This window comes from Vicugna pacos, chromosome 11, assembly GCF_048564905.1.
Source record: "Vicugna pacos chromosome 11, VicPac4, whole genome shotgun sequence".
NCBI classification, from domain to species: Eukaryota; Metazoa; Chordata; class Mammalia; order Artiodactyla; family Camelidae; genus Vicugna; species Vicugna pacos.
In genome coordinates this window covers 77281054-77344417 of record NC_132997.1, presented here as the reverse complement: position 1 = coordinate 77344417, position 63364 = coordinate 77281054, and the positions used below count along the sequence as shown (strand labels likewise).

Genomic DNA, 63364 nt, shown 5'->3' with positions numbered 1-63364 from the left:
TACCCCTACTCCGCTCCCTTAGCCGGTCCTCCCTCTGCCGCTAGAGGACCCTATCTCAGAGAGGCGCCCCTGGAGAGGGAGAGAGGGTTGGGGGATACGTCTGGCCATACCTCTGCCTTGGGCAGGGCCGTGTGCCTTACCCCCCGCTCTACGTCTCCTGCCTCAGTACAAGACTTCCAGGGACGTGGGCCCCACAGGACAGACCGAGTGGATGGATAAACTCGAAAGAAGGAAAAATCGAGGAGCGATGGCTTCTACCTCGCCACCACCACCTTCCCCGGGCTCGGGTAAAATTTGCCCTCACTTTCCCTCCCGGCCAGAAGCTCTCCCGTAACAAGCCGGAAGTCCCTCACTGGGTCTCATTTCCATCCTTCTCTGGGAGCTGCCAAAATCGTTTACCTGAAAATAAGAATTTCAAAGCCTCCCCAGCACGAAAAAAGGAACGCCCCGCGATTCAGCCCAACCCCTCCCCGCTCAGGTCGCGGCCCGCCCCGCGAGGGCTCGATTCGCCAGCGCAAGCAAGATCGCGTGGCTTAAACTCACGAGCGCCGCGGAACCGGATCTGGGTTCGAATCCCACCTGTGGCATTGACCAGCTGGACGCGATCTTAACCTCAATTTCCACTTCTGTAAAGCCGAGATGTGATGAGGATTGGATAAGTTTATAACTCCTGGCATTCCCATCAGCTGTAAAAAAGAAAAACAAAAAGCAGCTACCAGCTGCTCTGAAATATTCGTTAAAATAATTGGTCATTTCAGACCTAGTATTCTCCCAAACCATACTTCCTTCTTAGGCCCCAAAGCAGGCAACCCCTTTCACCAAACGAATCAAAAGGCGTAGTCTCCCATCACTCTCCCTAAATCTCTTGACCTTTGCCCCGTCAAAGCTCAGAGAAGTTAAGAGACTTACCCAATATTTCATAGACGTCGGCAGTGGAGCTGTCTGAGGTCAACGTGCATCAGTCCATCTCACCTGCTTCTGCAAAGACACTCGAGGCTCCCTGCTGCGGAAGCCGTTCGAAATTTGGCCTCGGACCCAGCGTTCGGGCTGAGGCCTCTAGATTGGTAGAGTAAGTCCAGGCCTCCGAAGGCCGACCGTAAAGCACCAAATGAGGAAAAACAAATGCGTAGAGGCGGAGGGAAAAGGAAGAGGAGGAGGCAGCAGCAGAAGACGAAGATTCTGATGGGGATAAGGGTGGAGGCTGGAGCAGGGGAAGGGAGACGCAAGCTGCCTTCCGAGGGGCTTCTCGTGTGGCTGCCTGCAACATCGATGGAGACCAGGCTGGGGGCCTTGTCTGTGTCGGCTCCAGCAGGGAGGGTCTCGGCCTGTGGTTCACCACGTAGGAGTAAAAAGGCTGCTAAAGAGAGGGTGGGGTCGAGTTAATGGAAGTGAAGGGGCCTGGGAAAGAGCTGGAGGGATTAAGCACCGGTGGATGTTTAATGGGATGAGTGTGATCCCTCAAGATCAGAAACCCAGGGACATGTGGGAGATGGAAAAGCCAAATGAAGCTGGTTCCGCTCAAACGAAAAAAGGCTACGGGAGCTAGTACTTAGCCTTTCTCTCTCAGGCCCAACAGTCTGGGACTTCCTTCCGTCCCCTGGCAACCATAGGGAGCCTGGCCGACACCAGTGGCTGGTGCAGCGGGAGCTGGATCCGTGGGTCCGTGAGAGACGGGGTGAGAGGGGGCAGGCAGAGGCAGAACCTGGGGATCCACAGTCGGTGAAAAATCCTGTGGTTTTCCTGGAGCTTCACTCTGATGGCAAGGAAAATCCCAGCTGAAGAAGCATCCCCTGGGCACCTGGGCTCTGAGCACAGCAGCCTGCTTTTTCCACTTTGCTTAGAGCCAGGCTGCCAGGCTTTCTCTGTGTGGTTGGGCACTACCTTCTGTCGCAGGTCGGGATCCCTTGTACCCTATTCTGGCCCTGGTCCCGCAGCCTGTCTTCTCTTGCCCCGGGCTTTGAGAGCAGCTTAACTGGGACAGTACTCCCCAGTAGGTGGCCCTTTGACCAGTGGGGCACGAGAGAATCAGAGACCAGAGAGTGTCCTGGGACTTGACCCTGGGCAGAATCTGGGATGCGACTGGCCATGGAGTCTTCTCTCTGGCTCCCCTCCTCAAGCACATGAGTGATCCCCTCTTCTCAGCCAGAGCGAGGGGTGGCCGGGTGGCAGCAGCACTAATGCAATGAGCCGCTGCTGAATTATTCACATGAAGTTTATTAGGAGAAGCCTGACTCAGGCCTTTCCCATACCCATCTAGCCATGCTGGCCGGCTCCTAGTCTCCTCACCTCTCCCCGCTGGCTTAGCCTGGGCTCCGCTGCTTAGCCTTACATCCCACAGGAATGAGTAACCTGACCATCATTAGCGGTCTTGATCAGATCCAGGAATTCGTTTAGTAAGAGAGAGGGTCAGTTCTCAGAGCTTCTGTGGATGGCAAGGAGAATGGAACCACCCTTGTAGACTCAGGAGCAGCAAGGGTTAGGGTGCAGCCTCTCCTCAACCCCCACCCCTACAGCCCCAAACAGCCATCCCAGGAGCCTACCAGCCCCTGCATCAGGCTACAGACCTGATGGGGGTGTTCAAGGGACCAAGGATTTCACCCCTACCTCAGCAGCTCACTGCTCAGGCCAGGGAGGGAGGAAGTATGGGGGCACTCTGGATATCCCCTCACCCCGCTGAGCTGGCACTTCTGGCTGTTCCCCTTGCCTGGAGAGTGATCCTCACTTATGCACCTACCCAAGTGCTCCTGGATTTTCAAGGTTCAATTCAAATGTGACCTCCACTAGAACAGAACCAGACTCCCCCCAACAATCCTTTACCCTCTTTATAGCCCCCAGGCTACTGGGGTGGGAATGTGTTTCCTGCCACTCTTGCTTGCCCATTTCTCTCTGTCTGTTCTTCCTCTCTGCTTCTGGGCTCAAAATATGATAGGAGCTCAATCCTGTATTTAAAAAGAGAGTGAACACACTCCATTCCTGAGACAGGACATACCACAGCTGGATCCAGAACCCAGGACCGCCCCTCCCTCCATGGCCAAAAAGCATTAAAGAATGAGGTCTCTGTGGCCTTCCATGTATGTTGGAGGTTGAGCAGCAGGGGTGCCTCACACATCTGCACGCAGCTGGCAAAACAATGCACCTACTCTTTCCTAACACCCCTCATTCTCTCTCTGGGGCACAGGTCCCTGCCCCTGAATCTCTTTTGTCTCTTATTATTCATTCAGCGAATGCCCAAAGAGCCCTTGGTATATGCCAGGTTGGCATAGGGCATGGAGAGGAGATTCAGGTCCCTTTCTCCCCAAGTTCACAGTCAGGTGAAGAGAGAGGCAGAAGGGCAGATGACAAACCAGCAGTTTCTGGCAATCTGACAGTGACTCCAAGGGGGGTATACTAAGGAGCACAGAGGACTGAACAGGGCAGAGAAGGCTCCCCAAGATGAGCTGAGGACTAAAAACAGCAAGAGTTGTCAGGAAGGGAAGCAATAAAGACTCTTATGGTCCCAGGTTGAGGGAAGCAAAGACTTGGAACCAGAAAGCAGGCTGCTCTGGAGGCTGCAGTGGATGATCACCTGGGCCTCGATCATCTCTACCCATCTCTACCGAGTGTCTATATCACTCGGTGGTCTGTCTATGTCCCCCACACTTCCAAAGGGCAGTCAATTCCCCCACATAGGGCTGAAGGGCCAAGAAGAGGTTGGCCCATGTAGTGAGACCATCCTGTCACTAGATTCTGAAGGAGTTCAGCTCACAAAGAAGCTGAGCAGGGAGGGAGAGAAGCAGAGAGGGGTGCTCTCAAAAAAAGTGCCCTGACCATAGACCCTGCCCACTTCTCTTTGCCAGAAGAGGTCCTGAGAGCTGGGCCTGGCCAGAGACAGCAGGGCAGGTCCAGAAACAGGCTTGGAGGCTGGCCTGAATTTTGGAGCAGCTGGCTCCCTGCTCCTCAGGCCTGCAGAGGCAACTTCCCTCCCCCTCCCCCTCCCCTTATTGGTCTGCTCTGGCCTTAACCTTTTCTGGATCTCCAACCCCTTTTGAGAATCCAATGTGTTATGTAATAATGCCCCTGGAAAAATGTGCACACTTAGGCTCACATACCCAATTTTATGCATAATTTCTGGGATCTGCAGAGCCCCAAAAGCCCATTTAAAGAGACTTTGGGCCTCCGTTAAGAGGCTGATGGTTCCAGGATTGACTTGAATCACAAAAAGACAGTCTTCAAATCCTAATTACTCCAAACAGGCTGTGTGACTTAGGATGTATTACTTAACTTCTCTGGGTCTCATTTTCCTCATATGTAAAATCAGGGTAATAGCAGTAGCTACCTCACAGGGTTATGAGAAACAAATGAAATCAATAAAACTCCTAGCCTGAAGCCAAACACATGATATGGGCTTATGGTGTTTATTGTCATGGTTATTGTTGTTGTTGTTGCTGCAGAAGGTGGCCCAGGGCAGAATATAAAAACCAAGTGGGCAGTCCTGGTTCAGCCAGGGTGGCAGGAGGCCATCCATCGGAGTCTACTTCTATTAGCAGAAGAAGCACTCTCTGAATTCCACAAGGAGTGTCAGAGTAGCAGGTCCCTCGGGGACAAAAATGATCCCGATTGGTGGTCAGGTTAACTCATTTCAAGCAGTGTCAGAACCTTTTTTTTTTTTTTTGAGGGATGTTCTGGCCTGAAGGCCCATGCTGATGCTTACACAAATAATCTGGAAAAGAATGGGGCAACCCAAACAATCCAGATTAAAGCCGATGGAGCCTTTGGCATTTTACTTGAATTATTTTCCTGTGCTAAGGAATGACTCATTTTGTTTGGGTCTATAGGGCTCCTTTAACCTGGCAATTCATGCAATGTTTTCCCTCCTCTTTGTCTGGAATATTCACTAAACTAGTGGGTAAATAGATTTTTGTTAGAATAATTCCTTCATCTTCCACTGGAGCCAGAAAAAGGCTGGACCTTGGTGGCACAGGCAGCAAGCAGAAAGTCAGGAGTTAGGATACAGTATAGACCAGGCTCTGAAGACAGGCATTCCCTCTGTGGAGCAGACTCCAAGGGCCAGCTGCTTCCAGCTCCAGGGGAGAAGACACTGGCCTGGGGACTGTATCCCAGGAAGGAGGTTGAGCAGAAGGTGAGATCTGAATAGTAATGCCAGAGTTCCTTCCCACCAACCTCACCCCCATCGCCTCTGAGTTATTCCCCTTCCCAAATCTCACAATCTCCAGAACTCCTCTGAGATGGGACTGCCATGAGCCCAAGCCTTCCCCCTCCATGATACACAATTGTTTATACTCTATTTGCTCAACAAAAAATCATTCAGCCCATGCTGGAGGGTGCAAGGGGCTTGCCTGGCCCATGAAGGTCTGAAGTGGGTGGAATCCCCACATCAGGGACCCTGCCTTTAAGGATCTCCCATTCTGGTGGGAGAAGGAGTGAGCCTGAGGGCAAACCCCACAGCTCCTAGCTCCACAGGAGGAGCTAGTGGATTTGGGCTCCCTGGAGTTCAGGAGATCCCAGCTGCCCACTCACTGGGGTCTGGAGTGAGTAGAAACCGCAGAGTTGGGAAAAACTGGTGGGTTAGTTGGGCTGGTTTTTGAAGATGATCTGGATGAGGTGATGGAGACAGAGGGCCCTAAACAACAAAATGGGCAGGTGGAATCACGTGCCCCCTCAACACCTAGCTATGCCAGCCAGAGATGTTTGACCAAGAGTTTAACCACCCAGGCCAAACAACAACAACAACAACAACAACAACAACAACAACAACAACACCCCAAAAACAAAAAAACAAAAAACAAAGCCTGGGATTGGGTGGCAGGTACCTGACAGGAAGGGAAGAAGAGATTCAACAATGGTGAGTAGAAGGGCTAATGCAGCAGATGACTGTGGAATGTCCTGTCCACTTTGACATAACGTGGTCAAAGACTAAAGGTCCAGGGAAACAGGGCTCCGGTAGAGGAATTCCATGCTCCCACACCTCTGCTCCCCAATTCATATTCCTTACCTTCCTAGCAGCCTCACAATAACCCTGAACTCTCCTAGTCCTGAGGGACTGGGAGATGGGCAACAGCAGGATTGTCCTTAAGATCCTGTCTTGCATGCCAATATCAGGTATGGAGACAGGAACAGCCAGGAAGAATGGGGGAGATGGAGTATTGGAGGTGGCTCTTCTGAGGATAGAAACCCAAGAGTCCCCTTTCCCTGACCTGGAGGGGCCCCCTCTGCTAGCATAGGAGATATGGCTGGCCTGAGGCTCTGGGTCGAGGCTTTTGGGGTTATGGTAGAAAAGGGCTGTGGGCTAGAGGCTGAGGCGAGATTCTGAGAGCAGGAAGTGAGAGGAGAGAGCAGACCCCTCTTGGTCCCAGAGCTTCCCAGCCAGTAGTATCCAGCTCCCTGGAGCCCTCTCCCTCAGGTCCCTCTCCACCATCTCTGGACTTTGACTTCAGGGCAGCCTCACTTAAGGGCTCCCAGAGCAGCACTGATGCATCAGAGACAGGCCTACCTTGAGGATAGTTCTGGAGCTCTCAGGGAACTGAGAATGTCATTCTCACCATTCCTGCTTCTAAAGCACTTGCACTGCCCCTCAGAATGCAGGACAGAGATGGGGAAAGAGGGTAAGTAGCTTTTCTCAACACTCCCAAGCAGCCCTGGGGCAGGCAGTGGGGTCCCAAACAAGAATCCTTTCTCCCTACACTGTCCCTTTTCTCTGGAAAGCTGCAAGCCTTGTTCCAAACAAATACCTAAATGAGATAAAGTGATCTCTGATGCTCAGAGGCCCCTATGCTGGAGGCATCCAGGGAGACAACCTGTCCCCTGTCCCCTCTCCCATAGCCTAGCTTGGTTTGCTCCCTCTCTGGAGAAGGTATAGTGGGGGCAAGAAGCCCAAGGGGTCCTATTCTTCCCATCCCAACCTCTGGGCTGGGTCACAGCCTCCACACTGGCCTCTTAGGGCCTTTCTCTGGACCTAACAGGGCTGCCAGCCCACACTGCCTGCCTAGGAGTTTACAAACAAAGCCAGAGAGGGGTTGGGACTGTGAGTGGGGAAGAGAAGAGCTCTTCCTCCCTTGGCCCCAAACCTCCTTTCTACAGGGGCAGAAACGGAAAATTAGGGTGGTAGGGCAAGCAACCCCATACAAACCAGAGGAAGGACTCAAGAGAAAAAAATTGGGGTGCACAGCCCCCTTGGGCACCTCAGGGGAATGAAAGTCAAACTAGGGGGTAGGGGTTCAAACATGACTAAATACCCACAGGTTCACATACGTTTACACAAATATACACATGGAGAACCCCTCACAAATATGCACAAAAACATAAAACACATTCAAATACCGATGCACACAAATGCTCTCCTGATATACACAGAGTTCGGCCGTAGGGTTCCCAATGTCCAGTCTGACTCGAACCCCGGCTCCCCGCGGGTTCCTGAGAGCGCAGCCCCAGCCGAGGCCCGGCCCCCTCTGGGCCCCCGCCCCGCATCCGGAACAGCTGGAGTCGGCCTGGCGGTGCACTCAAGCCTGGCGCTAGGCTGGGCGGGGCCGGCAGCGGGGCCCCGGCCGGGGCCGGGCAGAGAGTAGCGGGGAGGCCCCGAGCCTGCCCCGTTAGCCCCGGCACCCGGCCCGGCTATCTGGTCGGAGGCCGGTCATCAGACGAGCGGTGGCCCCGGCCGGCCCTGAGAGCCGCGGCCCAAGGAGAGTGAGCAAGATTGCCGGAGGAGGTAAGGGTGTCGCTTGGGCTCACGCCCGGGGAGAAGTGCCTAGAGCCACCACCAACTCTCCACTTCTCAGTTGGGGAAGGCTGTGTCCTCTGACTGGCCTCCTCCTCCAACCCCTGAGATCCCCTACCCCTGTGTCCCGTGTTGCCTCACCTAGGGCTGCAGAGCCAGCTCGGACCTCCCGCCGGCCAGCCTGAGGGCTGCAGATTCTCTCCCAAGGCGTGTGGCCCAAGGCCGCGGGTGAGGTGCAAGTGGGTCTAGGGATAGGGGTCCTGGGTCCTTGATCTCAGATCAGCAAAGTCCGCTCTGGGCGGCCACGGGGCCCACCCAGGCTCCTCGTCTTACCTGGCCCGAGCAGCCGCTGCATACCTCTCTGGCTGGACTCTTGCCACCCTTCTCGGGCGCCAAATCCCGGGTTGGAGAGCCTGAGACCTCCGGGCCAGCGCTGCCGTCACAGCCAGGCCGGCGGGAGGCGGGTGCGCCGGGAGCGCGGCTCACAGTTTGGGGTGGGGGCGGCGGCTTTTCAGTCGCCGGAGGTTCGGGTGCAATAAAGGCGCCTCTAATGTAATTTACAAACAGCTCGGGCCGAGCGCGGCGCAGCGCCCGGACTGACAGGCGCATTAGGCAGGCTAATTCCAGCCGGCTCCTCCTACCCCAGGCCCGCTAATTAATGAGCTTCCCAACTTAGAGCCGCCTGCATTGGACAGACAGAGAGTGAAAGAGAGGACAAGGGAGAGGGAGAGAAGGAGAGAGACGGGGGGAGCAGAGAAGAGAGAAGAGAGAGGGAGGGAGGGAGGGAGAGAACAAGAGGAGAGAGAACAGAGAGAAAGAAGAGAGGAGAAAGACAGGGAGAAAGAAAGAGAAGTGCCGCTGCAGATAATTGATTACTCCTCGATCAAGGCTAACTTGTTAGCAATAGTCAATTGCCCCATCTCTCCGCCTCCCCTAGCAGTACGGGATCGGCGCCCTCGCCTCGACTCTTCCAACTGCCGCCGCCAGGACCCGGGGCCAGGAGCTGCCGCGGAGCCACCTGACACCTTTAAATAGCACCGGGGCTGGCGAAACTGGAGCCCCGCGCGGCGCACCCAAGCTCGGGCTCCGGATTGCTGGAAGCCCCGGCGGCGGCGGCGGCGCCCGCGTCAGCGCCCTCCTCCTGGGGCCCCGTGAGGCTCTGCTTGCCTCTGCCACTGCGCTAATCCGCCCCGAGCCCGGCCTGCGCCCTGCCCGGCGCGGCCTCCTTCCCGCCCAGCGCCGGCCCGCGCCGCCCGGCGCCCTAGCTGCCCGCGGGCTGGGTCCCTGCGTCCCGAGCCTCCCGGGCCAGGCCCCCAAACGAGGCCGAGATGACTTCCAAGGAGGACAGCAAGGCGGCGCCGGGGGAGGAGAGGCGGCGCAGCCCGCTGGACCACCTGCCGCCGCCCGCCAACTCCAACAAGCCGCTGACTCCGTTCAGCATTGAGGACATCCTCAACAAGCCGTCTGTGCGGAGAAGTTACTCGCTGTGCGGGGCGGCGCACCTGCTGGCGGCCGCGGACAAGCACGCGCCGGGCGGCTTGCCCCTGGCGGGCCGCGCTCTGCTCTCGCAGACCTCGCCGCTGTGCGCGCTGGAGGAGCTCGCCAGCAAGACTTTTAAGGGGCTGGAGGTCAGCGTCCTGCAGGCAGCCGAAGGTAGGCGCCGCCACTGGTTTCCCCTACACCGAGCACCCCGCGCGCGGCTCCATGTGTCCCACTCGCAGTGCCCTGTGCCTCTGCCCACCTCCTCCCGCGCCGGCCGTCAGCGTCCTCCAGCCCAAGCCGCTGCCGCTAGGAGTGGAGATGCGTGTGACAGGACCCAAACACTATTTCCTAGGGACCTCTAGATAGGCCAGAGTCGAGTGACCAGGGAAGGGAGGCGGGAACCCAAGATCTCTCCGCAGTCTGCCTGCTCTGTCTGACTCCCTTCCGTTCTCAGTGGCCTGGGCACTCTAAGCCCTTCTCCTGGGGTGTCGAGTGGAGAGCCTTTGCTGGGACCTATTGGATAAGGGTAGAGTCGGGTTGATTGAGAAGAGGTCGAGAGCCAACATTCACACTCGGTCAGGGCGTCCCTGTCTGGCTCTCTTGTGTTCTAGCGACCTCGGGTCTTTCAAACCAACTCTCAGGTGACAGGGCAGAGACCAAAACCATTTTTCCTAGAGACTTGTGGTAGATGAGAGATGGGTAAAGGGGCTTGTCATAGCTGAGGCTTACCCTCGTCCCCGAGGCCAAATCTAATCTGAGAAGGGAACAGCGGCAGATCGCAGGCCAGATGGGTCTAGGTGGCCTAAGGGCCGGGATGGGGTCTCCTCTCCCTTGGCGCAAGCCTATACTTTGGTTTCCTCGCAGGCCGCGACGGGATGACCATCTTTGGGCAGCGGCAGACCCCCAAGAAGCGGCGAAAGTCGCGCACGGCCTTCACCAACCACCAAATCTATGAGTTGGAGAAGCGCTTCCTCTACCAGAAGTACCTGTCCCCTGCCGATCGCGACCAAATTGCTCAGCAGCTGGGCCTCACCAATGCTCAGGTCATCACCTGGTTCCAGAATCGGCGTGCCAAGCTCAAGCGGGACCTGGAGGAGATGAAGGCCGATGTGGAGTCCGCCAAGAAACTGGGCCCCAGCGGGCAGATGGACATCGTGGCGCTGGCCGAACTTGAGCAGAACTCGGAGGCCGCGGGCGGCGGTGGCGGTGGCTGCGGCAGGGCCAAGTCGAGGCCTGGCTCTCCGGTGCTCCCCGCAGGCGCCCCGCAGGCCCCGGGCGCCGGGCCTCTGCAGCTCTCGCCGGCCTCCCCACTCACGGACCAGCCGGCCAGCAGCCAGGACTGCTCGGAGGACGAGGAAGACGAAGAGATCGACGTGGACGATTGAGCGGCGCAAGGGATTTTCTGCCGCCCCGGGCTCTTAGGGCCATATGCCCTCCGCCTCCCGGACCGGACCGCTGAGGGGAGCTGGGACCTCCTCTGCACCTCCCGCCTTCTCCCCTGTCCCTGGCCGGGACTCGGCTCCCGGCAGCCGCCTCTTCCCTCTCGAAGCAATAAACCCGGGCTGGCCGGCGGAGCCGGCCGCCGCGCGCGGCATCCGCTACCCCGGGAGCCCTCGCCGTACAATTCTGTATGGCTTCCGTATAAATATTTAAACCTATATACCGGGTTCTTCCGACCGCAGCCTGACTTTTTTTCTTTTATTTTTTAAAACCTCGGAGATTTCCATGTTTTCAAAGCTCTTAGGCTGCTGGTTTTGCTGAGGGTGAGGCAGAATCGAGGGTGACGAACACTTAACCCTGCGGTCTGGAGGAGGGGGCGCCCGATTGTTCTGATTTTTCTCTGCATGTGGCGAATGCACCGGCCCTCTCCCTCCTCGCCTTCCTAGGCCTATTGCAGTTGACTTCTTTTATTTCCTTCTGCCTTTTCCCCTCCGGCCGTGGGAAGGGGCTGATGGGGGCATCCGGGTCCTGACTTGCAAGTTTCAAATTGATGTTTTCTTCCCCCTACCCCTCCCACCACAAGAGAAGTCTGTTTTCGATGCCATTTCTGCCTCCTAACGCCCAGTAAAACTATTTTAAAGATTCCTCCCCACCCTCTCTTGGTTTCCTTGGACTGACTACTGGGGTCCAGGTCTTAAGGACAAAGCAAATCCATACAATCAACCAACCAACCAACGAAAATGGAACCCAAAGCCCTAGAATTATTTTTTACTCTTTTTAGAATTTTTTTGCATGTGACAGAGATTGAGAGGAGGCCGACCTAAGTCCTCACCCCACCTCCTCCACAGCTCTGGGTCTGTCTTGCAGTCTCCAATGCCGTACTCCTAGCTCAACATGGCCAGACAAGGGTGGCCGGATGAGGGTGGATCCCGCGTGCTACTTCCCTGCTCTCGCCCTGCTCTTTCTTCTCCGACTGTACCCAAGGCCTCTTTCTCCAATAAATAAAGTCTTTGCCATTTTACTAGAACTGGTGGTGACAATGTCTGAATGAGTGGGCCCTCTTCAGTGAAGCCATGGCAGTCTCTGTGTCTCACTACTGCTGGTCGCCTAGCCATGGAGATTTGGAGGAATTTCAGGGCAGGTGTGAGAGTGAGGGGTGAGGGGGAAGTAATGAGAGTGGAGGCACTTCTTGCCCACAAACTCGAGCTGGCTACTGAACGTTTGTAGGAGTGAGAAGCAGGCTTCGCCAGGTCCGGGTAAAAAGTGAGGCGTGCAATGTTGGGAGAAAATGCGTGCCCACTTTGTGGGTGCCATGGGTGCAAAATTAATTTGTGTGGGGCAAAGGCTGGGTGAGGAGGGCTTGTCCTAGGGTTTGTGCCTCCCAGCCAGGACCCAAGGGAATTCTTCCTGTGCTCCTGGGACACCGGCTAAGCCTCGGGTGGTATAGCTCATTTTACGGTGGGGTGGAGCCTGAGAGCTCCCAAGTTTCGGTTCTCCAGAGGTCCTCACCCTTGGGGAAGGGAGGAAAATGAGGTCGAAGGCACCGAGGGCAAGCGGAATCGCTCACAGGGGCACAGGGAGATGTGAACCCGAAGCGTCCGAGCGTTGGGGTGAATTTCTGGTAACGTTCACAATTCTGGGTCTGGAACTCGGCTCAGGGCACAGATATCAATCTCCCAAGGACTCCCGGGGTACCCCGTGCCCCGAGGGCGGCTAGGGCAGGAACACAGGCAGCTTTCACTTTTCCGAATGGAGCGGGTTTCTCTCTAGGCTTTTGTTGTCTCTGGGCTGGCGAGTGGCCGCTGTCACTAGAGGAGGGTCCCGCCTCCGGGCCGCTCGACTCTCTTTCTCAGCAAAATTGATGTGAGAAATGCGCATCTGGTCTCGGGCAGGCGGTGGGGCCCCGGGGCCTGAATCGGGAACGTTCGAGTCCACGAAGAAACTAAGAGAAATAGAAAAAGGAAAACAGAAAAACACCCCAAAAGCAGAGCGAGAAAGTGGAGAACCAGAGACGGGGGTGGGGTGGGGGAGAAAAAGAGGAAAAACTACAGAAAGAGACAGAAACAGACAGAGACAGACGGATACAGAGGAAGGAAAGCGGAATGGGAAGAAGGAAGAGAAGGGAGGAGAGAACGAAAGAAGGAACGAGGCGGCCGGGCAGCCGGGCCGGCGTGCGGCCGGCCGTTCCTTCCGGGCGACATAAATCGCCCTCTCTCAGGATGGATGGGTCTGTAATTCGGAGCGCGGACCATGAAGGCCGGGACGAATGGACCCGGGCGGCCGCTGACAGGCGACAATAGCCGGGCCCAGCCCCCCGCGGCTCCGGGTGCGGGCGCGGCCATGGCCCTCCGCAGCCCAGAGCGCGCCGGCGCTGGCGACCATATGGTTTTTGAATTTTCTTCACAATTTGTAGACAATTTGATGGATTAGGTCCCCGCGCGCGCCTCTCCGGCACAAAGGCAGCGCAGGGACCGCGGCGCGGCGGTCACTCGGGCATCTGCGCCCGCCGTGCGCACCCCGCCCCCGCCCGGCCCCCGCCCCGCGCCCGGAGCCCCGGGCCGCCCGCCCAACACGCCCATGAATCCCAATGAAGCGGCCCTGGCACCTCAGAACGCTTCCCGCTTCGCAGCCCCAGGCCGGGCCCTGCTGGGTCCCTTCGGGCTGGGGGCGGCTGCCCCGGGGCTGAGCCCACCCGAGCTGCGGCGCCCGCGGGGCGCGCAGCTAAGCAGGCGCAACGGGGCTGAGGAGAAACGGGGCCATTTATCCGCCCGTCTAGTTAAAGCGGGTTATTTGTTTGCTTCTCTGGCCTCCCCCTCCCTTCCCCTCCCCCTTCCCTCCTCCCCTTCCTTCCCCTTCTGCCTTTTATTCTTTTGTCTCTAAATGGATTTAATGAGCCTGAAAAACATGACAATTGAATATAACCAAGAAATAAAAAATAACGAGGGAGGAAAGAAGGAGGAAAAGAAAGAAGGAAAGAAGGAAGGGGAAGGATTAATAAGATAAAAGTCCATTCAATTCAGCAAATGTTTGTTGTGCGTCTTTTCTGCGCCAGGCCACTCTGGGGGCTGGGGACATGGAAACGAATCAGAGCCAGTTCCTGCCTTCAAGGAGCTCCCAGTCTAGTGGACGAGACCCGCCGCACCCCGGCGCAGATAGGAGTCTTGGGCCGAGGGGTAGGGAAGTGCCCTTTGCAGAGCTCGGGAAATGATTTCGGGCTCGGTGTAGCGGGGGCTTCACGGAGGAGGTGGCATTGGACCCAGGCCTTGAAAGACAAGGAGGAATTCGTTGTTTCTATAGGCCAGAGAGAAGGGCGGGCGGAAGGAAGGACCGGACTGTCACCGGAGGGAAGGGGAGAGAGGCGTTCATGGAGCCTCGTGAGGCCCGAAGAGAGCGCCCTGGGCTCTGGGTCCCAACACCGTTTGGGAAGCAGATTCGAGCCGCCCCACTGTCTTCTCGGCTGTGCTGTATGCGATGCCTCCGCCGGGCTGCTGGTGGGCTTCCGAAGTCCCGCCGACAGAGCGTGTTACCGTGGCGGCCCGATTCAGTCCGACCGAGCAGTGCGGTGCGGAGCTTGTTTCCTGACCCCACCGCGCAGGGAGGAGGCGGCGACCGAGGGCAAGGGCTGAGGGGCTTGACTGGAGGAGGGAGCAAGGAGCTGGGACCCAGGGAGGCCTGGGTTCTAGCCCACCCTATCCCAGGCAATCGTGGCTCTGATGAAAGCGACTACCTGCGCGCCGGCCCGGGAGCTGGGAGGGCCTTGGCCGCTCTTCGGACACTAAGGCGGGGACCTGCGATGTAGAGGGCCTCGTATCCAAGTGCCGGCACTGGTCTCTTAGCGGGCGCCGGCCGGGTCTGCCTCCGGTGCGGCTCTAGGTGGTGTGTGCACCAGTTGTGTGCGCTCCGTGGGAGCGGGGTGTGTGCGTTATGTGTGTTATTCTCCACATGTGAGTGTACATACAAGTGTGGCGTGGATCACGTGAGGGGCTGTGGGCCCTGAGCCTATTTTCGGGGCGAGGTTCGTTAAGGTTTGGGATCCTCTGCGCCACCTGCCCTGTGGCCGTGGCCGTGGCCGTGGCCGTGGCCGTAGTTTCTTTTACGCCTGGGGCCGTAACAGGCCTGCGTCCTATTATTCACTGCCTCTCTGCAGATCCACTTTCGGTTCCCGGCTGTAAAAGGGAAGCGGCCCGGCTTTGTCTCTTCCTTCCCGGTTGGGCCGGGGGCCTCGGTCCGGCTTGACAAGCCCCGGGACCCGGACGGGTTGGGCTCTCCCGGCCTGGGACCCCGCGGCGCGCGGACCGGCTGGGCCCCACCGCGCGATCTGGCTGGCTCGGCTTTCCCCGCTCCGCCTTCCCCGGCCCGGGGGCCTGGCGGGCTGCGCCGGGTGAGGCCAGGAGGCGCAGTTCCTTATTTTACGAGGTGTCGGGCCGGTGTCAGACGCAGCTCCGATAAGTAATACTCCAGTCTGAGGGACCAGAACGTGGTAATTAATCCCAAAGACTTAAGTGTATTTTAGTTCAGGAGAAAAAAAATCACTAATTCAATCGTCCGGAAAATTGAAGTTTGATGCATGAGTCCCCCCTGAAAGGGACGGGCTGGGGCCGCGCGCCTCCCCTCCGCCCCTGCCAGTCGCCGCGGGGAACCCCTCCTCCCCACCCTTCTGAGCCTCCAGGTCCAGGAAAATCCACTCACCCCGCCCTGCATGTCTCCAGCTGCGGGAACCCAGGGGCACCTTGACTTTGCTCCCTTCCCCAACAACCAACCCCTCTTGCTTGGGGCCCAGAAAGCAGTTTGTGGTGAGAATACAGCTGTTCCCCTCCAACACCCACACCTGGGAAGGGGCATAAGGAAGTGCAGGAGGTGTAGGGGAAATAACTAGATAAGGGGCCCAGAGTGGACAGGGTCAGGGGCTGCAAGACATGTGGGAGAGGGGATCTGGAACCTGAACAAACTGGGGTCATGAGGGTCAGCATGTTGGAAGCTGGGGTGGAGAGTACTGTGGCTGACTGTGGATGGTGTGAGTGGGGGTTAGAGCTGTGGGTGTGCTGGGTGGTGGTGATTGGGCTGTAGAACCATGGATGATTGGTTTGTGTGGGATAGGGGTGCTTCCCTAGACTGTGCATGTGTACGAATGACGTCTTGCGCAGAGGTTAGCAGGCCTGGGGGAGGTGGGACTCTGACCCCAAGTGGGTCCACAGGCTGTGTCGCCCATAGGAGAGCCTCCTGGAACTGGAGCAAAGGAATATGGGGGTCCTGGGCCTGGTGGCTGTGCATGAGGGGGGGCCAATACTCAGGATGGAAGAGAATTCCCAACCTGAGTTTCCCTGGGGCCCTATCTCTGTACTCCCAGATCCAGGGCTGCCATCAGCAACTCACCTTGTCTCCTCCTAACAGCTGCCAGTCCTGGGACAGACCTGGGGCAGAGGGTGTGTGTGTGTGTGTGTGTGTGGCCATGTTCTCCAGCATCAACAGGGTGTTTTACTGAGTGTGTCAGAGAGTGTGTGCAACTGAGAGACTGAGCATGTGCAGCTGATTGATGGAAATGGAGCAGGTGCAGCTGGGGGTGATTGGGGGTGTGCTGTTATGTGCGTGTAACGGATTGTTGCAAACTAGTGTGTGCGATTAGGTGTGACCAACTTTGTGCAATGGACAGAAAAGAAGTAAAGCTGTCGCTGGGGTGGGTGTGACCACGAGTGAGTGATGCCCCCGGGGTGTGTGATGTGTGCAGGGAGTGGATGTGAACAGATAACTGGGAGAATGAACATTGACGTGGAACTGAAGCTACAGACAACCAGGATCTTAGCTCCAAACAGCCTGACCAAACTGGCTACTCAAATTTACACTTTTGGGAGTGGGGGGGGGGAGAGCACATGATCTCAAGGGAGGGGGGCTTATGAGAGGAGTGAGCAGAATGTGGGATGAAGAACCTCAGCCTGAGTATGAGTCTACTCTGAAGGCCACTGAGGCAGTGAGTAGACACTACACAGTCATGGACTCTGCTTCTTTGGGGTGGGGGCTTGTCCTCTGCCCTACCATGGGGTAATGGACAGAATGTTCAAGGGATCCTGGGGCCCCTGCCCCCTCCTACTCAAGTTAGTCCTCAGGTTGAACCTTAGAATCTGCAGACCCACTTTTGGCATTACCAGTCCCAGTTTGCCCTAGAAGGCCCAGCATCCCCCAGCACACTCAAGTTACTCCTCCCTGAGGGGGCTCAGTCCTGCCCCAAAAGGACAGGGTACAAATGGCAATGTGTGCATGATGTGCATGATGCATTGGTGATGATGCCAGGAGTGTTGGTAGCAGATGAGTCCTGCCTGCTTTGGAATCTAATGTGCATATGTACGAGTGTGTGCAGGGACTGCTGTGCATTGATATGTGCATGTGGACATGTGCAGGCTTCCCCGCGGAGAGCTAGATGTGGCTAGTTGTTTGTGAATGGGTGTGGATGTGGTAGGGAAGGAAGATTAGTTACTTGTGAGTACCCTGGGACCTGTGTGAGTTTAGTTATCAGCGTGTGTATATAGAGATGAGATGAGTTACCACCATATCTGGGTGTGCTTGTGACATCTGAATACATGGGATGTGCACCCAGCTAGGTGCCTGTACCCCACTCCTTGAAAATTCAAGTGCTCAAGTCAGAAGTAGTGGGTCCAGGTCTCTGTGGAGACGGATCTAGGACTGGGAGTCTCCTCTGCCAAGAAATAGGGGCCTTTTCCTTCTACTTTTCCCATTCCCCCAACACAGGCTGAAATGGAGGGTAGTGTGGAGAAGAGACCCCCTCCTGTGTCTCAGAGGCTGCTCGAGGTGAAGTGCCTAGGTCTCTGTAGGGACTGTCCTTTGTCTCCTGATGTCTGGGATGGTATTTATTGATCTGGTTACCTGAGGACCCTCTGGGACCACGTACCCACATGTAGATGAGGGTAGTGCCACGGTGGCTAACCCAGGGCACTCACAACAGAGACATACATTGTCACACAGACATCCCAGAAACAATGCAGACACACAAGGCAGGCACTGAGTTGCACAGACTCACAATGCAGAAACCCAATGCACACCCACAGTGACAAAGACATACAGGATGCCCAGAAATAGATGACACAGCACACCCACCGAAATATAGGTAGTCAGTAGCACACACAACAGTTAAACAGATAAACCTTTGCTGTTAAATTGTTGCACCATCCCCACTGTTATACACACAATGTAGACACAGTGCCAGAGGCATAGCCCACAGTTATCACAAGCACGCACATGTGCTTCCAGAAATTCTGTGCAACCACAGGCATGGAGAGGGAGCTAGCTGGTTTAGGCGACTTTGTGGCGAAAGCTGTTGATGTTCTGACATTCTGAGAGGAGTCCAACATCGGCGGAGGACAGCAAATCGCTGTCCTGACAAGGGTAGTGGCCAGGGAGGCTCTGGCTGTCCAGGAGAGCTCCTAGCCCTTAGCCCAGGAAAAAACCAAGTCCCCAATCACCCTAGAAATGCAATCAAAGCTGCCCGCCACCCACCCGCCCTGCACAATGGCTCTGGCTGGAGTCGTTATCATTTTTGTTAACTTTTTATCGACTGTTTGCTAGATGGCGTGTCAGTAAAGTGTATGATTTGAGATGAAAAATTAGGCAGATTAACCTGAGGGGAGAGCCTGATTGATTACTAAATAGGATCAATTTGAAAGTTTTAGTCCTGGCGTTTCTGCAGAGCCTCTTAATACTTCAAACTTCAATTTTACGGGCGATTGAACTAAGCATGTTTCTGACAAAATTGATATATGTATTAATTTGCTTTAACTGGTGATTAATTACTCTCCACTGAAAGAATTATATGGAGCTGTTTGCCTGCGATTTGCATATTAATCAAATTCTAGTTGATAATTCCACCGGTGGGGGGGTCGGGGGCGGGGCGTGGGGCGCAGGGTGTGAAGGGGTGTTTGTGCGAGTGCCGGTGTGTGCGCCGGTGTATGTGGGGGGGCTCCCCACCCCCCTCTTTGCTCGCTCCCTGCTTAGCTGCCAGTTTAGTGCATTAAAACCAAAGATGCAGAACGAGTTTGCCCGGCTATTTGGCGGGAGCAGAAATTGCCTGTCCGGTTTTATGATCTGCTCAGCCTGAGCAGCCGGGTCCTTAATGTCCCCTGTCAAAGTGTCCGCGATTTAAAGGGAAAACGGCCCCCGTTTTAGCGCCGAGCCAGCCTGACAGGGGACGAAGCAGGGAAGAGGATCCCCTTAAATAACTCCCCTTCCAGAAAGGCCTTGGTTTCCGGATGGCACCCCAGCTCTGGGGACCCTCGGAAACAGAACCATGTCCTTGGAGAGGTCCCAGCTCCTGGGATGGTCTAGCTATGTAGCATCCGCCCTCAACACGTAGGCAAGGGGGCCGAGTACAGGCACAGCAGAGACCCAGAGACACGGTCAGTCACTGTCACTTGATCTGACGGGCAGGAAGCCACCCTCTTAGACACGTGCAGACACAGCTATATAGTCATACTCCTGTTCACTTAAACCCCCACTCTTGGGCCTGACTATAGACACACTCAGCTACCCACATGCACACCAAGACACACAGAATTGCACACAGGCGGGGAGCACACATAGACACCCAAGTCACATTCACACGGCCTTTCAGGCACACGTAGTCACACACACTCAGACACACACACATTTTCAGACCCACACGCGGACCTCATCCACACACACAAACCCAGGCATGGAACCCTCCCCCACCGGGATTCGCAGTCGATACACCCCAAAGGCCTGCTCGCATCTTCCCGGCCACGACCACACACAGTCCCCACTGCATCCTCCAGGTCCCCTTGCCCTCTTCAGACTCTTTAAGCTAAAGGGGGGCAGCGCCACCGAATCAACTTTTCCCATCTCTGGATTCAAAGGGTAGGAGTGTAATTAAAACCAGATAATTAATGAGACAATATTCCTCCAGCTACATCTTTAATGAACAAACCCCTTCAGGGCAGCCTCTTCTTCTAGGCTCATTAAAGAGAAGAAAGTTGGGCGGCTCTCGGACTTCCCAGCGCGTTAATAACGAAACAGGAGTGGGTGCTTCCGCCCGGCCTGAGCGTAGGAGCCATGGCCACACTTCCTGGCCCTAGTCCTCCCACCACTACTCTGTACTTCGGCCCGCCCCAACTCCCATCCCCTCCACACCCCCATCCCCACCTGGTCCCAGCGTCTCCGGCCACCCACAGCGGTCCTGCCAGCCGCTATTCAGCGACTCCTTGCTCCGCCTGCCCTCTCTCTGGCGGCCTCTCACCAACACCAGACAACCTGCGCTCCGGACGTGAGCCGGCGCCCAGCCTCCCAGTTTCTCTCTCGCCCCGCGCTGCACGCTCCAGGCTCTCTGGCTGCTAGGGCAGGCTCTGTAGAAGGGAAATCAAGGCAAGGTAGGGGCCCAAGTCTCCCACTGAACCTCAGTTCCCTAACTGGGTGCCTTAGAACTGACATTTGAGCTTCGGTCCTGGGAAGAAATGGGCTGGAGGTGGGGCAGAGATCACCTCGCTTTCCACGCGCGCTTCGCGCACTTTCAGGAACGCGCACGAGCAACCACATGCAGGTGCATTCGCGCGCACGCGATCTTACATACACAGACACACCCACTTGCTTGTGCACACAAGTGCAGAGACGCGAAGCCTCAGGTCCAGATCCCGGCCCGGGCAGAGGGGAGAATCTGGTTTGGGCCTTCTCGCCCAATTCCTGAGGTCACCCTGGCGTCATTCGTCTCCAGGGTGGGAACATTGCTTGGAGTGTAGTCTTCTGGGCCTGGAGCAGACAGCTCGGCCAGATTACCTAGGAGCGGGCCGCGTACTGGGGGCTCAGGAACCAGGGGAGACCTACTCAGACCCAGGCAGGGGCCGTAGCTCTGACGGCGGCTTTGGCTGCGGCGCCTGTGTTCGCCTGCGCTGGCTTTTAGAGATGAGTTATGTGACAGTGAGCGAAGTAAATCTGCATGCGCAAAAGATGCTAATTACTCTTAATAGCCTACCCAGACGCCCCGAGACTGGAAACCCAGAAACGTAAATCTGCTCCCGATAAATATTTTTAATCGTGAAATTTCCTGGAAAGAAGGCTTTGGGTGCGCCGGCCGAGGCATTTGGCTTTGGAGGGAGGGAAAAGGCCCCCACTCGGAAAGCCGGGTCCGAAATCAGGGACCCGAGCAAGGGCGCCAGGCGCGTGGCGGAGCGACCTGAGCCCCGCTGGCCGGCGCTGGGTAAAGTTAGTGATGTATCGCATTAATTACCAGTGTGAGCTGCAAATGGTTTGAGGCCCAGGGAAAATTAATGGGAATCCAAATTCTAATTATGTAGCTGTTGTTAAAGAGTTTAACTAGATAGTCACAGAGAAAATTGGATTATGCATAGAAATATTCAGCCGGTGCTCGCGGTCCTGGGGCATCCGTCAGGGGATTCTCAGCCAGGGCGTCCCCTGCACTGGAGGACACTCCTCTCAGAGGAAGGAAAAGACCCACTCCCAACTCTCAGCGTATAAAGATTCTGCTTTTTCCGATGGCAGCGGCAGGGAGGATGGGAGGAGAGGCCAAAGCTTGCAGAGGTGCTCTTGGATGTGGGGTCCGTGTGGAGGTCTGAGGTTCCTGGGTCTCTTGGTCTGGGTAAGCGTTTATGCCCATTTCTCAGGTTACTGCCTCCAGGTCTGAACGAATCTACACTGCACCTCTTTCTGACAATCATATAATTATATCTAGGCTCTGTGGGTTTACATATTTTCCACTGTCAGTTTAAGGAGATAGCCACCAACCGGAAGCCCAATTATACTCGAAGTCTCGTCATTCACTTTATTAAGGATCCTGGACATGATTCCATTTTCGCAGGAAATGAGGTCTGATCAAGCAGCACTAATACGTCCGGCCTCAGGGAGGGGTCAGGGACTCAGCGGAGGGCTCTATCCCCACTCCCAACCCCCATGCCAGGCCAGGCAGTGAGTGGTGCCAAAGCTTGGAAAAGGGTGGAGCATCTTGGGGCAGTGAATAACCAGTTCTCCTCTTCGCCCAATTTCTCCCAGAACCCTGGATTCGTTCCGTCCCGGGCCACCTACTTGGCAGGCCCATGCTCTCCTGCCCGCATCCCAGCACGCTGGGCTTGGAGCCCATGCCACGCTGGTGCTGGTGGGGACGGGGAGTGAGGGCCTGGGGACTTGAGGGGACACTGCAGGACTAAGGGGGATCCAGCATCCTTTCAAGCCCACCTATCCCTTCCGAGGAGCTTGGCAACCTCTGAGGACGCTGCTAAGGCCTCTGGAACTAGGCCAGTAGACCTGGAGGGCAGGGGAATCACCACCTCTCCAGGTCCCAGTTGCGCTCCCTTCAGTCTCTGATTCCAGATTTCTGTCTCCCCTTAACTAGAACCAACCTCTCCCTGCTACCCTTTACTTTAGAGGAGGAAACCTGTGGTTCTGGGTCTCACCTAGGAGTTCCAGTCCGCCAGGTCAGACAGCGTTCCGCTCTCCGCAGCGGACAGTTTCTAGCGTCCCTCAGGGATCTCGGTTTCCTAGACGGCCCCATGGGATTAACACTTGCGCTGCTGGCAGCGCGTGCCCTTGGCCTCTTCAGGCTTACCCTTCCCTTTACACAGGCTCCCAATTGAGCTCGGGGAGGGAATGAGACCTGTGGGTGAAGCCCCGGATGATGATACATGTATGGTGCCAAGGGAAGACGCCACAAGTTCGGGATTTCAGAGTCTCAGGAATTTCCAGGCCTTGGAGAGAAGCCAAACTGGGGCCCGACGGATCGCTTTAGGGAAGGCCTCAAGCAGAGACGGCACGTGATGCCAGGGTGTCTTGGAGAGACAAATTCTGAACCTGGGAATGCTGCTGAGTCAGATGCATTTAACCCCCCCCCCCTTCGTCCTAAACTCTGAGGAGGCTGGGGGGCGGCTTCTCGAAGATTGGGGCAGATTTCTAAGAGTCAGGAGAAGCCGCTGAAGGTATCTGAAGGAAGAGGCCAAAGATTCAGAGACGTGTTCCTCATCAGTCCTCTGTCCCCCCGCCCCTCCATCACACGGGGTGGAGTATGGAAGGCCCAGAGTAGGAGGTGATTGATACACAAACACGCAAATCCTGGGAAAAGAACAAATAGATGGACAGACATGAACACGCTCTTGGATTTTTTTTTACTCCCAGGCCGAATTTAAATTCCAAGACCCCGAATTCTTCTCCCAGTGGCCTCAAAACAGAACCTATAAATTCCGTGGTTTTACCTTCAGATTAAAAGATCCTCCGACCCCTCTCTAGCTCCCCGGGAAGGGATCTATCCTCTGTCCCTGACAACATGTGCCATGCCTTTGGCCCCCTCTTCTCCTCGCCCTTTCCAAGCTTACTGGGACCCATGGCTGCTCCATAGGCCCCAAATACCACGACCGTCCCTCTGTTTCAGTGAGGAGGATCGTTAGTCGCAACTGCCTCCTTCCTGCACAGCTCCCTGGATCTTAAGTCAAATTCCCTCCGCCTGAGCCGGACTCTTCAAAAAAAAAAAAAAAAAAACCCACCACCAACAAAAACCTGCTCTTCTCTGAGATGCGGGCTTAGAGCGCCACCTAGCTGCATTTATGGAGACGCGCAACAGAAGCACGGGTCCTTCAATCACCCCTTTCCCTCTACTGCACATGGAGCCCCCAAGCCCGCCCTGACGCGGTCCCACTCTCACACCACAAGCCTTTACATGAGCACGCTTCACCTCCACTTCCTGGCACTGAACCATTAGGAGAGGGCCACGGCAAGGAAGAGCAGGGATGCGGCTGGGGGACACCCCCTTGGAACCCGCAGATGCCCGGAACGCTCTTTCAGGGATCGGACATGAGTGAGGTTGAGAAAGGGGCAAGCCATGTCTCTGCTGGTGGGGGAGGGGGGCGCATAAAAACGATCCCCCTTGGGGCATCGCTAGAGGCCACTTCCTCTTCGCAGTGAGTGCCTAAAGGGGAAGTTATGAGCCCCGAGTCATCTCTATTCCTACTCCAGCCTTGCCCTCCTCTGCAGCCACCCGGACTTCAGAAGCAAATTACCAGAACCGCTCCCCACCCCCAACTCCCTGCTCACAAAGTTAGGGTCCGTGCAACCGCCTCAGCGCGGAAAGGTTAGGCAAGCGCTCCCTCTGCTGTCCGTATTTCGGTACTGCTGCACAGTGCCACTCCAAGGACTGCAAAATTCAGTCAAGAAGCAGGATTGGCTTCTCTAATCCTGGTATGATATACTGGTGGTCATCTTAGCCATCCCTCTGCCTTAAGGGAGAAGGTCCCTCTCCCAAAAGGGCAAAAGAGGCTTCTCCGGTCTTCCCGGGTTTGCACAGGGAAGAAATGACTCAGTGCTGCTGAGTTCCACCCCTTCCACTAGTTCTGTGCTTGTTCCTTTCTGCTGCTGAGCCAGCTGCCCTCCAACTGATGTCTGGCAAATAATGAATTTCTTTTTCTACAGTATGATCATCAAGGCTGACAGGGCAGGCTGTGTTCCTTAGGTAGTACTTGACAGACAGAAAGGTCACAGGGAAGGTGAGTGCCAACAGGTCAGTCCTTTCAGAGACTATATAGAAAGCAGTGAGAGGTGGTGACAGTGCTGTCTGGCACTGCTAGAAGAGCCAAGGTCCCTGAATTTCCAAGTTTATAACCAGCCACTCCCTGGCAGAGAACCCCCAGGTCCCTCACATGCTTGATACACACTGACACCCTGATACGCCAAATACTTCCTTCTGCTGACCCAAGCTGCCACCATCACCTAGTGATACTGAACCCTTGACCCTGGCACAGCCACACTCACCAGAGCCCTGCTCCTGAGATCTGTTCCCACCCCACTGCAGGACATTGTCCAGCCCTGGACAACTAGGAGAAGCAAGGGTCAGAGTAAGCAGGAACCATGGCCAGGTGTGGGATGAAGCAGTCCATAAAGGTCACTGTGGGTCTTTGTGGGATTTTGGCACTGTCCTTAGAGAAGAGAGAGGGAGGGCAGTGTGTGTGTGTATGCGACAGAAGGAGAGGTGTAGGGCTTTGAAGGTCCCCGTGTAACGTGACATCTTGTGACAACCACTCACTGAGGTGATGCTCTGTGATTGTGTATAGGTCTCCCAGAGCTCTGATCCAGGCCCCTCCCACCCACCTGCCATATCCAAAGAGCAGGCATCCTACCTGGACACAGATCAGAGTAAGCCACAAGTACTGGGAATTTCCAGTTACTCTAAATAGCTCAGGAAAGTGAGACTCAAACCTAGGCCTTAGATGGGGGAAAGTGGTAGAGGGGGGCTTCTGCCCTTTTCTATTCTTATCCATCCTTTCTCTCTTGGGGTCTTCAGTAGTTTTCCATGAGGGTACATGGTGCTTCCTCCTCTCACCAGTGTGGACATCTTGGGGTCCTTGGAGTCACTACACTTTGAGCCAGGACACTTCATGTCCCTCTCTCCCCAGATCTAGGAGGAGAATCCAGCAGGGGAGCCATGTCTGATGTGCCTGGCTGTGTGCCAATCTGAGCCTGAGAAAAATGCAGGTTTCAGGGCTGCACTCCAGAGCCATTAAAATGGAATCCCTGGGAACCAGGCCTGAGAATCTTCCATTTGGGGTAGCAGCTCCCTCCCATTTAACCCCTTCCTGGATTCTTATGGGCACCAGTCTGTGAGAAGTGTAGAACCGCTCCCCTGCCCACCCAGAATGGCTTACAGCTGAGGCAATCACACCTGTCATTACGGATCAGACATCCTAGATTTAAGCCTGTAACTTCCTAGCTGTGGGACTTTGGAGGGACTCTCAGCCTAAGCTTCCCCATCTGAGATCTGGGGATAGTAATCCCTGCCTCTGAGGGCCAGATGAACCTAATGTTCCCCAAAGATGCTTTGTAACAGGCACATTTCAGTACAAATGCTGTTTATTATTCAAGAACTTCAGCGCTAGGTGTAAGGAGTTAATAAATTTGGGGGGACAACTCCCCTTCTTTGGAGATTTCTCCTCCTTGTGGGCACCTGGGGGCATCTCACTTGCAGTGACCCAAGGTCTCCACCCTGCTTCCACATTTTCTTCCCAACTCATCTCTCCCATCAAAGACATGTAACTGATCTTTGTGGGCAAACAAAGGGGAGAACAGCCATGCCCTTACCCTTCACATACAGGGGCTTAGCTAGTGTCAGTTTTTGATATTGACAGAGTGGCTGTGAGTTGAGTTCACCTGTCAGGGGTAGGGGGTTGGAGAGTCAGGGAAAACTTATTAAAAACACATACACAGGATGCTGAGTCTGATTAGGAGTTGGGTGCTGGGAGGGGCCTCTGCTGGTACATTTTTTTGGGGGGGGAACACGGTAATTAGATTTATTTGTTTTTAGAGGAGGTACTGAGGATTGAACCCAGGACCTCATGCTTGCTAAGCATGTGCTCTACCACTTGAGCTATACCCTCCCCCTGCTGGTACATTTTTATCATGGTCTCCAGGTAATTTGGATTCCTTTATCACTGGGTGAGACCCACAGCCCTGGATGTTGTTATCATAGACAGGCAGTGAGGTCCTACTGGAAAAGCTCCCCCAGAAACTGCTTATCTCTGGTTTCCTTCTAGAGCAGAGGCTGAGGATGGGGTAGGGAGCAGTGAGCTGGATAGACTATGGGGACAATAACCTAGAATGACATTGACTTAGAACGACAGGAAGCAGGCCTAATGGAAAGACTTTTGAGAGTTTTGAGGTGTAGGGCAGGGGTCTCACTCATACTAGCTTTGTGGTCTGGGTCTTGACCTGTTTAAAGCCGCAGTTTCTTCATCTGTGAAATGGGGGTGACACTCAGACCTGCTCTATTCCACAGTGGTCATGAGTAGCCACTGTTTCTGAGGGGGGGTGCATTTTCACAAACATATAGATGTGTGCGTATGTGTGTAGAAGTAAGAGCAGAACAAGCATCCTGTTCTGAAACTTTTTTTTCATTCAATAATAGATCCTGGACATCTTTCCATGCCTAGATTCTGTGGTGGTAACTTGTAAACTATAAACTGCAAAACTGTTGAAACGTTGGTTGATTTAAACAGACAAAACACTACCCTTTGGGGAGGGTTGAGGGGCTGTGTCCTTATCAAGGTCCTCATTGTATATGTGCCCATGTCTTTGAGATGATAAACTGGAGGAAAGGGAGGGTTTGTGAGTACATGTGGGTGCATCAGAAGCTGGTGACCCAAGTAGGACTTGGCTGATTTTTAATAGTACGTGGCCTGGAGTGAAAAGGAAGGGACTCAATTCAAAGTCTTCAGCCCCTAGAAAGCTACCCTTAGCTGCCCCCTAGGAATCTGCCTCCTGGACAACTGGCCTTTGAAGAGCTCATACTTGGGACTTAGGCAACAAGGAATGGGTGGCACAGAGGATATATTAAGGAATATCTAAGCTACTATAACAAAGAAGCCCCAGATACAGAGGCTAAACGGGATAGATGTCTATTCTTTTTCACATAACAGCCTATATTCTGTCACAATTGAGAGCAGATTCTGGAACCAGATTGCCTGCAGTCAAATCCTACTTTTTGTGACTTCACTCAACCTCTCTGTGTCTGTTTCCTCACTTGTGAAGTTGGGATGTTAATAATGACATAGTAATTCTACCTTATAGGGTTGTTGTGAAGATTAAATGAGTTGTCCCTCCAAAAATTTCTTTATTGAGTGCCTACTATGTATCAGTCACTGTTAGAGGCCCATGGTGGCTGCCATCAATGGGCTCAAATTGGCTGCTTGGGCTCCTGCCATCATGTCTGCCTTCCTGTCAGTGGGAAGAAGGAAAGGGCAAGAGGCACACGTACCCATTTCTTTTAAGTTCATAACTTAGAAGTGGCCTACAGCTGAGCTCTTCATAGCCATCAGTCAGAATTCACCTAAGCATCAAGGATGCTGGGAAGTATAATCTTCAGGTGTGTGATCACATGCCAGCTAAAACTCAGGTATGCGAAAAAAAGAAGGGGAAACCCACACACCTGTGGTCAAGTAATCTTCAACAGAGGAGGCAAGTACATACAATGGAGAAAAGACAGCTTCTTTGGCAAGTGGGGCTGGGAAAGCTGGACAGCCGTATGTAAATCAACGAAGTTGAAACACTCCCTCACACTATATACAAAAATAAACTCAAAATGGCTTAAAGGCTTAAGACGGAACACCATAAATCTCCTAGTAGAGAACACAGGCAAAACATTCTCTGACATAAATTGTAGCAATGTTTTCCTGGGTCAGTTTACCACGACAATAGAAACAAAAGCAAAAATAAACAAATAGGATCTAATTAAACTTACAAGCTTTGGCATAGCAAAGGAAATCGTAACAAAGTGAAGACAACCTACAGACTGGGAGAAAATATTTGCAAACAATATGACTGACAAGGGCTTAACTTTCAGAATATATAAACAGCTCATACAACCCATTAACAACAACAAAAAACAACCCAGTCCAAAAATGGGCAGAAGACCTAAACAGACATTTCTCCAATTAAGACATACAGATGGCAAATAGGTACGTGAAAAGATGCTCAGCATCACTAATTATCAGAGAAATGCAAATCAAAACTACAATGAGGTATCATCTCACACCAGTCAGAATGGCCATTGTTAAAAAATCCACAGACGATAAATTCTGGAGAGGATGAGGAAAAAAGGGAATCCTCCTGCACTGTTGGTGGGAATGTAGTTTGGGGCAGCCACTATGGAAAACAGCATGGAGATTACTTAAAAAACTACAAATAGAGTTAACATATGATCCAGCAATCCAACTCCTGGGCATATGTCTGGAGGAAACTCTAATTTGAAAAGATACATGCCCCTAAATGTTCATAGCAGCACTATTTACAATAGTCAAGACATGGAAGCAACCTAAATGTCCATTGACAGATGACTGGATAAAGAAGATGTGGTATATATACATAATGGAATACTACTCACCATAAAAAGGAATGAAATAATGCCATTTGCAGGATCATGGATGGACTTAGATATTATCATACTAAGTGAAGTAAGTCAGAAAGAGAAAGACAAATATCATATATCACTTATATGCAGAATCTAAAAATGAGACAAATGAACTTATTCACAAAACAGAAACAGCCTCACAGACATAGAAGACAAACTTGTGGTTGCCAAAGGGGAAAGCCAGGAGGAGTAAATTAGGAGTTTGGGATTATCAGATACAAACTGCTATATATAAAATAGATAAACAACAATGTCCTACTGTATAGCACAGGGAACTATATTCAACTGCTTGTAATAACCTATAATGAAAAAAGAATATGAAAAAGAATATATCCATATGTATCACTATGTTGTACACCAGAAACTAATACAACATTGTAAGTCAACTATACTTCAATTAAAAAAAGATAGAGAGTCTAGGGTAGGTTTCAAAGGGGATGAGAAACCCCCTCCCCAAACTGGATGCAAAAAAAAAAAAAAGCCTGAGCGTTAAAAACTTAATAAATTAAAAGTTGTTTTTCAAACCAAAAAAGGAAGGAAGGAAGGAAGGAAGGAAGAAAGAAAGAGAGAGAAAGAAAGAAAAGAAAGAAGAGCAGATATTGGTAGAAAACTAGCATTTTCTTCTCTGTTCCTGGGGACAGTTGCATCTTCCTCATACACAGCCCCCGAGGAAGACAGTGACAGAGGGAAGAGTTAGAGGGAACCTGAGAAAAAAGGCAGTAAAGGGATCATTTAAGAAAGGCAGTCCTTGAGACAGGGATAAGGAGATAGGAGGGCAGAAACCAAGACCTGGGGCCACCAGCTTGTGTCCAGGATCCGGGGTCAAGGAGATGTCCTGGAGATGGTGAACCATTTTTATGCTTTTGGATCTTCTTGTGTATTTCCTTCCACTCCCTCTGGGTTCTGAGTAAAGGTCTGTGGACTTCTGTGCTGGGGAAAAAGGTGCGTTATTTTTTGTGCTAGCCTAAGCTTAAGAGGAGGAAGACTGAGAATAATGTTGGAGGACACTTGTGGGAGCCCTGGCCACTCAAAGTGAAATCAGCCACAGACCAGAAAGAAGTGGTTCAGGGTTTCCATACCAATGGCATAATGCACTGAGATGCCCGAGGGTCCTAGGAGAAGCAGCTGACAGGGATGCCCCGGCTGGGCAAGTCTGCACCTGACATGCGGGATGCTGTAAAGGGTGGCTGTGAGTGGCCACTGATGGAGCTGGGGACTTGAGGGTATACGAACAGTGTGATAACACTGAAAACTAGGGATCTTCATCGTACTCACCACCTTAACCTGTTGTCTGGCTGTATTTTCTCTGTATCCCTAAGCTTAAAGGAGCCTCTAGACCTGGCATTCTTAACCCAGTGTCCAGAATCCCCTGCAGCTGGGGGCACAGGTGTGCTTAAGTGTGGAGTTTTTTTTTTTTTGAATAGTGATGGCATCACGTATTGTTATCAGATTCCTAAAGGGTCCGTGGCCCAACAGAAGGCAACAGCATTGATTTCTTTCTCTTTTCCTTTTATCTGTTGGGAAGAAACCACCTTGATTTGATTTCAAAACTCCTGTGACTGTGCCTATAAATGTGTTTGTATAAGTAAGTTTAAGGATGAGCAGGAATTCCATAGCCCCTGTCCCTGGGAGGACAATCAGGATATGGCTGAAGTTTTGGCCAGTTTTCTCTCCTGCAGATCCAGCTGGAGAGGGAGGTCAGAGGGAGGGAGCATACTGGGTGGAGAAAGACAAATGGAGACTCTGGACTTGGCAAGTGGAGCCAAGATCCAGCTGGCCTTTTTCTTTTCTTCAGCTTTAACCTTCTGTGAATCTGGATTCCATGAGACAGGAGAATTCAGGCAACAAATTCTTTAGAAGCACATGGTGGGCTTTCAACATATAACTGTTGAATGACTGAATGATTGAATAAATAAAGCAAAAATGGTTTCATGAAGAGTACAGCCATGATAATAAAAAACAGGAAAACACAATCTTTGTAAGTCATCTGAAACTCTTGACAGGAGCCTCAGTCATTTCAAAAAGTAGTTTCGCTGTGTGCCGAGACCCTCACATTCAATCCCCAGAACAACCTTGAGGCATAGACATTGGGAGTCACAATGCCCATTGAGCAGATGGGGACATGAGGCAGGGGGCTAAGGCACAGCCCAGTGTAGCAGTTTGCGGGTGATCAGAACCAGACCTTCTTCCTGGAACCACAGAGCCCATGCTCTGCTTTTCTCACTGGACCACTCCAGTGAGCTTGCCCCTCTACTTAGGTCCTGGTGAGGTTGGGAATCCTGTCTTCAGGTTGCAGCCTCCCTTTCAGCATCTCTTCTCTTCTTCCCAGGTGAACTGTGATGCCCATTTCTCCAGCCTCTTGCAACTCCGAGTGTGGCCCTTGGACCAACTGGGAGCCAGTTAGAATAGCAGAAGCTCAGCTCCACCCAGCCTGCTGAGTCAGAATCTGCATTTTAACAAGATTACCCTGAGTGATTAGTGTGCACCTTGGAGTTGGAGAAATTCAACTCTAGGTCTCTCTCTGCCATCCACAGGTGAGGGAAAAGCCTTGCTAACCTTATTTGTAGGAAGCCACCTCCTCCGGGATGCTGGGGCAGGGATGCCTGTTTCATTCAAGACCTGCAGCCTCTCTGGTGTTACTTCAGATTTCCTAGGACATCTTCCTCCCAAACCTTCCCTCTCCTTCCAACCAGAAAGCCAGACCTTCCTGCCCTCCCTGCACAATCCCTGCATTACCTTAAAAAATTTTTTTTTTAATTCCAGAATAGTCTTAAGTTTACAGAGAAGTTGCAAAGGTAGTAGAGTTCCCATATACCCTCATCACACAGCGCCCCCTATTGGTAATGTCTTACATGTCCGTGGTGCATTTGTCCCAACTAAGCAAACAATACTGGTATATTACTACTAACTGAACTCCCCTGTATTCAGTTTCATTAGATTTTCCACTAATGTCCCTTTTCTATTCTAGGATTCCATCCAGGATACCACATTAAATTTAGTCATCACATCTTCTTAGTCTCTTCTGGTCTGTGAGAGCTTCTCATGATTTCCTGGAGTTCTTAATGCCCTTAACTGTTTGGAGGAGTCTGGCCAGGTATTTTGTAGAATGTGTCTCAATTCGGGTTTGGCTGGTGGTTTTCTCATGGTTAGACTGGAGTTATGGGTTTTGGGAAGAAGATGGTACCGGTGAAGCGCCCTTCTCATCCCACCATGTGGGGGGACATGTAATCAACATGACTCATCACAATGATGATAATTCCGATCACCTGGCTGAGGTCCTGCCTCACCTAACCTTCCCTTTCTTCTTCCCCCAAGTCCCTATAGTTTCCTGCTTGGTAGTGTGTCATTGTTTTAGTGGTTAATGATATGTTTGTACTTCAATGTCTCCCCCACCCCTCTCTAGTGCATTCCTCCCTAGGCCACTTAGGTTGTTTCTCTGATGCTTTTGTTACTGACAAGGTGTGTTGTTGGAACACATCCTCTGCCAACAGAAGCACTGAGGCAGTCACGTGTCTCCTGCCAGCATGAAGCCTAAAAGCTCAATGGAAGTTGCCCACGGGGGTCTAAAGGCAAACAGGAGGCTGGGCCTTCAACAAGCCGAGATATGTTCCAGCTGTTTAGGAAAGTGTTTTCTACTCAAGTTGAAGGAGAAAAATCAGACTTAGATTAGAAAGTGATGGGGAGCAGGGCAATGCTGGATGTGTGGGGGAGGGAGGTAGCCAGACATGCCTGAGTGTTTGCATTTTTTTATATTTTATTCTAAATTCTAAATGATCCCTTTGGATTATGTTAGGCTGTAATTATGTGCTTCTGCTTTAACACAAGCCAGTCATATTTTCATCTGAGAATAGCAGCACTGAATGGGACACATCCTGCTATTCTTCCCACTTTGAGACTTCAGTCTGCCTGTGCTCCATGAGGTGCCCCCCATCCCCGCCCTACATCCAGGGCTACCTGTTGCCAAGTAATTAGGGCAGAGGGAGAGTTAAAGACATACTACAAGGGGTCCACCAAGCAGACTAGGTGCTCAGGAAAGAACACTCTGGCCTCTGGGTGGAACTGATATCTTTAGAGTCCTAAGTGCAAGGGTGGGAGAAGTGCCCAAGATTCATGCTGACCTGCCTCAGCCTCTGCAGCCCTACCTACCACCCCCAGTGAAAACTGTACAGTCATGTTCAATTTCCAAAATTCTCCATTCAGTGCTAAGTCTGTATGGTTCCAGGATTGTCCAGAGATGGTAAAATATTGGTACTCGTCCTTCCTGAAAGGGCAAGTTATGATCAACAGTCATGTGCATGCCAGGGGGGAGTCTGCTTATGGAATGCTCTGTAGGAGTCTTAGCCATCCTACGAAGGATGCATGATGGGTTCAGACGATATGTTACTGGCCAGTTCTCCTTCAGTGGTGGCTGTGGGTAGCGGCAGGGGGAGACTGTCAGCTGCTACCACCATGAATGCTAGTTGCTCACAGGAGAGCCATCGAGGAAGACTTTTCTCCATACTCACTGAGGAAGAACTGGCCTCTGATCCAGCTAGACATGCCCTTGAGCCACACACCTTCTGATAGGGAGGTGAGGGGCAAACAGGCACCCAAGACTATGGGCAGCTGTTTTAGTCAACTCTGTTTGATGGCAGTGAATGGAAACCCGCTCAGAGTAGCTTGATATAACCTGGCTAGTAGAGGACTCCTCTTTGAGCCTTCCCCGGAGGTGGACTGCAGAAGCTGGGGTACAGTGTGCCCCCCACTCCACCAGACATGGCTGATTAAAGCAGAGCAGATACTGACCCAGACTGAGCCTGCTAGAGCCTTTCCCCTGATTTGGACAGGGCCAGAGAGTGAACAGGACATCTGACTGAAGATGTACACTCTGAGGCCATGAAGCAGACATGCTCAGCTTCGTGTACATAGAGAACTGAATGAACCCAGAGAGAGAAGGCTTCTAGGCCTGGCTTCTAGGCCCTCCTGGGTCCCAGGTGTGACACTTGTTCCAGGGTTCCAGGAGACACCTAGCCTTAGAATAACTACCCTTTTTGCCTACATTAGCCTGGGTAGGTTTCTGTCACATACCCCAGAAAAGGCTAAGACAGAGGATACTGTAGGAATTCAGAGAGTATCACAGAAAGGAAAGGTGGGAAGCACAATGGGACTCAGGAATTTAAAAAATCATGTGTCTTTCAATCTGCCCATATGGTTCCTTTTCTTGCCTCTATTTTTCTTAACAGAACAGTTTTCTTTTTTGTTTCCATCAATGAATCTTCAACCAAATGTTTACTCCAGACCTGAATCCACACAACTTTTCAGTTTCAGCCATTGGATTGTAATCTCTGCATCTAGTTAAAATATGGGGGATAGGGAGAGCGAGAGGAAGAGAGAGAGAGATTCTGCTTAGCCTGGAGGACAAGAGGTTTAACACAGTGTATTAATCAGGAATTTTTTTTTCTTTAAAGAAGAGACAGAAGTCCATCTCTAAGTAGCTCAAGAGAAGCAGCAATGGATTAGTTCATGTAACAGACATGAACAGACTGGAAAGGACTTCAGGAACAACTGGATCCAGAAACACCAACAATGTCACTGGGGCTCTGCCCCTCTCTGTGTTGGCCTCGTTCCCTCTTATTGGACCTCTACGTGGGATATGGGGAAGACTGACAACTCTAGACTTATATGACTCCAGAGAAAATAAAGGCCTTCTGTCTCCTGTTACCTGTATGCAAAATTTCAGTTAAGGAGCTGATGACCCAGTTTGAGTCACACTCCCTCCCTTTGGTTGATCACTGTACCCAGGAGAGCAAGGATTATGTGATGGCAGCCTCTCAGTGCCCACATGGAAGGGAGGGAGATCCTTTAAAGAACAGAGCTGGTTGGGAGGGTCCACTGTGCATGGTCTGCAGTGTGACCCCTTTCAGGGACCAGGGGTGTGGCAGATAAACCAGCAGGGAAGCTGGGTGAGAAAGAGGGCAGTACTGGCAGAGAAGACAGTCCTCTTTTGTCTTCCTGATCAGCGCTCCCTCAGAGCCCTATCTTTGCAGATCTGAATCATTCTGCCAACAGCCCTTTGGCCTCCTTTATGTTTTCCTGGAAATTCAGCCTCCTGTTGTAACTCATTCTGCCTGGGCTCAGCCTCCTGGCTCTTGGACCCTTGCTTACATTCTGGAGGAGGATTCTGACAGCTGGGCTCTGAGCAAGAGCCTGTAACTCTCCCTATGGGTTAGTACTGCTGACAGGACTGCAGACCTTGGCTCACAGGGGCCACTGGGGCCAGAGGAGGTCAGTCTATGGAGGAAACGTTCGTGCCTGGTGCAGCATCACTGGCCCAGGCATTAGGCCTGGAGAATCCCAGGTTGAGCTGACTTCCGTCCCATGGAGGGCCTTAAGAGTGAATAGCCCTTCTAGCAGCAATTATAAGTGCCTCTCTGTGTTGATTTCTGTCATCCCCAAGTCTTAAGCAAAGTTTTGTTAAATGCTAACAATAATAGAAAGACATTAAAGGTCAGAGGCCTGCAGGCAAACCCTGCCTTCAAAACTGAGACATGGGGAGACATCCGGATTACTTCACAACTCCAGTTGTCTCTCAAACAAGTCTGTTCAGACATCTTTAAATATGCATTTTATCACTTCTCCCTGCCAGAGTGTTGACACTCAGGCTGGCTTTCCCTGGGCTGACTGATGCCTCAGCCGGTGTGTGTAACACCTTCCTGGTACTCGGGGGCGCAGGCATCACCAAGAGGCAGGAGGATGAGCCAGAGGGGCATTCCTGCTTCTCAATCAGTGCCTTTTCTGTTTGCAAATCGCTCAACACCAACTACTTAATACATGCGGACAAATCTGTCCAGACTCTCAAAAGGTACAATTCTTAGGGGTGAGGAAAGAGGAAGGACTGTCTTCCCCATACCCTTCGGCCATCTCCTCCTATTCCCACTTCTCAGCTCTGGCCAGGAAGATTCTGTGAGTGGATACAAAAATGGAAGCTTTGGGATTTCAGTGAAGCCAGATGATGGGTGAGGACCTCGGGTTTCACTGCGAGCAAGGGGTTATGCTGTCTTTGGGACCCACTGTCCCGCAAAGGTATCCAACTAGCATCCAACAAGGTCTAAATCAGTGCCAGGTTGTGTTAATTCAGTAACTCTCTTTTAATTTCTTTTTTATTTTGAAAAAGCTTAAGCCTACAGAAAAGTTAAAAAACACCATAATAAACTCCCAAATGACCTTTACCAAGATTCACTGAAAACTAGTATTGCTACATTAGTTTCATTGTCCCTCTCTCTTACACACACACACATACACACACACACACACACACACACAGATGTAATTATTTTAGTATTATTTTTTTCTGAAATATTTGAGGATAAGTTTCAAATGTCATATCCCTAAATACTTCAGTGGCACATCTCTCTTGAGAACAAGAATATTTTCTTACATAACCTTAGAATAACTACCAAATTAAGGAAATGTCATTAATACACAGAATTATCTATATATAGTCCATATTCAAATTCTGCCCTTTGCCCCATATTGTCTTGTTATAGCATTTTTTTTTTCTGATGCAAGATCCAGTCCAGTGTTACAGGTTGTGGCTAGTTGTCATGCCTCTTTAGTCTTCTTTAATCTATAAAAGTTTTTCTCATTTGTTTTGCCTTTTATAATATTGACTCTTTGGAAGAGTTTGGATGTCTGATAGTTTTCTCATGGTTAGATTCACTTTGTGCATTTAGATAGGGAATCTAACCATGAGTGACACTGTGTCCTCCTTGGCGCATCTGTCAGGAGGCACAGGGTGTCATGTGGTCCCATTGTTGGTGATGTTAACTTTGATCACTTGGTTAATCTGGTCTCTGTCAGATCTATCATTTATAAAGGTTACTTTTTTCCCATTGAAATTAATAAATGTGGGGAGATACTATGAGACTATCCTTTTCCCCCATAAATTGCCCAGTAGTTTTAGCATCCATTGATGATTGATGATTCTTTCCTGCATTAACAATTACTATGACAGTTGCAAAATGGAGTTGACTACTTTTAACATCTAGAACCAGCTGCTGTTTATTATCTCATTTTACAGATTAAACCACTGAGGGTCTGAAGGTCAAGTAACTTTTCCAAGGCCACATAGCAGTGAGGTTCATACTTAGGCCTGTCTGATTCCAGAGCCTGTGTTTTTGCCCTTCTCCTATCCTCCCGCCATGCTGCCCCGCCAAGCCACCAGCTGTGGGCGGGGATGAGATGTTCTCTCAACCTTGTCTGCCCCACTGAACACTCTCTTTCCTTGCTCCTTTCCCTAAATTTGAGGCTGAGGCTCTGGTCACAGTTGGATGGAAAGAAATGGACCACTGGGTCATTTTTGCAACCTCCTCCATGTCCCAGCCTTCCCCTCTTTGTCCCCTCGTGATCCTTCCACAACTGGGATATCCAGAGCAGAAATCTCACCAAGAAGTCACCTCAAAGGGGAGAGGGATACAGATACAAACTGTTATACATAAAATAGATAAGCAACAAGGACGCACTGTATAGCACAGGGAATTACACCCATTATCTTGTCATAACCTATAGTGGAGTATAATCTGCAAAAATACTGAATCACTATGCCACACACCTGAAACTAACACAATATTGTAAACCAACTATACTTGAATAATAACAAAAAAGAAGTCACCTTAATTATTCTGCTCCTTTTCCCAACACACATACATCCCACAGCTAAGAGGCACTCTCCTCCCCTGATCTTGAAGAAGGAGATTATGTGTGGTATGAACTGAACTTTGCAAGGTGCGTGAGAAGCGTTCATGATTGGAGGAGGGGCAGAGGCAGAGCTATAGGGCAAATGCAGTGTCACATGTGTGTGAGTGAATGTGTGTGTGGACAGTTGGGAGTTCTAAAAGGGAGAAAGAGGAGAGAGGGAGAGAGTATAGGTGGTGCTTAAAATCACCGATCTGGAGTCAGAATGCTGGAATTTGAACCTAGGTCCACCATCAACCTGTGTAACTTAGGGTATGTTATTTAACATCTCTAGGCCTTGCTTTTGTCATCTGTAAAAAGGACATAATAGAACCTACCTCATGAGGTTGTGAGGATTCAGTGAACTAATCCATGGAAAGTGCTTTGCGGGTGAGATTTGGTCCGTCAACCATGGGGGTGTGTTGAGGAGGAAGATGATGTAGGTGGCGGTGTGCAGCGGAGGAGCCTTGAAAGGCCCTGGCCCCAGGACAGTGATCACATGAGGAGAGAACCAGTCGTTGATCACTGGAGAGGCTGAGGGTGAGACTGAGGCAGGAAGGGGCTGGGAGGGCTGGATGACTCACTCACTCACTTGTTTACACTTATCTCACCTGCTTCCAGAAAGGCTTTGAAGTAATTAAAGCCTCAGGTGTCTCAGCCTGCAGAGACCGGAAAGACCATGTCCCAGCTGGAGCGTGGCTTGGGCAAGGCAGGCACAGCGTGGCAGGTCTGGGGCTCACCCGGAGCTGGAGGAGGGCTGGCTTCTGCAGCGCTAAGGGGAGGATGGCAGGAGGAGAGGCAGAGGGAGGAAAGCCAGACTGAGCCCCACTGACCACCAGCCCAGATGGCCAGAGAGGCTGGAGGCTGGGAGTGTCCATTCTGGACAAAGGGAAGTGGGAGGAGGCCCTGAGGGGGCCACTAAGATGGGCTTCCAGAAGGGCTCAGAATCTGGCTGTGCGCATTTCCGGGATTTGCTCAGTTGCTGTCTTGGTGCTTAGACCACCCTGTTGGATATTCTTGTTGGCCTGTCCTGGGCCCTCCAGCTGCCCCAAGGTGCAGGCCCTCTCCACCGGGAACCACCAACTTCTCATCTCTGGAGGGAGGGCCTTTCCTCTGGGGTCCAGGTGCCTCTGGCCTCAGGCTGAATCACTCGTTGGAGGAAATCCTGTCCTCCCTCACCTGCCTCCCCCACCCCCGCCCCTCCCACCCTCCTCTCCACTCCTCCCCTACCCCATCCCCCACAGCTGAGTTGAGTCCCACCCTCCCCACCCTCCCCACCCTAATGCAGTGGGATATCCTGAGGGTCTGCGGCCTTTGGCAGCTGTGAGGAGAAATTTCCTGCCCCCACCCACTGGGAGCCCTTCTTTCTCAGGCCAGCTCAGGTCTGAGCTTTGTCTGCCCCTCCCCCACACTGTTTTCTGCCTCTTACCTTGAACATCCTGACTTGCCCCAGCCTCCCCTCAGCTCAGGTTTCCTTTGGGGGCACATGGATGGCGTCCCCACATTACACCAAGTTTTGGCAAGTCCAGCCCAACTCTGACAGACTTTCTGTCACACTTCCCTACAGCCACTTAATCCACACGTTACCATGTAATGGAATACCTTCCATTTAGGAAGGTGGAGGAGGTCTCCCCTAGGCGAGATTACACATGATGACAGTTCCTAAAGGTAGGGGCTGGAATTCAGGCTAAAAGGGTAAGGCCACAAGACTGGGATGGGGGGGGGGCGGGGGTGACAATCAGAAGTTACAGAGCCAGGGTCTGCCAGCCTAAGGTTGTGGGCTGCCCCAGCAGCAGTGGAAAGGAGGAAAGCTGGGGGCTCTGCTCCCACAAGGATTCCCACCTCCTCTTTGTTCAGCAGAAGAAAACCTGCCCCTGAATCAAGCTGGGGGGCCAGGCAAACAAGGCGAGAGGGAGCTCGGCTCCTTTGCCCTCTTTGGCTTCTCTTTGGTCATTTGGGGGCTACTCAACATTTATACCCCCTTCCTAATAGCATCCTATTTCCTTTGGAGGACTGTTTTAAAATGTACCCTGGATTATGTCTTTATTCAGATGTGATGAGGCCAGCTGATCAAGAGATGACTGCCAGTGCAAATATAATTTATCACTCATAGTTCCCAAGAGGAGGGGGCATGCCTGCCCCACGGGGCCTCTTGGGGAAGCAGCACGGTCAGCCAGGAGGTGGGGGCATGGGCACAAGCCTTATCGTGGTTTCTGTGAAACAGCCAAGGCAAGGGAGGGCAAGCAGATGTAGAATTTGCAAATTTGAATGATTTCAGCAGGCTCTGGGCTATAGGGAGGTCTGTAGTTGTCTGGTATCTGGTCCTGGGATGATTAGGTCAGAGGGATATTGTCTCCATCTCCTGGAGTGTAAGAGCCAAGAGAAGATGGTTTGGAGTAGGGGCTCTGGATTGGTTGGTTTATATAAGAAAGACATGCTTCCCGTTTTGCGATCTCTAAGAACGGGTTAACCCTAAGACAAGCAGTCTTTCCCAGTCAATAAGGCCCCAGCTACCAGAGTATCAAGAATGTAGAAAGTAAAAAATCATAATACAGGGACTTAGTCCAGTGATATCAGATAGTATATTGGTGGGATGGTAAATGCAGGCATTCTTTCTCCATTGACAAAACCAGAGAGATGAGAGTGAAGCCAGAATGGTGGGCGCAGTTTCTGTGTCTCATAGTTATTTTTAAGCAACTGAGAACTTAACCTTTCACAATGTCAAAAAGACCATCTTATGCCCCAGCTCCTGCAACACAAATGCGCAGCACACCATAGAGTCAGCTTGCCCACTAGAGGCTGGGGGGAACCCTGGGCACTAACAGCCAGGTCATGGTGTCCTCTGGTATCATGATTCAAAACCCCAAAGATAAAGCACTAGTGCCACCCATGAGGGCTGGCAGAAAAGTCTGGGACCAAGTGAAGGCTTCTTACCCTGACCTAACACTGTGGGAAGTTGGCAAGATTGTTGGTGGCATATGGCAAGATCTCACTGACGAAGAGAAATAAGGATATTTAAACAACTATAAAGCAGAAAATATAGAGTAGAGTGAATTTATGAAGGCCTGTCATAATCCCCCTAAATCCTTCCTTACATAAGTGAAAAAAATCAGACAGGAGCTGCTTTAGAGGAAGAAACAATCTCACATAGAGAAAAAAGAATCTTACAAGAGCATACAGCCTGCTAAAGATCCAGAGGATTATGATGATGGCTTTTTAATTAATTAATTAGACTTTTTTAGAGCAGTTTTAGGTTCACAGTGAAATTGAACATGAAGCACAGAGAGTTCCTGTATACCCCTTACCCCCACCTCACTTCCACAGTCTCCCCGTCACTATCAGCGTCCCCTACTTTTTTACAATTGGTGAGCCTGCACTGAGACATCATCATGGCCCAAAGATCATAGCTTACAGTAGGGTACACTCTTTTGGTGTGAACCCCATTCCATGGGTTTTGACAATTGTATAATGTCATGTATCTACAATTATTATATCATATAGAATGGTTTTTCGACTCAAAAAATTCCCTGCGCTCTGCCCGTTCATCTCTCCCTCCTCTCTAACCCCAGGCAACCACTGATCTTTTTACTGTCTCCAAAGATTTGCTTTTTCCATAATGTTATATAATTGGAATCACCTAGTATGTAGACTTTTCAGATTGGCTTCTTTCAGTAAGTAATATGTATTTAAGTTTCCTCCACGTCTTTTCACGGCTTGGTAGCTCATTTCTTTTTGGTGCTAATGATATTCCATTAACTGAAGGTACGACAGTTTACTTATCCATTCACCTCATGAAGAACATCTTGGTTGCTTCCAAGTTTTGACAATTATGAATAAAGCTGCTACAGACATCCATGTGCAGGTTTTTACATGGACATACATTTTCAATTCCTTTGGATAAACACCAAGGACCATAATTGCTGGACCATATGGTAAGAGTATGTTTAGTTTTAGAAGAAGCTGACAAACTGTCTCCAAAGTGGCTGTACTATTTGGCATTCCCATCAGTGATAAATGAGAGGTCCTGTTGCTCCAAATCCTTGCCGACATTTGGTGTGTCAGTGTTTTGGGTTTGGCCACTCTAATAGGTGTGCATTAGTATCTTGTTTGAATTTGCAATTCTCTAATGACGTACAATATTAGGCATATTTTCATATTGCTTATTTTCCATCTGCATATCTTCTTTGGTGACCTTCTTTTCAGATCTTTTGTGTTTTAATCAGATTGTTCACTTTTTTACTGTTGAGTCTGAAGAGTTGTGCATTTTAGATAGCAGCCTTTTATCAGACATGTCTTTTGCAAATATTTTCTCCCAGTCTGTGTCTTGTCTTCTCATTCTTTGGTAATGTCTTTTGCAGAGCAGAAGTTTTTAATTTAAACAAAGCCCAGCTTATCAATTATTTATTTCATGGGTCATGACTTTGGTGTTGTATCTAAAAATTCATTGTCAAGTTCACCTAGATATTCTCCTATCTTATCTTTTGTTGATGGCTTTTCAATGAAGCATACAGAATTATCTCTTTCCAGAGAAACCACCACCTCATCAGTATGACGCTTAGTGAGAGTGTGGTGCCAGACTTACAGTCAGTTATCACAACAGCTAGAAGGCAGGTCCTCAAACTACAGGTCTAGGTCTTAATAGTTCATCAGCAAAAACTAGAAGCTGAACTTTTTCAAATAGAGGAGCAACACCAGGACAAGAAAAGGAGATTCCTGTAAAGGACAGATTCATTTAACCGTGAACTCCAAAGGTCGTACCATTTGAAGGTAAAAGTGGATCTGGAGAAAATCACAGCTGAAATGGCACAGGCAGAGGAACAGGCCTAAAAAGGCAGAGAAGGGGAGAAAGAGGCAGCAGAGCAAGCTGACCTCGGTCCCAGCAGTATCGTTCCTGTGCAAGAGCAAGGAGCTAATAAAGCCATTTTAGCAGATGTCACTAAAGTGTGTTGAGAAAGGGCCCCTTCTACTCCCTAGTTCCTATATGTGTTCAGTGGACTAGTGGCGATCCCAGGCCAGGCCCACTCCTCAGCTAGAAGGGGTTTGGTAGGCAGTTAGCCAATGATCATTCAATACACCACACATAGGCCTTGATGTCTGGAGCACACATATCATCCCCTCTTATGCACAGTAATAACTGCTGGTGAAGCACCAAATGTTTAGAAAGTAGTTTAAGGTTTTGGAAAGAGAGAGGATGATGGGGAGAATGTCTGGGCTGCAAACTCTGACGAGCCAACTACCACGTAAGGAATTCAGAGCTGCTGCACACTCCCAGGAAAACCCACTGAAAAGTTTGTCTCTGTAGCCACCTTAGAGAAGGTTCATTCATTCAGTCAATGGCTCCATGTCAGTTCTGTGTCACGGGTTGGGGCACAACTGGAATAAGAGATTCAAGGTCTAATCTAGTCCAAAACAAATAGATGTCTTGGTTCTGAAGTCAGACCAAAATAACAGTGGCTTGAACAAGAGAGAAAGGTACCTCTTACTCACGTAAAGGTTCAGAGTTAGAGAAGCCAGGGTTGATGCAGAAATTCTGCTCCATGAAGTCTGCAGGGACTGTATCTACTAGGGTTCAGAGAAGAAGAACCACTATATCATGTGATCAATAATTTATTATAGAAATTAGACTTTATTCAATCATTGGAGGTGCTAGAGAAGTAAAGATCACAAAAGGGAGCTGGAGGATCGTGGGAAAGTCACTACTTAGGCATTGAGAAGCACAGATTGTGTGTATGCTGGGGGACAAGCCAGAGCTCCCAGGGAAATAAGGAAGCAACATATGTCAGTTTCCTGGATGGGGATAGACAAGGGTCTGCTGTAGAAGTCTGTGAAAAGATGTTGTCTCTTCATAGATAGTACTTCTGCAAGTTCTTGCCCAGTGTCTAGGGGTGGGCCTGAGGTCTCTGCTGTTTATCAGGGCTGGCAATGAGGAAGAAGAGCTGGGCACTCAAGAATTTGAGTAAGGACAAGTAGGAACACTCTGGCACATTTGTGTCTATCTCTTTCTGCTTCTAGCCATGACAACTTCAGAAGCATAAATCCTTCAGAGCTATTTTACTTCCAGCTTCCAAATCTTGAGCAAATTTCTCCTTAGCTCAATTCTAGCCCAGAATCATACAGGGAAGGGTGTTTTAAAATGTACTTCCAGTTTAACCAAGGTGACAGTACAAAACCACCACAGGGACCTAGGTTCCTTGTAGCTTACTGCTCGGCGTTCTCACCTCCTGTTAACCACTCCATGTTGAATCTCCAGAGGAAAGGTAATTCCACCTTGGAGAGTGGCATTTCAGGAGTAGCAGAACCCACATTGAAACCCAGTGGGCTCCTCCAAAGGCACGTCCTCTCCAGCCTAAGCAAATGGGGTGGGGGGGTCATTGGAGGTGGTGGCAAAATGAAAGATTCAGATAGTAGCAGTTCCCTCCCTAGGTACACTCCACCAGTCAAGGGAATGATACCCCAGGGGAACATGAGCTCATAAAGAAAAACAAGAAGACATTGAGTAGTGCAATCTCTATAAAAGAAAATCCAAAAAAAAAAAAGAACATCCTATATGAAATGAAGCAGAATTAGTGGACCAGCAAGAACAAAATGTTAAAATAATCATAATAAAAATCCTCTAAGAGATTATGGATACTAATATAAATTTGAAATAGGGAATGAGAATGTATAAAGGAGCTATCAATACAAAAAAAATAACAGCTGAAATAAAGAATTCAATATGTAATTTGAATGGAAGAATAGATTCAGACTGAGAATTAATTCATAAATGGGATGACAAGGTTGATGAACTTTCCCAAAAGGTATCAGGAAGGAATAAAGAGATGAAAAAATACAAGGGTAAAGTTAATAGATATGGAAGATAGACATGCCTTTAAAATGAAAGTTTCAGAAGAAGAGGAAAAAAAGCTGGAAGGAAGGACATTTTTCTTAAAATAATGAGTTAAAGAATTCCAAGAATTTCCTAGAATTAGAGAAAAGTGTAAGATTTCAGGCTGAGTACCAACAAGATAGATTTAAAAAAAAAACCTGAACATATTACAGTAAAATTTAATAAAGTATGAGACAAAAATTCTAAAAGCTTCTAGAGAATCATAACAAACAAGCAAACAAACATGAAAAACAACACATATACAAACTACCCACTGGGAACAAGTATCACCGACATCGGTTTTCTCAGCAGCAATACAGAATGCAAGAGAAAGAGCTTTAGGACTAAACTTTTCATGTAAAAGTGAAATAAAGATATTCTCAAACTTTCAAAGTCTTAGAAGATTTACTTACCCAAAGGCCCTCTTTGAAAACACTTTTGGAGGAAGTACACTAGCAAAGAAAATCCCAGAAAATCCCAGAGAACATTATAAGATATGAGAATGAAGGTTGACTAAAGAATTTAGTCAGGTATATATTTGTCTAGATAAGTAAGCCTAAAAATGAAAAGACAAAAAGCTATATCCATCACTGAGCACTAAAATTCTAGATCATACAACATGACAGGGGTGTGTGCCTGGAAGGGTGTGGAGTGAAGTCCATTGAGAGGTGAGCACACACTTTTGTGGAGGAAAATATATAGTTATTGATAAGCTAAAAATTGATAAAGGAAAACAAAGACAAGTAAGGGTTATCATAAGCTAGGGGTAACACCAGAAGAATGAAAACAGAATGTATAACTTTCAAATCAACAAAAGAAAATTCAATCTATCCAATGAAAGTTATGGAAGGAGAAAAAAGAGAAGAAATCCAATATGGTAAATAGGAGATACGAAATAAGATGTCTGACATAGGTCTGAACATAACAGCAAATAAAATAAATACAAATGAGCTATCCTGACAAATCAAAAGACAAAGAACCTGAGATTAAAAGTAAGTAATACATTGAAATAAAATATCAATTTAAAAGGGGATGCAGAAAGGTTGAAAATAAAGAGAAAAAAGATAAACTAAAACATCAACCAAAATAAAGCCACTGTATCAGTTTTCCTAACAGACCAAAAAGATTTTAAGGTGAAAAACATCATAAAGGACAAAGAAGGACAGTATATATTCGTAAAAGACTAAATTGAAAAGGTCTAATGGCTATGAATACAAATGCACCTAGTGATATAGATGAAAATATATAAATAGCAACTGACAAAACCTGGGTTTGGGGTGCAACTAGATAAATCAACCATGGCAGTTAGAGATTTTTAATAGCTCTTTCCTAGAACTGATAGTTGAGGTAGACAAAAATTAAACAAAGACATAGAAATTTAAGTAACACGTTAATAAGCTCAAATTAACAGGTATATATAGAGAAACTTACTCCTCAAAATTGGGACTATTTATGAAACATTAGCAAAATTTGACCTAGTGGTAGATCATAAAGGAAGCTTCAATTAATTTCAAAGAATCAACATAAAAAAAAGTTCTCAGACCACAGTGCAATAAAATTAGAAATTTACAACAAAATGGTAACTTTAAAAATCCTCTATGCCTGTAAACTAAGGTAATACTTTCAAATTACTTTTGGTTTAAAAAGGAAATGATAAGGAAAGCTTAAAAGTATTTGAAAATAATCAATGAATGCACTGCATGTCATAATTTGTGGGACAAAATTAAAATAGTACTTAGAGGAATATTTACAGCTTCAAATATGTTTATCAGAAAATAATAAAGAATTAGAAAGAAATGAGCTAAGCATTTAACTCAGGAAGATAAAAAAGGAGCAGAATTGGGGGAAGGTATAGGTCCATGATGAAGTGCGTGCCTAGCCTGCACAAGGTCCTGGGTTCAATCTCCAGCACCTCCAATAATAAATAAACAAATAAACCTAATTATAAACCACTCTAAAAAAAAAAGCAGCAGAACACACACAAACATACAAATGTGAAGAACAAAAATCAAAGACAAGGAATAAATCAATCACATTGAAAATTACCAAAAAAAAGAACAGATTAACAAAACTAAAGCCCTGTTCTTTGAATCAATTGACAAGATAGGGATATCTCTGAAACATTGATCAAGGAAAAAGGAAGAAGATGCAAATAAACAAAATAAAGAATAAAATAAGGGGAAATAATTACAGACACAACAAAGATTATAAAAATAGTCAAAGCAATTAATACTATGTGCTGTAAACAGACATGTAAATAATCTAGTGGAACAAAATAATGAGCCCTGATAAAGACTCATTTGTCTGCAAATACATGCGATATAACAGAAGTGGCTCTGCATGTTCTGAATTAGTTGGCTCTCCAAATATGAAAACATCAGATTCTTACTTCATATCATATACACAACAAAATTAGATGTATTAAAGACCTAAATGTGAGAAGCAGAACTAAATTTTTTTAGGAAAAAATATGGATTTTTTTTAGAATCTTGGGGATAAGGCAAGATTTCTTAAACAAGGAATAAAAGCTCAGATCATTAATGGAAATACTGATGTATTTGCCTATATTCAAATTTTTAAATTGCATATGAAAATGACACAGGCAATGTTGAAACATAAGGCATAGACTGGGAGAATAAATTTACTGTGCACATAACTGACAGAGGGTCAGGACACAGACTACTATAAAAGGAATTCCAACAAGTCAATAACACACAGCCCAATAGAAAGGACAAACTCAACAGCCAACGTGCATGTGAAAGAATGTCCAATCTTACTAGAAGCCAGGGAAATGTAAATTTTTAAACATGAGATACCAATTCAGAAGAATTAGATTGGAAGATTGTTTAACATCTGACCAGAGCAAGTGTTGTCAAGGAAGTAGGGAACGAGGGACTCACATGTTGATGGGAGTATAAGTTCATGTATGAGTTTAAGTGGAAGATGTGCATGCCCACAGCCCTGTGTTTCACTTCCAGGTGTACATCCGGAGAAACTCTCACCTCTGTTCACAAGAAGACATGGACTAGAATATTCACCACTGATTGATTGCAACAAATTTATAACAATCTAAATGGCCATCAGCAGCAGACTGGAGGTACAGCCACATGGCGGAGTTCTATACAGCAGTTAAAATGAGCTGGAGCTACACCCATTTACATGGATAATCTCCAGAACGTAATATGGGAAGCCAGAGAGAAGTTACAGAATCATAAGTGCCTTATATCCTATTTATATTGAGTTTAACTTTTTGAAGACAAAATCATGAGATAGTTAAGGAAACAAAAATGGGGTGAAAGTGTAAAAGTGTACATGGGAATGATAAACACTAAATGAATGACGGTGGTTCCCTCTGGTAAAGGAGGCAGTGGGGTGGGACAGAGGAGAGGTACCTGGCAGCCTCAGTTGTATCTATAATTTTTTCAGTAAAACTTCTGTAGTCGATATTTTCTAGTATTAAAATTTGCCAAAGTTAGTGGATACACAGATGTTCTTACATTATTCTCTTTTCTTGTTTGTGTGTTGGGAAATTTCATAAGTAAACAACAAAATTACAAGTAAACAAAAATTAGAAGTGGCTTTATGCCAATAAAATTTTAAATCCAGAAGAAATGAATGTTTATTGAAGTATATAAAATGCCAAACTTTGAACAAAAAGAAATAGAAAATGAGCCAACAATCGGTAAAATGATTGAAATGATAATCAAAATTAACTCCTTTAAACATTTTTTCTCAGCTCAGGTGGCATCGCAGCTAGGTTCTACCAAACCCGCAGTACTAAGCATGTCTTTTTATTCTGATGCTTTGATATCTGGGGCCTTGCTAACCCTGGAAGAGACTGACCTCTGGGGGCCAGTCACTCCCTAGAGCTAGTAAAGGACTCACCTGGGAGCACACCTTTCATATGCAAACTAACTAATCCAGAGCTATCTCACTCCACTCCCTCTGTTCTGGGCTCTTTCACTCCAGGCCTCTATTCCCTTGCCCTAATCACCCAGCACCCAGTACTAGGCTGCTAGAGACAGCCCCTACACCCAAGAGCCCGCTGAAATTATTTAAACTAGCCAATTCTAAACCTGCTTACCTTGCCTTGCCTTATCTCCTCCTGGTCTTACACTTCAGAGCATCCCAAATTCAGGTCCATGAGGGACCATGTATGAGTGCTGTTTGCAGCAGCAGAGAGCTGGAGGCACCCTAAGCACCCACCATTAGGAGAATGAATAAGTAAACCACGACAGATAGATGCATTCTGTGGAGTAAATAGGTAGCAGTTGAAAGCAATGGGTTCGAGGTATGTAAAATAACAGGGATTAGTCTTGAAAGCGGTGAAAAAAAGTATGGAATAAAAAGAGATCTGAAATGCACACACATTCAAAACACAACATAATTTTCAAAGACACATCTATACCCAAGGACGTGGGCCAAATATAATACAGTAAGTGTCTCTGGGGGAAAGCGGAAATACGGGCACTGACAGAGATGAAGGGAAGAAAAATAAGTGTATACGTATATATATAAAGAGAAGGCCTTGTATGGCTCTGGTTCATCGGGACCCATTGCAGTCAACTGATGATTTAGCCCCTTTAGAAGATGACAGTGAAACAAGAGTTGGACCAGTCTGAAGGTTTTGAAACTATGTTCCTCAGAACCCCTCAGAGACAAGGAGGCCAGGAGAGGGAGATGACAAGGCAGGCAATGAATGCTCAAAGCCCCCTGTCTCTTCTTCACAAGAGAAGCATAAAGAGATTATGTTTGACAATGAGAAAAATAAAGAACAATAAAGAAAAATCCATACAACTTATTTGTATAGTTTAACAATTAGTTATAAAACCAATACCCCATCATGCAGGACAAGACGTAAAACAGAGCCCAGGGGATGGCGGCCCCAGTTACTCTGGACCCCAGGAGGCTGCCCTCTCTGTGCCAGGCACTGAACAGGGCACAGGTAGTTGTGATCTTATTCCTGGAGGGGACAGTCCCCAGTAACTGACTCACAAAGTCCATCAGTGGCTGCGCTTCCTCCATCTGGAAATCCTTCCGCTGTCCCTTTTCTGACCTTATCAGGCCCTGTGCCTGTCAGCCCTCCACCTCAGCCAGACTCCTCCCCGGAGAGAGGTAAATAGAGTGCTGACTTCCTGCCAGCCCCCACCTGAACCCAGGTTTATCTCCGGCTCAAAGCCATCTGTCAGGAAATGGCCCCTCTCCCTTTGGGAGGTACCTGTCTGTCTGCCTGTCTCAGCGCTGGTTTATAGATCTTCATGGGGCAGAAAATGAGTAAGGTTGCCTGTGAATATTCCTTTTTCCAGGGACACCTATAAGTAGCATCCCACAAGTAAGACATTAGATCTTCTTTTAATCTCTGTTTCACGGATGTTGACCATGGAGTGGACGTGACTTGCACAAGGTCACCTGCAGAGTGAGGACCAGACAACAGATCTGTCTCACTCCAGAGCATGTAGCCATCAAATCCTCTCCAGAAGTCATCAGGACAGAGACTGTGGGGTTCTCAACAAAGAGTACATTCCTAACTCAGGAAAGAGATTTGTGGGAGAATACCTTCTCATCCTCCCTGGAGAGGGACTGGGGGCCTGGCTGGCGGTGGACAGGTGCAGAGAAATGCAGCTCTGCTGGCCTAGATGGCCCCGAGACGTCGTTGGCCAGTACCTCGTCCCCATGGGAGCTGCTCTTGGAAACAGGCTCTGTGGATGCCTGGTGTGGGTGGCAAGAACCAGGAAGGGTGTAAAGAACATAACTGGTGGCTATTTGGGGGAACTGGAGTTATTTTTAGGTGGTAAGAATTCAGAGGAACAAATCCTGAGTTTTAAGAGAAAACACCAGAACAAGGCTGTCAGGAGTCACTTAGGCTCCGACACACACTAGCCTTGGCAGGGGCTGCGGATATCTGGGTGCACTTTGCAACAGCTTTGTAACTGCCCTTAATGGGCAGGGCCGTACTTTGCATCTCCAGAGACAGGAAAACACAATAACAGGGGACGAGCTCCCCCTTGTGGCCTTTTGGGGTGATGGCAGCTCTGAACTCAGGCCCAGGGGTCTGGGGAAATTCATGTGCCATCCAGAACTGATGAAGCATTTACAGTGCATTGGGCCTTGCAAGAGCCACTTACCCCTACCGTCTCCCCTTCACAACAGCTGGTGGAAAACTGCTTCTTTTCACCTGGGCTCGTCCTCCACCTTCTGCCCTCAGGTGTGAGATGAAGCCTCACTTCCTCCCAGAGGAGCCTGCTGACCCCGCCCCCTGGATCCTGTACCTCTGCTGCTGGTGCTTCTGGAGAACCTGGCTGTCTCTCTGCCTCTTGTTGCACTTCCCCATGATTCGTTTATCTGATTGTTTAGCTGATTTGATGAACCAGTGACTGTAACTTCCAGCTTACTTTCCATTACATCCCTGCCAGAGAGAAGGGGCTGAATTCATTTTTGTCAGATGAAAAACTGATGAATGAGAGAGTATCCCTGGCCTGTAGCTTGTACACAGGGTCCACATCGCAGCAGTGGCATTATGCACTGCTCCAAGGTGCCACTCACTTTAGGAAGAATGTCTCTGAAGACCATTAACCTCGAAATCACTTCTCCTTGCAGAACCCCAAATGACTACGTATATTCCTCTGTATTTACGCCATTCTCTCATTAGTAAGACAGAGGGAGAAAGGAAACAAGAGAAGAATTTTAGGACATAACCATCTAGTGTTGGGACCGAGTCCTTGAGAGTTGGTCTTCGGCATGGTCACTGAAGTAGGGGGAGAGGGTCCGTCAGAGAACGTCACCCAGAGATGAAACCCAAGAGGTCATTTAAACTGGCTCTTCAAACTGGGGTCCAAGTTTGGTGGGGTCAGGGATCACACTGTTGATCTCTCACTGTATTTCCTTTTGTGAGGTTTTAATAAGTGACTTTGGCCTCTCCCGGCCAGAGGTTTCTCCTCGTTGATCATCTGCATGTAGTGGTGGAAATGGCAGCAGTGCCCCAAAACCCTGGGCTCCCTAAACGTGCCATGCTCTTTGGCACACTCTCAAAGCACTGGGAAGACTTCTAACAGTCCGTTTTCACAGATGAAGAAATTGAGACTCATAGTATAACTTGCTCACCATCACACAGCTGGTATGTGGCAGAATGGGGACGGCCATCCGTCTGTGGCTCCAAATGTGTGCTCTTGACATTTTTTTTGAATAAATAATATACTCACACAACACAAAATTCAAACAGTTCAAAGCAGTGACAAGCCAGCCTTCCTCCCACCTTTCCTCTCTGTTACTCTGTTCCTCTCCCCGGAGAACCAGAGCTATAAACTTCCTGGGTGTCGTTCCTGAGCTTTTTTATTCATATTCAGACCGATGCCCTTCCCAAGTCTTTCTGTGTGTGGCGGTTTGCCACCTTATTTGTCAGTCTTTGAGTAGCATTCTCGGAGGCCCTTTAGAGACTCTTTGGAACAGTTGCAGCATGGGAGAGCACCCCCTTGCGGGTCCCTGTGGCCACAGTGTGGGGAGACCCAGGATTGCTCTCTTCTCACCACCTTCTGGTACTGGGGAGCGCAGTCTCAAGACTCTTCCCTTGCCTCGGGTGCTAAAGGCAGAGGGGTAGTCCTCCCCAATCCTGCCCCCCATTAGAGAGTAGAGGCAAAAATTTAGGGGTATCCTGTGCCCCAGGATTTAGGGTGTAAAATCAACAGAAGAGATATAGAATCAGAGAAATGGGAACATGGAAACCAAAAAAAAGAGAGAGGATCAAAGATGGAAAAATGAGTGCACCAAAATGGGCTAAGATCGCCACTAGAGAAAATTACCAAGACTATACTTTTTTCATTCTTTGGCTTTACAGACCTCTGTGAGTTCCCAGACTCACAGAGTTCCCCACCCACCGACCTCTGCAACTAAGACAGTGATGCTGAAACCAGCATCCAGCCAAGCAGGGCCTAAGCCCAGCCAACTTGGGCAGAGCCAGCCCCACATTGGGAAGACACCCCAATTTGGACTGATGGCCTGGTGTGGCATTTGCACCTGTGGAGAAGAAAGGGAAAGCCAGGAAATTCCCAACTACAAGGGTGTGTGTGTGTGTGTGTGTGTGTGTGTGTGTGTTTGGCTCTCTCCAATTTGGGAGGAACCCCCTTTGTATGTGTCTTGGAGGAAGGCAGGATCTCATCTGCCATTAGAGAAGCTAAAGGGCCAGAGCTTTCCCTCTCTACCTGCTCTCGGCTAGCCTGTGGGCAGATGCCCAAGTTGAGCCAGTTAATGCTCCTTTCAGGATGACTCAAAGGTGTAGGGACAGCTGAAAAATTATTCAAAGTGAGGGCAGTGGGGCTGGGAACACGGCACCAGCCACATTAAGTGAGCAGTGGCAGGGATACCAGTGGGGACTCCCAACCAGACCACTCTTGTGGTTTGAACTTGGCTGCATTTGCTTCCTTCCTGGTTCCTGCACACTGATTCTTTTGGCATTTATGTGGATTCTATGAGCTACCCAAAATCTTTCCAAAAACTCTCTTTATGCTTTTATCTTTAGGGTAGCCAAAGTTAATTTATGTGCTTGCTGTCAAGAACCCTAACTGGTACATAAATTGGTACAAGAAAAAAGATGGCTGGCAAAAGATTAGCAGGGGAACAGAGGGCATGGGGGTTGGTTATTTACCTTAGCTAGCGCTGTTGGTATTCAGGAATGGGAGTTCTTAGCCTATGCTATGTAATGCAAACCAGCTAATTAAATTATTGCCTGTGGTCACCTAAAATGAAATTTCCACAGAGGACAGGCTTTAGGAGACCATTTGGGATGAGGAACCAGCTTCTAAAACCACAGCACAGCTTATGGAAATTGGATAACAAGCTTGAACCCTAAATTATCAGCTCAAAGTAATAACTTAAACCCATGGACCTTCTATCATTGCTTAAAAATGTATCTTATCTTTTGTAGTAACATAAATGAAAACCAATCTTGGAATTTGATCTAATGGTTCTTGAATTATAATGTTAGACAAATAGCAGTCTTATAAAATTAAGACATTGATTAGGAAAAATGGGACCCCAGGAACTGGAACAGGCTATATAAGAGACATTCAGAGGGAACTCCAACTATCACTGAGCCTCCTTACCAGCTGAAGCAGCTCCTCCCCATTGTCTGGCAATGCCCCTCCCCTGACTGACGATGCCCTGACTTCTCCTGGAGTTACCTTGCAAGAGGACACCATTTATCCTCATGCCCCACCCTTTCTACTCAACATTTTATTCAGATATGTCAAATTTTGGCATGCCAATTTGGGGCTGCGGGTGATTTTGTTTGAAGGAGCAGGTAGGTCACAGAAACCAGGCCTCCCAGCTACTCAAGCTAGAACACCAACTTCAGAATCTTTTATATGTGTCATACATCATTAAATTCAGCCTGATCTAAAGTTACAATATCAGAAACAGTATCACCTCAAAGGAATCTGAAGACTTATAAAGATAGGAACGTTGGAGAAGATTCATTGGGTGCAGCTTGACCATCCCCCCAATTATGTCCCTGGAAAAAGCTCCATATGTTTTCTTCTCAAATAACTTAAAAAATATGTTGGTAAAGGAAATACAGAAGCACCAAAAGCATTTTAGTAAGCTGTGTTCTACAGGTCAGGGTGCCATTGTGAGGTGGTGTGTGGCTCTTTGTTTCAAAGAAAACGAAGAATTCTGTGTGTTTTAGACTAAGTAGTGACAGTTAATAGCAGAAGCAAATGAACATAAATAACACATTTGTCAACAGAGCTGAGAGTTATCTCATGGACAAACGTCCCTGACCATTATAATCATTTTTGCTTCTTCAAATTAATTGCCTGGAACCAAAATAGTCCACTAAGATGCCACCCTGATAAGTATTTTTTTTTAATTGTAAAAACCGGTGAGGAGAGGCTTGGTTGAGTTACTGTGGCAAAGTCTACTAATTGTTTTGCAATATCTAGTTTCCCCTTATCTCTCACAGAAGCAGAACCTCTGATTTTTAGCAGAACACGTGGTTACCAAGAATGAAGACTACATTTCCCAGCCTCCCTTGCAGGTATGGCCATGTGACTAAGCTCTAACCAACAGAATATGAGTGGAAGTAACATGTTGTGTATTGGAGATTTTTAAAAAGTAGGGGTTGTATCTTTCTACTTTCTCTTTCTCCAACCTGCTGCTCAGAATATAAAAGTGGTTATGAGGCATTTTGGAACGTGGACAAGGGCAATACTCTAGTCATGGTGAGAAAACAAGATAAAGAATAATGTAGGTCCTTGAGTGGCTTTGTGGAATAGGAAATCATCCAGCCTTGGACAGCCTACATTAGGACAGTCACGTGAGAAAGAAACGAACTTTTACCTTACTTAAGACACTGTTATTCCAGATCTCTGTTACTTGCCGGTAAGTAAGTAACAATGACAGATTAGTAAGCCTCAGTGATAGAGAATGAGGTGCCTCCCTCAATTTCTGGACCTGAGTCATTTCAGAGACTCAAAGACCCTTAAGTAAAAGGAAGATACAATGTCCTTAGTGAGGAATTCTGTAATAGCAGAAAAAGAATGTTCTTTAATAATTATAGCCATCATTTATTGAATTTCATCATGTGCCAAGCACTGTTCTAAATTCTTTATATATATTGATTTATTTCTTTGGTATCATCCATATACCAAAGAAGTTGATCAATACCTTGCAGCAGATACAAAAATTAACTCAAAATGGATTATAAATCTAAATGTAAAACTTAAAACTATAGAACATCTAGAAGAACACATGGGAGAAAATCAAAGACCATGGATTAGGTATAGATTTCATAGCTATGACACCAAAAGCACTATCCACAAAAGAAAAAACTGATAAATTAAACTTCATAAAAATGGTAGAATTTCTGCTCTTCAATAAACATCACTTAGAAAATTAAAAGACAAGCCATAGACCAGAGGAAAATATTTGCAAAACATGTACCTGATAAAGGATTTATACCCAGGATACATAAAGAGCCCTTAAAACTCAGTAAAAAGAAAGTAAGCAACCCAGTGTTTTAAATGGGCAGATGAAAAAAAAATGGGCAGATGATTTGAACAGACACTTTACCAAATAGGCATATGGAAAGATGCTTAATGCCATTCATCATTAGGGTAATGCAAATTAAAACCACAATAAGATACCACTACCTTAAAATGGTTAAAAATTTAAAAACTGAACATACTAAGCACTGACCAGGATAACTATAAACTTTTATATATTGCTGGTGGAATAACAAATGGTACAGCCATTTTGGAAAACAGTTTGATGGTTTCTTATAACACTATACACAGGTAATTACCAAACAACCTAGCAATCCCTCTCCTGTGTATTTAATGAGAGAAAAATAAAACATGTACACACAAAACCCTGAACACAAATGTTTATACTGGCTTTATTCATAATTGCCCCAAACTGGCAACAACCTTAATGTCCTTCAACTGTGAATGGTTACACAAACTGTAGTACATCCATATAATGGAATATTACTCAGCAATGAAAAGCAATGAGTTACTTCCACAAACAATAAATGCTGGAGAAGGTGTAGAGAAAAGGGAACCCTTCTATACAGTTGGTGGGAATGTAATTTGGTACAGCCACTATGGAAAACAGAATGGAAATTCCTTAAAAAACCTAAAAATAGAGTTAACATATGATCCAGCAACCCCACTCCTGGGCATATATCCAGAGAAAACTAACTTGAAAAGATGCATGCACCCCAGTGTTCATAGTAGCACTATTTACAATAGCCAAGACATGGAAGCAACCTAAATGTCCATCAACAGATGACTGGATAAAGAAGATGTGGCATATGAACACGATGGAATACTACTCAGCCATAAAAAAGAATTAAATAATGCCATTTGCAGCAACATGGATGAGCCCGGGAGATTGTCATACTAAGTGAAGTGGGTCAGATAGAGAAAGACAAATAACATATGATATCACTTTACCAAATGTAAAATCTTAAAAATGAGACAAATGAACTTATTTATAAAACAGAAACAGACTCACAGACACAGAAGACAAACTTGTGGTTGCCAAAGGGGGTGGGGAGGGATAAGTTAGGAGTTTGGGATTTGCAGATACAAACGGCTATATATAAAATAGATAAACAGGGTCCTACTATATAGCGCAGGTAACTATATTTAGTGTCTTGCAATAACCTATAATGAAAAAGAATGTATAACTGAATCACTATGCTGTACACCAGAAACTAACACAACATTATAAATCAACTGTACTTCAATTCAAAAAATGTAATCAACCACGGACACATAACAACATGGATGAATCTTAACTGCATCACACCAAGTGAAAAAAACCAGACTCAAAAGGCTACATACAGTATGATTCCACTGACATGATATTCTAGAAGAGGCAGACTATAGGGAAAGAAGATAGAGAAGATATTGCCAGGAGCTGGGGATGAGGGAGGGGTTGACTACAAAAGGGTATGAGAGAATTTGGGGGGAGGCGGTGATCAAAATGTTCTATACCTTGATTGTTCAAATTCCTCTCACCCTTCAGCGCAGCTTAGAGATCATGTCCTCTAGCCCGTCTTCCCTGATTGCCCCTCCCAGGCCAGTCTGGGAGCACCTCTTGCCGGCTACACTATGAGTGGTATTCACCACACACTACTGCTGTAATTTGTGAGTTTCCACAGTGATAATACAAGTGGATGCATTTGTCAGGACTCATAGTTCACTAAAAAGGGCGAACTTTGCTGTATGCAAGTTGTATCTCAAACATGACTACAGGGGGAAAGCACTCTATGAAATAAGCACTATTACCCCCATTCTACAGTTTAAGAAACTAAGACACAGAGAGAATTCAAACACACAGTCCAGCTCCAGACCTGTGCTCTTGACCACAGAACTGTATTGATTTTTCCTCTTGGCCTTCCTTCAAGGAATCCTCAACCACTCCTACTCCCAGGGTAATTAAGCCTTAGAGAAAGAGAAACACTCACCTTTTTGAGAGATTATTAGTCACTGTCTTTCAGCTAACATGAAGGTCCCCGTGGTCCATCAGAGTGGAGGCTCATGGAACTTATCTGCCTTACAGCGGGCCCAGTGTAAAACCATTCCATGGTTATCATTCTTTCTATGCTCAGGAACTAGCAAAACAAAACAAAACAAAAAAACACACTGGTAATCCAGTAGTTGGAAAGGCAAAATGGAAGCCCCTGGAGCTCTCATTTTGTACCAAAATAGTAAATCAAAAGCTACATCCTGGAGGAACTGTAAAAATTTTACCATAAAAGACTATAAAAGTGAAGGGTGATGATTCTTATCACATCTCCATTTAATTATCAAGAGATAACAGACCATACTAACACAACACTGTAAATCAACTATACTTCAATTTTTATAAAAAGAGACAGAGTAGAACATGGATAAGGCTCAGAGAAAGTCCAGAGTTTCCGCGGCACATCAGGGTTCTATGTGGAGCCTGTGGCCTGTGATGATAGAATAACCAAAGTGGAGGCACATCTCATGGTCCAGAAAAGAACCAAGGGTGTTTTGTTTTGTTTTTTTTTCCCCTAAAGAAAACAGCCACTCACAGAAGGGGACCTGATTTGCTAGAAATCACTAGGTGTATATGAGACAGCAAGATGAACTGAGCTGGCTGCTATTTGATCTACCTAGCCATATGCTGGCTGTACCCTTTAGAGTCCAACCTCAAGTGTAAGTGGAATATATGGAATCAGGTCCAAGTAGGTCTTGAGAGCATAAGTAAGTGTTCTGTACAGGCCACTCTCCAGGGCCTGGACTGGGGGTGGTAGGCGAGATGCCTAAGGTATAACATTTATAGAGGCACTCACTCAGGTGCTGATCCAGTACTTACATGACCCTGAGAGTGAATGCCTCCTTGTATTTTTCACAACAGGCAGCCAACTTGCCTCATCCGCATACACACCGCAATATGCCACCCCTCACTCCATATCTATGATCTCATGTGGATCATCTAACACTAGATGACTGAAGAAGAAAAGTTTCCAGTCTAGTTTATAGTGCAACACACCAACTCTGGCCAGAAACAGACCATTGCTGCACAGTCACATTCAGGGGTGGCTCTGAAAAACAACAGAGAGGAGAGACCTTCCCAACAGGCAGAATGTTAAACAGTATATTTTGTGACTCACTCTGTCTGTAGACAGGAGATGGCCTGAGGTAAAGATTTGCAGTGAATGTGTGGGAAGTAGCTAATGGTTTAGACAGAAGATCAAGGACTTAAAAGGAATGAGATTAAAGACCTGGGGCAAGGAAGTGGAAAGAAAAAGTATAAAGAAGAATTTTGGGGATGGAGATAGAGCGTGAAAATATTTGTGTTTTATGAAACTGAGCACCAAATGCCTCCCATTATAGAACAGGTTCTCAATCATCAGATGGACAAGATCGCACTCTGGATCTTAGTCCCCTTCCCCAGAGAACTCAGGGCCTGCTCAACCTTCCCTGGAACAGATGGTGCCACAATTGAAATGAAAGCCATAACATGAACTCCACATCTCACACCAAAGTTAACCCGGTTACCATCACGGCAAAATGGCCAATTTTCCAGCAGCAGAAATCACCCCCAAGCCCCCTAAACTATTCTATAACTGCAGGTGAACCAGGGAGGGACCTAGTAGGAATTTTGGATATACTTTCCCTGATCATCAAGCTTCTACCAATATTATTCAGCATGAACTTACTCTATGCTTTATAATTGTCTTATTTCTCACACAATATTGCTTCTTAACAAGAATTCACATTTGCAGCTTGAAAACGAGGCCAAGGTCCATGAGATTCATCAATCTTCTGTATTCCACCATACAGAAGCAGCTGACTTTACAGTTCAATGGAATGGTATAGTGGAAACTATGGCTTGTTCCCAAAACCCATCCTCCCTTTCTCCTGAGCATATGGTTGTCCACATAGGGACTACATTTCCCTGACTTTCCTGCAGCTAGTTCTTCTCAATGGAGTGTGAGTAGAATTGAAAGGTACAGCTTTCAAGTCATCTTAAAGAGCCTGCCTCGGAGTTGCTGCACCCTTTGCCGCCAGCTGGCCAGGACCAACAACTTTGGAAGGCACCTGCTGATGATGGCGGAGCTTCCTCATTAGCTTGGGTCTCGAGATATGTTCACAGAGCAGAGCTATCTGTCTTCCCTGGTCGTAAGAGAAAAATAAACACTTATCTTGTTTGAGCCATTGTTTTTGGTCTCTTTGTTGGAACAACTTAGCTTTTTCTGGCGGTATGCTACAGTACTTCAAGGATGAGGCATATGCTATGGGCTAGTGATTAATATAGAATTCTATTTCTCCCATAGCCCAATTATATGGGTCCAGAAAGAGGGAGCAACACTTCCTACAAGTACCCAATGACCATCTCAACTCTTGAGACCCTTGTTTCTGCTAGATTAGGGTTAGGGAGTCCTCAAGGGAAGAAAGTTTCCCACCAGGAGAAACAATATTTTTACTGAATTGTAAGCAGAAATTGCCACCTGTTCACTTCTGGTTGTTCATGCCAATGGATGAACAGGTTAAAGGTGGTTATGGGATTGGCCAGAGTGATTAATTCTGAGTATGAAGGTCAAGCAGAATTTCTTTCTCTACACAATAGGCAAAAGGAAGTATTCATGGAACCAAGGGGCTCCCCTGAGGTGCCTCCTAGTGCTGTTATGTCCAGTGATACCAGTTAATGGAAAATAAAAATTTAAAAGTTAATCGAAGTATAAGTTAAAGTTAACTGTAGCTCTTCATAGGCAGGGCCATCATGGGCTCAGATCCCTCAGAAATAAAGGCTTATTCTCTGCTGGGTAAAGAATGCGAACTAGCTCATGCGATGGCTGAAGGCAAAAGAAATGCCGAATGGAAAAAGGAGGAGGGAGGTCATAAATACAAAATAGAATCTCATATTGCAGAAAGAAAGAGGCTTTTATCTCCTGACCTTCTGTCATGTTAGACATTTATATATTTGAACTTATTTGCATTTTCTTCCAGTTCTTCTTCCTTTGCTATTGTATTATGTGTGACGGTGATCAACTTTACAATTTGGTTTAGTTCATAGGTTGCAAAATACTGAGGTAGAATCCCAACAGAATTAAAAGTGGAATAGAATGAAGATCTTGAACTTAGAGCTATGAGGGCTTACACTGTCTCCCTTGGGGGCAAGTTGAATACATTCTGTACAAATGATAGTTACATGATGTGAGCAATTTGAGGGGGGAAAGGACTGTAAATTTAGAAAGAAATGCATGTGTGGATGTTGGGCAGCCAAAGGATTGGACTATATTGGCATTTACCATTTTCCTCTTATTTTAAACCTAGCTTCTGAACACTCTTCCTGATTGGGAAGACTTCTCCCAAACAAGGTAAATGGTGGGGGCAGTTTTAGCTCTTCATATAGAAACCTAAAGGACTGTTCGTTTTCTCCCCATCTCTGACAGCTGGCACCTACATGTGTCCTAGGTTTAGCCAATCAAATGATTCCATACAAGCTTTGAATCTGAAGGATTAAAGTTAGAAAGGATGGAAGGAGACTTGAAAGATTACACATAGTGATACTCATGTCATGAGTTTCGCAACAGAGGTACCCATAGCAGTGCACTAACCAGGCTTTCTTGTAGTGTGATCTGGTGGTGTTTCCTGAAACAATCTTCCTTAATTCTTTAGCCTTCCTGTTGATCCTGTAAACTAGTATTCCTGCAATAAGCTAAAATTTCTCTTGAGTTAGCTGAGCCGAGACTTACACACTGATGGACATGGAAAAAATCAGGGATTCAAGGAAGAAGATTATTGTCCGCAGTCTGGAGTTGAAAAGTATTCTCTGTACAGACTTGTGGTTACCGGGGGGGGGGGGGGCGGGGTAGAGGGTGGGAAGGGATAGACTGGGATTTCAAAATTGTAGAACAGATAAACAAGATTACAATGTATAGCACAGGGAAATATACACAAAATGTTATGATAAATCACAGAGAAAAAAAATGTGACAATGAGTGCGTATATGTCCATGTATGACTGAAAAATGGTACTGAACACTGGAATTTGACACAACACTGTAAAATGATTATGAATCAATAAAAACGTAAAAAAAAAATAAAAAATAAAAAAAAAAGAAAAGTATTCTCTGAACCTTATGTAGGTGAGAAGGGTTTCTGTCCTATATTGGCTGGAGAGGGATGCTGTTTCCTACGGGTCCCTTTTGTGGACTCTGGTCACTAAGAAGACTCATTTGTCAGGACAACTGGGGTGGCTATTGACAGTTACCAGAGCTGTCGCCCAGAGATCCACAAGACTCAGCACTCCTCCCCTCCTCCCCCTATATTCAAGGACCATAAAGACAGAGATGCAGGGAAGACGCAGCTGTATGGGGAGGAGAAGTCAGGGCTGGGTTAACTCTTCTTTTTCCTGGGATTCCTGGCTGTTCCAAGGAATGTGAAGAGGAGACAGCAGCGCTCACTACAATGAACCCCACAGCACAACTGCAGGGGTGCTTCCCAGCAACAAGGAGCCCAAGGTGCTTTCTCCTCAATGAAAAATAACAGCAACTGAACTCTTATATCAACTCTGCCTTTGCCCTGATCCTTCATGGATGCCGCAAGCTGGGCCAAGTCATGGGAGAACTTACTGGGGACAGTAATGCTGGCCGATTCCATTGGGGCCCTTTGGAGCTGTCATCTCTCTGTAGTAGAGTAATGTCCTCCCTAGTCCTCCTGGAGCCCCACAAGGCCCAAGACACAGGTAGGACTAGAGAGGAGGTTCAGGGTGGTGGTTATTTGTACCCCAGAGCCATGGGGCAGGTGCACCTTTCACCTTCCGGGTTCTCACCCTGCAACCCTCCTCCTGGCCCGTGCCCCTCCCACAGGTTTTCAAGCGCTTACCTTTCTGCGGCTGGGAGGATCCCAGGGGTTGAGCTCCGCTACTCCGAGTCTGCCCCGTCAGCCCGGAAACCCACAGGAGCGAATCCGCAGTCAGGGCGGTGCCCGGGTTGGGCAGGGCACGGCCCGGCGCCTTTACGGCCCCTGCACGCTCGCACGTTTCTCACAATTTCTCAGGCGGGGGTGGGGAGGTGGGGTGGGAAGTCCGGCAGGAAAAGAGAGGTCGCCGCCTCGCACTTTACTGCCCGAGCCCGGGTCTTGGGTCCCAGGAAGAGGTGAAGCCCACAGGAGAACCTGGTGGCAGATTTCGCTGAGGCCCCGAGCCGCGTCGGACATGTGTCCCTGAAGCGTAGGAATAAAAGGCAAGCCCTTCTCTGTCGCGGCCAAGGGCGCAGCCTCTCAGGCCGCCCTCCACAGCCCAGGTCAGCGCTCGGCGGCTGGAGTCCGTGGGCCCTCGGCGCGCTCAGGTCCACGGCCGAGCGGAGCGACTCGCTGCTGAAGAACGAGCCAGATTTGCCGGATTCCCAAGCCCTGTGGCTACAGGACCCCAGGCCAGCGGAGTCCGGGTCAGAGCTGGTTGGAGGCTCGACTTTGCGGACTGATCGGATTCATGCCAGTGGACGAAGGCTGCGTTTTCTTCCCGGCTTCCGGCCCCTCAACACCTCAGAGGACCAGTTTTGGGGGGCGGCGGTACAAGTTGTTCCTCTTCTCCCGGAACCTGTTTATATTCCTCATCCGGGATCCCCGGAGGCCCGGCTTCAAAACGAGAGTCCGTTCTCACCCTTTTTGCATTTCTTGCAAATTCCAGCCTGGCACCCCCTACCTCCGAGTGTCCCCTGCTGTCTGGCCCGCATAATCCCTGTGGTTGGGGGACGGTGCTTCTAAGTCACTCACTAATCGTCCCTACAGAGCTCTCCGCTGAGTTTTTGGCCTGGACGGTTTAGGCTTGAGGCCGTCCGCACTCGGAAAGCGGAGCTTTCCCCACGCCCTGGGCTGTCTTCCGCGCAGCGCGGGCGTTTCCCGGCAAATCAGCGCGGAAGCTCACTGGAGTCCTGTAAACTGACCCTGACACCCCATGACAAGCTGTGAGGTGGGGACAGTGGAACCCACCCCAGGGCAGAAGGCTCGGGAATTGCAGAGGGGTGGCGTCATTTGAACTGAGTATCCTGTTCAGTTTGTGCAACCAAAGGCCACAGGCCTTCCAGTGATGTGCTGCTTCGGCCCCCCTCCCCCGCCGCCTCCCCTCCCCCGCCTCCTCCCCTCCCCCGCCTCCTCCCCTTCCACCACACCCTCCCCATTGAGAAAGATCCAGTCTCTCTAACACCACTGCCCCCTAACTTTCTCTGTTCTAGAATCCTCTCCCACCAGGTCCAGGCTGGTATGTAT

General features: G+C 48.6%; 1 protein-coding gene and 1 pseudogene across 1 annotated transcript; both read left to right on the top strand.

The window, feature by feature from the left end:
* Positions 1-8395: 8395 nt before the first annotated feature.
* On the top strand, positions 8396-10933 carry LBX1 (ladybird homeobox 1). Its single transcript, XM_072972352.1, has 2 exons — positions 8396-9364; positions 10058-10933. The coding sequence occupies exons 1-2, from the start codon at positions 9040-9042 to the stop codon at positions 10576-10578; spliced, it is 846 nt and encodes a 281-aa protein (XP_072828453.1). The 5' UTR covers positions 8396-9039; the 3' UTR covers positions 10579-10933.
* Positions 10934-39974: 29041 nt separating this feature from the next.
* On the top strand, positions 39975-42206 carry LOC102530743 (SWI/SNF-related matrix-associated actin-dependent regulator of chromatin subfamily E member 1 pseudogene; annotated as a pseudogene).
* The last annotated feature ends 21158 nt before the right edge of the window (positions 42207-63364 follow it).

What these genes read in the sequence shown, in the direction of transcription:
- LBX1 (XM_072972352.1), top strand. Translation starts at nt 9,040, where the DNA reads ATGACTTCCAAGGAGGACAGCAAGGCGGCGCCGGGGGAGGAGAGGCGG. An exon ending in CGTCCTGCAGGCAGCCGAAG is followed by an intron (nt 9,365 to 10,057) that starts GTAGGCGCCGCC and finishes GTTTCCTCGCAG; the next exon opens with GCCGCGACGGGATGACCATC.